The 72,089-nt window shown below is 38.6% G+C and overlaps 1 protein-coding gene across 1 annotated transcript; it reads left to right on the top strand.

Moving 5' to 3' along the window:
- The first annotated feature begins 11,660 nt into the window (after positions 1–11,660).
- LOC149266339 (65-kDa microtubule-associated protein 1-like) lies at positions 11,661–71,336 on the top strand. Its single transcript, XM_089430332.1, has 11 exons — positions 11,661–11,965; positions 12,146–12,349; positions 13,688–13,945; positions 14,330–14,545; positions 68,967–69,122; positions 69,487–69,646; positions 69,738–69,889; positions 70,017–70,104; positions 70,188–70,261; positions 70,433–70,507; positions 70,595–71,336. The coding sequence occupies exons 1-11, from the start codon at positions 11,894–11,896 to the stop codon at positions 70,907–70,909; spliced, it is 1,770 nt and encodes a 589-aa protein (XP_089286458.1). The 5' UTR covers positions 11,661–11,893; the 3' UTR covers positions 70,910–71,336.
- The last annotated feature ends 753 nt before the right edge of the window (positions 71,337–72,089 follow it).

The following is a 72,089-nucleotide window of genomic DNA, read 5'->3' as shown; positions in this document are numbered from 1 at the left end:
GACCCGGAGGGCAACCTCAAGAATTGCGCAGTTCCAAGAGATAGAGCAACACCACTAAGGGGCGAGACTGCGCAATGCAACCCAATCGAGGTCCAGTGAAGAGGATTTGGTTCGTCAAGAGATTTTCAGGAAAATGGCTAAGTGTGAGAAGAGTGTGAACTCGTGAAGACTCGACATTGTGATCACACACTTAGCATACTTCGACAACATGACAACACTAACCATCGGGACAACATCACAAAGCATGTCCCTCGGTGGGACTGTCTAGAGCTGAAAGCGACAAGTGCGACATTTGGGATAAACCTTTGGACAACCGTGATGACACTTGCGTGACAGTGCTTACAACTTTGTGCAACTTTGTGTGAGAGTGTGATGGGTGTTCACATAGCTAAGACAACCCAAACACACAAAGACACACTTTCAAAATGACCAGAACAAGATCACAAGCATGACAAAGCAATCAAATTTCCAAAAGACGACAGTTGGTTAAGCAAGCAAAAGGGCGAAAAGACTCTGACAGAGCTCAAGGAACAAGCTCAAGTGTTTTCAACCATCAAAGGAAAAGCCAATGAAGGCTTTGAAATTTGAGTGCAAGCCAAAATTTTGGAGGGTGTTGCAACCGCTACAACACTTGGCGACACATTGGTTGAATACTAGCTTCTTTGTTTTGGTTATTTTGCAGTGCAGGGCCTTGGTCCTTCGGGGAGTATTGATTCATCATGCACATCATTTCGGCTTCCCCACTTACCCCATGGACATACATGGTTCACCTTGAACCAACTTAGTTAAACTAAACATAAGATTCAGCCAGATTTGAATTGGGAATGGTAGTTTAGCTCACGAGCTTAATATTTTCAGAGTATAAGTTTTCATCTCTGGTGTTGCTCCACTGCCAACAGGCCTAGATAGTACCTTAGCGAAGTCACGCAAGAACACAAGAATTGCTCCATTGCCAACGAGCCTTGACAGTACCTCGGTGGAGTTTCCTGCTTCACCTCTCTGTGCAGGAAGCCTTTCTCTTCTTTCACTTTTCTTATTTTTTAAAGAGAATTGTGCATAGGCACTTATTTATTTTTGGGGCGGAAGAGGGATCCCGACTTATTGAGAGCAGGAGAGGTTGTTCCTTCAGAGAAGCATGTAAAGACCTCTGATTCAGGTTTGCTTGTTTAGATTTCTCCTTCTTTATTTCTACTAGTTGGATAAGCTTGAACACACCAAAGCAGAAGATTGAGTACAAGCATGAGGTTTCCCAGGCTGGACGCAAGTTTGAGGTTTGAACAAAAATCTCCTTATAGAAGGATAGTAATTTCCATCAAGACTTCATCAGCTAGAATTTACAACCAAACACAAAGAAGACAAACACAGAACTAACCAAGTGTTGCAATGTCACAAGACTCTTTTAATTTCAGCCACATACACATTCAGAAGCCAGAACATAGTGCGACATGACACTTATTTACAAAAACAAAATAGCATATCAATAAAGCAAAGCAAACAACAAACCAAACAACTGAGCAAGCAATGAAAAGACTATGTATAGAGCACGGGACGCGGCCCCAGATCATTGAAAATAACATTTTAAGTCTTGTCCATTGATAGGGAGAGTGTCAATCCTCTCGTCAAGTGATTGAAGATGGTACGTGTGTTAGCCAAGCTTCTCATGGATGGTGAATGGATCAATCCATAGGGATTGAAACTTCATGTGTTTGCCTTTGTCCTCGTGGGGTTTTTCCCACTTCAAGACTAAGTCACCCACACTGAAGCTAGTACTCCCTATAAACTTTCTGTCGAACCATCTCTTGATACGGTTATGGTGGAGTGTAAATTTTTCTTTTGCTTTCATCCTTTCTTCCTGTAGTTTGTGCAGTGTGTCCATCCTACGCTGAACTAACAAACACGACTTTCCTTGGGATTCTTGGGACAACTGGAGAGAAGGCAAGTAGATGTTCGGCGGGAGGATGGCTTCTTTTCCATATACCAGGAAGTAGGGGGAGGTATTCAGAGAAGGCTTAGGTGTGACTCGGTCAGCCCATAAAGCATTCACCAGAGTGGAGTGTCAGTTTCACTGTTCAGAGTAAATGGTCTTTTTGATAATGCGGATGAGGTTCTTGTTTGTAGACTCAGCAAGACCATTTCCCTGCGGGTAGTAGTTAGCAGAATGTTTCAACACAATACCATTTTTCAATGCAAATTCATAAAGCTTCAACGAATAAAAGTACGTTGCATTGTCAAAAAAAAGTGATATAGGAACGTCAAACCTGGAAATGATGTTCTGTTGTAGGAAGCTAATGACTTCCTGGTCGTTCACTTGTTTCAATGGAATTGCTTCTGTCCACCATGTGAAGTAATTTGTAGCAGTCAGAATATAGTGGTGTTTCTTTGATGAATGTGGGAAAATCTCCCCAATGATATCCAAGCCCCACTGTTGGAATGGTTCTTCCACTGCAACAAGCTGCAGCAGGGATGCTGACCTTCGGTTTCTGTCGGCGCATCTCTAAGAGACTGGACACTTGCAGGCATAAGCATGTGCATCCTTGAACAATGTAGGCCAGTAAAAACCAACCCACATGACCTTGTGCGCTATTATGTTACCCACGAAATGTCCCCCAACTAGTCCGTCATGGAGATCACATAACACCCTTTCTGAATCCTGTGCCTCCAGGCACCTAAGAAAGACACCATTGTGATGCTTTCTGTAAAGCACCCCATGTACCAACTGGTAAGATAGAGCTTTGAGTCGTAGTGCCCTCTTCTGTCGCATAGAAAAATGAGAGGGCACAGTGCCATGCTCAAGGTACTAGCGCACTTTTGCATTTTAAGAGTCTCCATGTGAAGAGGGTGAGGCTCGCTCAACATTGTACATTTCTATTTCTTGCTCCTAGCCTGCGAGCTCTTCTTCTTCCTCTCACGCATGTACTGCTTTCAAAGCTAGTCTACACACACCATGACCCTTAATGGTGTGAACTAGCTTGATGTCAAGATCATACTCTTGCAGTCTTGTCATCCAATTCACCCTCCTTTCACCCAACTCTTGCTGAACAAGAAATGCTCTAACTGTTGGGTGCGACACAAAGACAATGCAATGGTTCTTTAGGAGGTAGGGTCTGAAATGCTTTACCGCCTTGTACACTGTGTATGCTTGTTTTTCCATGGCGGTATAGTTGAGTTCAGGTCCTTGCAGGCTCATGCTTATGAAGGAGATGGGTCGTTCATTGTTCAACTCGTGCTTCTGAGTGAGCATAACAATGAGTGAAGTTTCAGAAGCAAAAGTGTAGAGCAAGAAATCTTTGTTGAAGTTTGGGTTGTACAGTGTGGGCACTTCTGCTATAGCTTGCTTGATATGGGAAAATGCATCCTTTTCCTTCTTTTCCCAATTGTAGACTGTGTCCTTCTTGATCATCTCTTGGATGGGTTTGACAATCTGTGCATAATCAAAGATGAACTTTCTGAGGAAGTTGATCTTCCCCAGGAAAGACTACATGGCTTTCTTATTCACAGGGTGAGGAATCTGCGTGATGGTCTGAACTCTGTCTGGATCTACCTTGATCCTAGTCTTGGCAATGATGTGTCCAAGCAAGTTTCCCTCGGACACTGCAAAGATGCTCTTCTTGGGATTCAAGGATATCCCATATTTTCGACATCGCTCAAAGATTTTCTTAAGATGGCACAGGTGGTCTGACCGTTGTCTTGAGAAGATTGTCACGTCATTGAGGTAGACCACTACGCTCTATCTGATGAGCCCACAGAAGGTGATGTCCACTACGCGTTGAAAATTTGTGCCTGCGTTCACCAGCCCAAACGACATCCTTCGGAAAGCGAACGTACCCCACTTGGTATGGAAGGTAGTTTTAAGTCTGTCAGGCTCTGCTACCAAAACCTGATTGTATCCTAAAAAACCATAAAGCAAAGAAAACATCTCTACTCTAGATACTGTCTACAGTATATGCTCCATGGACAGCACTGGGTAGTTGTCTTTGACCGAGGCACAGTTGAGGTTATGGAAATCTACGCACAGGCGGATCTCCCCAGACTTCTTTCTAACATGGACTAAATTGGAAACCCACGTGGAATGTTGAACTTTGTAAATGATCTAAGCATCCAACAACTTGGTCAATTCTTTTTGTATGAGGGGCTCAAGCGAAGGATGAACTTTCTTTAGCTTCTGTTGAAAAGGCTTGGCCCCTTCCTTGATTGGTATGACGTGCTAGATTATTTGCGTGTCATATGTCTTGAGGTCATTGTACGTCCACACGAACACATCTCGGTACTACTTGAAGAGGCGGATGAAAGCTTTCTGCTCTTGAGGTGTGTAACACGTACTGAGATTCACAAACTTTGGATCCTTATCCGTTCCCAGATTAATTTGTTCATGCAACAATGTAGAGCTGTGGGTTTTGGCATTGATAGGTCCCTGAAAGCGGTTCTGCAAGTCATACAACTTCTCAAGTGATACCACACCCTTGGGGATGAGGTTGCCTTTGCTTACATCGACTGCGTCCTGCAGAGACTGCTCGTGCTCGTCCTTGTCTATTGTTGCGTCCTTGAAGACATCAACGTTAGCCATGAAATGTAGTATCTATTGATCATCATAAAAAACACGTAAATTAGTGATGTTGTCCAGGACAGATGGCTTATATAAAATTTCAACAGAAAATCTATCCCTTAATGGTGTCATCCTAGCAGCTGCATTTTCCAAGGCATCTGCAGCTGCATTACGCATTCTTGGTACAAAAATAATATTAAAAGCTTGGAATTGAGAGATAAGTCGCCATACCTCTTGTTGATAATTTTTAAGATGGGGTGACACATAGTGTATGGTGTTACATACCTAACGCACCATGATCTTTGAGTCACCTACCACTTTTAGCACAACAACGTTGAGGCTGATGGCTTTCTGTAAGCCCAAGATGAGTGCTTCATACTTGGTGGTGTTGTTCGTGCACTTGAACTCCAAGTGGCTAGAGATTAAGTGTTTCCTCTACAACGGGTCTATTAAGACACAACTGTCTCCAGAGCCCTCCTGCGTCTTGGAACCGTCAAAGTACATGGTCCACATGTCATCTGTACAAGGGCTGCTTTCCGCACTAGTACTACTATCACTACTACTACTACTGTTACAAAGTACTGTACAAGTTTCATTTTCGCCAGTTGGGCATGGAAGGAAGCCCAACTGTGTGTCTAGTGGGGTCGGGGATGGTTGTGCAAGATAGCACCCCAACTATGTCTCCAGAAAACAATTGCCAAACATAAGTTTTGTGAAAGCCAACAATTCATTTTCTCCATTCAAGGGGGTCACATTGTGCTTCATGTATCTCTCTTACAACACCTGGATTTGGTTGTTTCTGCCCTAGTGCGGAAGCCATAAGTGTGATCAGTCAGTGGAAAAGTATCCTTGCAGCTTGCTTGACCAATCTTTGCTGAGCAATACACCATATGATTTCAGGATGTCCACAATTACAATGTTGATGCATTGATGAACTCATTCGTTAGACGATAACCGGATGATCACATCCCGGAGTTCACCAATTGTCGACACACATGTTCTGTCAAGTTGGATGATCTGCGCAGTTGTCTTGCTCCATTGGGCATTGATCTTCTTCGCAATGGAGAGTGGCATGACATTGACTAATGTGCCAGAATCAACCAAACAGTTGTGGACATTGAAATTGAAGATTTCAAATGATAACAGGAAAGGTGGGCAGAGTGATTTTGCCTCCTCCATACAAAGCGCGTTGAGCACGGATGTGAGTGTGTCAGGAGACTTACTTGTTCCCTTGCTGGAAGAGGTAGCATCACCTATAGAGGTTTGCCCAAGTGCGTGCAGAAGAAGGTCTCACTGACTCGTGATCTTGGTTAACTCATACAGAGATATGTTTGCACGAGTCTTCTTCATGTCTTCTATGATGTTGTAATCCAAAGCAGGGAGACTCACTGAGGTGTCTGGGGGTAGACTTGTGTTCGTGGTGTCTAGTGGGCTGCTCTTTTCTTTGCTTCTCACAGACGTACTCTTTGTTGTAGTTGTCTTCCCGAACTTTCTCTGAGTTTTCTGTGTTGAGTTGACCAACAGATCACTATCCTTAGTATGTCTTTTCTTATTTTGTCTCTCGGTATCTCAATCACAATGGAGACCCATTGACTTCTCAAGCTGTATCAATTGTTCTGCTTTGGGGTCGAACCATCACTCAAAGGATCCTTCTCGGTGGTGGTGTTCTGGGATGTGCACGAACACTGATACATGTTTACTGTATGCCTAGTACTTAGGGCTTCATTAGATGCAACATATTCTTCATCTTCAACGTTGGGCTCAACCTGTTCATTGACCACGACGCCTTCGAAAAAATGTGTGGCCATTCTGCTCATCATACAGTTCCAATCCGAGCACGTTCTTTCAGAATGGCGTTCATTGTGGAATGAGCAGTATGAGTTTGTTGCGAGCTTGTCAAGGTTTAACACCAGGTTGGAGCTCTACGTAGATTTGGCTGGTTGGCTGCTGCCTGAAGCCACATTCTTCTTCGGCGGGTACCTGGGAGGCCTGCTACTCACGGTTGTCTCGCTTGTCCGTTGTTTGAGTTCAACAACTTCAGTAGTCAGGGACTTGAGGAGACGAGTAAGGCTCTCAATGTCACTTGCTTCCTTTTCCTTAGCCTTACTCACAGAGGCCTGAGACCTCTTGCCCATGTCCTTGGAGTCCTTAGTGGATTCATCATCTGCAATGACTCCAATAGCGCACAGGTCTTTCTCCACAGCTATAGCCTCTTCATAATTTTCTGTTAGAGTTGGTCTCGCAGCTTGCTTGACGAACTGCGCAATGTTGGTCGATAGTGCAGACGTGTAGTAGTCGATGGTGATGGAGTCATGAGGTTTGGTGTCTGTTGAGAACTTGTTCAAAATGTGGTTAAACCTATGATTGAAATCTTTAACTTTCTCTTTCTACTCCATCTTGAGACTACCCAACTCCTTCAACAACATGGCGGGGGTCTTGTCTTCAACAAACTTTTCAAGGAACATTCCCTTGAACCCCGTAGTTCTGGATGGTATTTGGCAGAAGGCTGTGGTACCATAAAACTATTATGCCATCCAAGGTACATGGAAACAATCTACATGCGACGTCATCATAGCGTACCTCGAGTGTCTGCAGATGTAGGTAGAACGTGTCTAAGTGATCTTCTTCCTTCATTGTTCTGTCAGGGTCATATTTCGTTAAAATATTCTCGACATCTTGTGCAAGACACCCAGAAGTGCCAATGGGCCTTGAGTCATCCATTCTAGATTTTTCTCTGCCATGTTGTCCTCTTCTTCGTCCTCCTCCTCTTCTTCGAAATCTAATGGTTCTTCCTCAAAATCTGTTGGTTTGTCTTTGCTTCCACCTCCTTTGTTGCCTTCCCCTCCACCTCCTGCACCAAAACTTGAGCCCAAGAGTAAGAGGTTGTCTTCTTCTTCCTTTCGAAAGATTGGAGGTTCCTCTTATTTTTCCATAGCTTCTGCCAGCTCTTCAAGAGTGGCGAAGATTGCTTCTTCCACAAATGAGACTACCACTCCTATTAGACTAGTCCTTTGATTCCTCTGTGAATATGGAAGAGTGTACACTCCTGGAATCAGTCCAACAACTTTAGCAAATTGACGGGTGATGGGATGGACAACACGGATATGTTGATACAAAATTTCACGTTCGGGTCTGGGAGGTGAGAAATGACCAACTTCAGAGTTGCACGTAGGGGAGAGGGAGTGAGTGTTACTGCCTTGACCAAATGATGGATGAGTTGGGTTGGTGGGACAATCAACCATAAATTGCTGGTGGACCTCCTTATAGTGCCATATATCTTGATGGTGATGGACCCACCAACATTCATGGGATCTCCCCGATATAAAGTCCCAATTAGACCTCACATTGTTTGGTATAGGAGTCCCATCTGGTACGATGGCCCGATTTCCATTTACTTAGTGATTTTCCTTATCTCTTACTATTCAGCACATGAGAGTGTTATGCCGGTGCCTTCAAAAAGTGAGGTGAGTATGCATGGTGAGTGCGTAACGCAACTCGTGTTTCGGTTCTCTTTCTGCAAAGGGAGAGAGTAAAGTGAATCTCTAAGTGAGAGGTAATAGTACCACCCAGGAAGAGACACACGCAAACTAGAAAGGTTTGTCCAACATCCATTAGAATAGTCCACAGGGGATGCGAAAGTTGTTAAAGCCGAAGTGAAGGGGACAACACTTACACCACCCAACGGAGCAGTCCACATAGATGTGACAATCGTTGTAAGAAGAACACAAAGATGGTCTATTGAATATCCTGTGGAGTAGTCCACAAGGATGTGACATGGTGATAACTAGTACACAAAGGTGGTCTGTCTAGTATCCAACGGAATAGTCCATAGGGATGAGACAACGGTAATAACCTATACAACACATTCCCAACAATGTAAGTACTAAAACAACCGAAATAGTTCAACTATCTTAGTACAGGTGAAACAAACATGCATTACAAATTCCAAAAAGAACAGTCTTACAAACATCTACAAAACATGCATGAAAATGTGCTGGCCTTAACATGCTTCTGTATTAAGAAAAAGTCCCAAGACACATCTGTACACCATACATCACTAGTCCCAGTAGTGGGATGTTGGAGCCACTCCTCGCTCAAAGAACTGACTGTCTACTCTCAAGGCTATGTGGGAGGAGCCAAGGTGAAAATTCTTTGCTCATACAATGGGAAGGGTATATATAGCCAAGGGTGATGCTTGACCCTTGTGACTCTTGGACTACCCTCATGACCGTTGAATTTCCTATGATTTTTCAACTGACGTGACTCTTCGACTTCTTGTGTGCATCCATTGGACTTCCACTTTTACATTATTCAACTACCACTGATATGGCCCATGGTGGTGATGTGGCCTTGACAACTCATTACATAACTTGACACGACACTGTTGACATGTATTGGCTGGCTGTGGTGTCCATTTCATGTTGTTGCGCTACTAAGTGATGGATGTACTCTCGGGTGTACTTTGTCTTCTCCTCCTCATGGCTTATTGCTGTGGGGTCTCTGATGGTATTGGTCTTGTAAGGTGGTTCCATGCATGTGTTCCTTTCGCTGGTTGCTTGGTGTGCTTTGTTCGTCCATCTAGCTGCAAGTAAGTCTTCTAGCATGTGCGCTCCTTCTTCATCCCGTTCGTCATCTTTCCATGATCTATCAGTGTACATGTTCTTGCAATTCACTCATGACTGGATGCCACCAAATCCAAAACCTCCTAGTCTGGCATGATGCATTGTTTTTTGTGCTTCGGGCTCGAGACAGATGACAAGTTGGGAGAGGGCCCAACAACTACACACTGAGGGAGGACTGGTCACTAAGAATGCGCAGAGCGCAGCTCAGGCTTGGACAAGGAACTCCGGGGCACAGTGTTCACTATCCGGGAAAACTACACAGAGGCCACTGGGAGGCAGAATTGCACAGTTAAGGACACCAGTGGTAACTGCAAGGTGGGACCATGAGGGACACCTTTGAGCATTTTCCAGGAGGAAGACAAGGCAGTACCACAAAGGGACCAGAGGAAAGGTCTGCATAGATTTTGAGAGCAGTGAGTCCCGACTGAGGGAGGTCACTGGGAGGACATTTATACGCAATTTCTAGGAGCAGTGCAGGCTCAGGTCTCTGCACAATGTGGGGTTCTGATAGGCAAGAGGGAGGCTTGATCATTGATTTTGCGTAGTGCGTAGTTTAGATAGGTAGTGAGGCAGTTTCTGCGCAGTTTTGGGAAGGGAGACATGCTGCTCACTTTTGGGATTGCGTAGTGCAACTGACCCAGAGGATAGCCTTAAGCACTGCACAGTTCCAGGGGACAGAGTAGCACCACTGAGGGCTGAGACTGCGCAGTGCAACCCAGTCGGGGTCCGGTGAAGTGGAGTTGGTCCATCAAGAGATTTTCAAGAAAATGGCTAAGTGTGAGAAGTAAGTGAACTCGTGAGGACTCGACATTGTGATCACACACTTATCATACTTCGACAACATGACGACACTAACCATCGGGACAACATCGCAAAACATGACCCTCCGTGGGACTGTCTAGAGCTGAAAGCGACAAGTGCGACATCTGGGATTGTAACGACACTTGCGCGACAATACTTACAACTTTGTGTGAGAGTGCGACGAGTGTTCACATAGCTAAGACAACCCAAACAGACAAAGATAAACTTTCGAAATGACCAGAACAAGATCACAAGCATGACAAAGCAATCAACATGCCAAAAGATGACAGTTGGTTAAGCAAGCAAAAGGGTGAAAAGACTCTGACAGAGCTCAAGTGTTTGCAACCATCAAAGGAAAAACCAAGAAAGGTTCCAAAATTTGAGTGGAAGCCAAAACTTTGGAGGGTGTTGCAGCCGCTACAACAAGTCCCAAATGATGGGTGGTGAGACCACTCGAAACGTAAGACATTTTTAAACCTACACACAACATTAATCCATAAACTTATCAACATAATTACAAACTGTGGAAATATACATGCACAGATCCTATTATAATCAAGACTGTGGAAATATACATACACAAATCCTATTATAATCAAGTGTACGAAACATTTGATTCCTCTGGATTTAAAGACTTTAATTCTTTATACAATATCTCATAATTTTATTATTATTTATTTTTCCCTCGAAAAAACTGTAATTTCATTTCTAATTATAAACATAATTATATTTATATATACACCACCAAATATATATTTTAGAAGATTTGCTAGATGCACTCGATAGTCAACTATTCAAAAATTACATGTCCCAACGTTATAAAACAAAAACTATCTGAAATACAACCTATACAATGGTATATATCAAAACTAACCCAATATATAAAAGTCACCAAAACATATAACTAAATGTTATCTCAACATCTTAATTGAATTATTCTAATTTATCTATTCCCAAACAAAATGTTATTTATTGATCTTTGAGATTCAACAAAAATTAATTTAGTTTTATTATAATTTATCCATTCCCAAACAAAAAGTTATTTATTGATCTTTGGATTCAACAATAACAACTCTCTGAGATACAACCTATACAATGGTATATATCAAAACTAACCCAATATATAAAAGTCACCAAACAACCCAATATATAAAAGTCACCAAACATATGACTAAATATTATCTCAACATCTTAATTCAGTTATTATAATTTATCTATTCCCAGACAAAATGTTATTTATTGATCTCTGGGATTCAACAATAATTAATTTAGTTTTATTATAATTTATCTATTCCCAAACAAAAAGTTATTTATTGATCTTTGGATTTAACCATAACTCGCTCACACGCTATTCCATACCTGCCACCTTTAGAAGAATAATTAAATTTTAATTATATAGGTAAACCATAAAACCTTTGAAAAAGAACAAAACGTAATTGGAGGAAATTAAAAAAGAAGAAGATGATGTCATTCACAAACAAAAAGGACCTTTTACGTGTGATGATGAAAGTATGGAAACACCAAAACCCCGCCTGCAAAACAAAACAAAATACAAAAATGCTTACGGGAAAGCGATATAACATCAAAACCCATTTAGAAAAAATCGTGATTACATCATCAATTCAAAAGGGCAGCCTGGAGGGAAAACAATGGGTGTCGAATTATTTGTGTTTGCTTCAAATGAAAGACAATTGGACATTAATAAATGAAAGCCCTGGTTAATTTGTCATAATCAGAATTCACTTCCAATGCAAGCATACTCGAATGCAATTCATATGCAGCACATTACACAATGGTCACCTCACCAACCTTTCAATTCTACCATCATGGATCAGATCCCAGATGGGTTTCCCAGGCTTTCCTGTAAACATTGAGCCATTGGGTATAGTTTTCCCAGTTTTCTCAGGTTAATTTTTGAAATCCCAACATGGCGACGAAGAAGTTGCAGAGCCCCATGTTCTCTGATACGAACTGTGGTTCCTTGTTGCAAGATCTAGAGGTACCTGTAACGTCAATTTGTTTTTGAGATTTCAGCCACGATTGATTTTATTCTTTGAACTGTGTTGTAATTCTGATGTCGACGGGTAATGTCATTTTGTTTCTTGAGATTTCAGCCATGATTGATTTTATTCTTTTGAAATGGATTGTAATTCTGATGTCGATGACATTGTGAATGCAGTTGATATGGGATGAAGTGGGTGCGAGTGATGGTGAAAGGGAGAAGATGTTGCTGCAATTAGAGCAAGAATGCTTAGAGGTCTACAGAAGGAAGGTGGATCAGGCTAATCTCTCAAGGGCTCGCTTGCATCAGTTACTTGCTGATTCTGAAGTCGAGCTAGAACATCTCATCTCTGCTCTTGGTGAAAGATCTTTCGTAGGCCGGGTGAGTTCTGTGTTTTCTGGATGATGGATGTCTTGAATTTTGTTGTTTGTTTTTCATCACGTTGTGTGATAGTGGCATCGGAATGCTATGGCTCTCAATTTGGAATCCTGACCCAATAGCTTACAATTGGTTCCCATCACGAACAATGCTAAACCCTCTTCAGCAGTATTGGACTTCTAATTGAGCTAATCGCAGAGCTCATAGGAGTTCCAGTAATCGATACGTTGGGCATCTGTGTGAACTCGGGCTATCCATCCTCAGCTTCACAACGTGGAGACGCATATAAGACTCTGGTTTAGATGGGTTTGTGTTAGTGTCCATACTCTGCACTCAATACACCGTGTAGATTCAATGTACTGTTACACGTACAAAGATTTGATTGATGACCTCCCACCCGGGCTGTAGAACGCACCTTGCTTTTCTCACTGCAGTAATATATAAATAATGTTTGGACCAGGATTCCTAGATGTTAATATTCCATTCCAATTTTTGCATGACCATTCATTTTTGGCATAGTTGTCTGTGATTTATGTGAAAGGAAAGTTACTCTCTGGGACTTGAACTCTTGACCACTGGTTGGCAATGCCCCCACACTGATCGAAATGGGTTTCCCTAGAAATCCCAAAAGGTGACAGCATCGTAGGTTTATTATGGGTATATTTACTTTTGTCCTATTGACATATGGCCTATACCGCCTCTGTCAATGAATGACTATGCAATTGGAATAAGGATCATTTGGTGGCAATTGCCTCCCGCTAACCATTGGTCCATGACAACATGGCCATCATCATCATCAATATTACTTTCTTGATTGATCTCAGCATTCCTGGTAACAGATCCGATTGAGATCTGTTTAAATTTACCCGGATTCTAGATGGGGAGTGGAAACTTATGATGCATAGGTGTGCCTAGGTGTGGGTATGGGTACCGGTACAACAAGGGCAAAAAGCTTTCAAACAATGGGAATGGGGGTTTGTTGATTTTCCTTTACAGAGGAGGTCATCATGATGCAGGTACAACTAGTGTGGATACAGAGTGGGGGAATAGAGGTACCCATGCAACTATGATCGAAATCTATTTTCTGCTTTGTCTAATGCATCTATATATCCAGCAAGGATCTATTCATTTTGATTTTGAGTTGGTGAGGCTCAGGGTAAAGCGCATGCCCTGCAGAATGTAAGTAAGCACACACACAATCGGAATGTCCATGGTGTTTGAAATCTCGATAACCATATGGCAATTGTCGTCCACTAAGCAGTAGTTTAAACTTTCTGTTGTCATCTAAAATTTCAACGAGACATTCTAATTTGGAATCTTTTTTTTATGTTCTCTTTCCAGCCAGAGAAGCAAACAGGTACGTTGAAGGAACAACTAGCTGCGATTGCGCCAGGTTTGGGTGATCTAAGGAAGAAAAAGGAGGAGAGGGTCAAGAAGTTTATGGACGTTCAAGGGCAGATTCAGAGTATCTGTGCAGAAATTGCAGGAATTTTGAATGTGAATGATTTATGTACAACTCCAAAAGTGGATGAGCATGATCTATCTCTAAAGAAACTTGATGAATTCCATGCTCAACTTCAAGAGCTTCATAGAGAAAAGGTAGATGAACTGGATTGAATTGAATTTTTTTAATTGCCGCCAAGATTATATATATCCATGGAATTATATCACATATAAGTGCTTATAAAATAGACTGTTTATCTTCAGAGGCTTTGTTTAATATACCTTTTCAACTTTCTTGGTATTCAAACCTTTTTGTAATTGTTTAAACCACCGTCGTATTAGCTGCAAAGTTCCTTCAATCGTTATTAGCTATTTCAAGTGGAATGAAAAGCTAGCCGTTTAAAGCGTTCTGTTTTCTGATAGTAGTATTTCTAGAAATGGTAAATCCTACTATACGTTCAATCTTCTATATGTTACATCAAATCTCCTAGGTTGCCAGTTTTATCATATTCTCTAATAAATGTATGATTTTCTTGGCAGAATGATAGACTTCAGAAAGTTTTTGACTATGTTAACACTGTGCATGCTCTTTCGGCTGTCATGGGGCTCGACTTCTCTAAGATTGTTTCTGAAGTTCATCCAAGCTTGGATGATTCTGCAGGCAATCAGTCAAAAAGCATAAGTAATGACACCCTTGTCAAGTTGGCCAAAACGGTTGAATCTCTAAAAGAAGAGAAGCAGCAGCGGTTGCAAAAGGTATTGTTAATCTCAGTTTATTTAAAAAAAATAGCAAGAATGTCCCTATTGTTCTTCTGCTACCGAAAGTCCATTTGAAAGTGACTTATTGCAGTTTCAATCTTGTGAGTTTTTGGGTTTACTTTTTGACATTTGTCTGGAAACAAGGAAATTTAATTTAAAATACAAATTGATTATAAAAATAGCTTCTAGTGGAATTTCGTAACAGTTTTGAATATTTGAATGTTGGCCTGTCCTTATTAACTAGTTGCTGAATCTTTGTTGTGTACTTCTGGAATTGTTACGCTCAACCCATTTTTAGAAGAGTTTTGTCCTGAAAAGTTTTACTCGTTTACGAAAATGAGTTATACAATCTGACCTATAGATTTGAAAAGAAATTAGAAATAAAAATACATATGAACATTAGCTAGCATGCTGTCTGTTATCCAATGAGTTTGAAACCAACAACCTGCTAGCAAAAATTCAAGACCATATAGCAAAGTCAACCTTGGAATATAAACAGGTAGAAATATGTTGAACTTCTTGCTTTGTTGAGAAAGTCTAAAAAGTCACCTTCATAGCATCATATTCTGCTGGAAGGTGAGAAAAACTGGACACGGACCATGGTGAAAGAGCTGAGAGCGTTGTCTTCATGGTTTTTGTCTAACTTTCTTTGGTGCCCTTTCGTTTAAATTAAGAAGCTTTTGTGGCCAGTTAGGCCTTGTCTGCCTGGATCATTTCCACAAAAACTGCTTTGTTGATCTCCTTTCCTTTTCATTCTCTTATGACCAACTGAAACTGTTATAGTGCTCACTGAACTTGTGGAATTGTGAAGTGACTTCGATGGACTTAGTGAAATGTCAAATAAAAGTGTTGGAGGTCAGAGCCAAAAATTTCCATGAACTTGCAATTTGAAAACTAAATTTTGACCTCCTGCACCTCTGAAGTTGTAGAAGTTTCTCAAACCATGATAAGCAGATTCTGCACTCAAAGAAATAACTAAACTCTAGGTAACTTTGAAAATGAAACCCTATTGAAATAGCAATCTTCAAATACGCTAATAGACAAACAAATTCTGCTGGAAACACTAACAGAAAACAAAACTCTCAAAGCTGCATCAGTGTTCTATTAAATCTGGAAAACAGTAAACTCTAATGCTATATCTCATGACATAAACTTGCCAGCAACCTCAGTTGAAGATCTTCTTGTCTTGGCACTTCCACATTGTGTTCAAACTTCATATTGGTTGTACTCTTCAGTCCCATTGACCTACTTTTGTGGGACATTAATAAAATTATCTTGTCTTATCTTGCTCCTTTATAAACTAGAAGTAGAGGTGACAATCAATGCATTCAATCTCTGAGATGCACCTGGGCTAAGATAGGAAACCCTAATCCTAAATCTGCCTAGTATAATGCACCCAAGATGCATGAGAAACTTCCTAGAATGGAGCACCCAACTGGAGAAGAGTGACAGCATGTAAGCATTTGTCATATTCCCTGGGGAAAAACACCTTATCTAAATCTGGAGGACTCCTCTCTCTCATGTGCTCTGTCTAAAGTTAGATCATGCATTCATACTAAACCTGAAAGCTGAACTGAAGACAAACAAAAACAACACTCTGAAAATAGAATAATTCCATCTAAAACTGGAACTGAAGACACAAAAACAACACTCCGAAAATAGACTAATTCCATCTAAAACTGGAACTTATAAATCTAGTGTGGACATAAACTGAAACTGAAGGCATGCATGCATATTCTACCAAACAGCAGCCAATATATTTTCCTAACTGTGCCCCCATTAATTCTGTACATTACTGCTGTAAGGAAAGGCTGGAAGCACCCTATCTGTTGTCTTCTCTGCTGATTGTGTGTGCACTGATGCTGTGGAGAAAGCTATTGAAGCCAAACAGGTAAAAGTCTAATAGAAGTCAGGATACATATGTTTTTGTATCCATAATTCTTACAATTGCTTTTGCTATGGTGGGTCTATTGCCTCCTTTTCTCTTTGAGATGAAAAAAGAGCCTCAAAACATCTGACCTCTGCCGTATCTGCTCTTCTAGTCCACATACCCATGACAAAATACTAGATCCTTCAAGATTTGCAAGATTTCTGGGAATTATTCTACTAGCAGCCCCTTGCTTTTTTGTGTGAGCTGTCTCAAGATCTTGTTAAATCACAGACCATGCTAAGCAGGTTCTGCATCCAGATAAATCAATCCAAACCTATGTAGCTTAAAAACTAAAACTTAAATTAAAACAACAATTTCTAAGAGGTTAATCTACAAACACATACTGCTTGAAATTATGAATGAAAAATGCACATGTGGAACACTCAAAACTGCGTCTGAAGTAAAATTACATTGCTGTAGCTCTAAGTTGCATGAAACGTGGAAATGTTTTTCTGGAACGGAAATTCCTGGAAATGTGACCCCCGCAAAATGGAAACATTGAGGGAAACGTCATAATATATTTATGTATACAACTTTTTTCCATTTAACATATTATCTTGCAAGAAAAAAGTTGATACACATAAATGAAATTTTAGAAAGAAAACCATGTCTATATTAACACAACTTTTTTTCCATTTAACACATTATCTTGCAAGAAAAAAAGGATGATACACATAAATGACATTTTAGAAGCAAAACCATGTCTATATTAACTCCCATAGATGATTACATGATGCAAAATCCAAAAGTAACCTTTATAGATGAAGCTATACATCCAAGATTCCAAAATCAGCCTCTATACATGAGGCCATACATCCTAAGCAGCCTTCATACTTGGCTGTATGTGCTGAAAATGAAATAAAACAGGAGCAAAAGACAAGTACAATTACATATGATATATCCTAATAATCCTCATCCTCATCAACAAAAGTAGAACAAGGTGCTTGTTCAACATAACCAGACCATGGATTGATTAGAGATAAATTTTAGTGGTAGATTAAATTCTTTTTGGCCATAAAAGAACCCCCCTCCTGCCTTTCTTGGGCACTTGAGTGCAAGCAAAAACAACCGAAGAAACGTGGCAGATTTGGGCTGAAACGCCATACATGCATGCATGCACACTCCTCCTTGGGATTATGCCCTCCTTGACTCATGTAAACACCCTACTAGTCCTAATGCTTTGTGCACTACTACAATAGTAGATAACAAACTCCAAAATAGAAAAGCTAATGGAAGTGGATCAATAATCTAAAATAGATAATGGAAGAGGTTGTCATATGCATGCAGATGCCCTCATCCTCGCTCTCCTACATAACTTTTACATTGCTTCCAAGAACACTAGTGTTGTGTCCTCATACTGACTGCAAAAGTATCGAGGTTACCTTTGTTGGAGTCGCTGTGGCATGCAAAGGGAGAACCAACTATTGAGCAACAAACTAAAAATTTAACACTCCTTTGCAATTAAGGTGTTCTCCACGAAGCCTAGTCTCCCCCTTAACATCTTAAATTTCCCCTTGGTGTCCAAGGGTTTTGTTAAAATAACCTCAACTCGTGAATTTGAAGGAACTTTTGGAGAACCACTGTCCCCTTTTGAACTATGTCCCTAAGGAAATGGTATCAAATATTTATGTGCTTGGAGCCATCATGAAAATTGGCTTTTTAGAGAGCCTGATACGACTATGATTGTCACAGTATACCACAATAGGCTTCAAGATTTGATTGGTGAGCTTTGCTATCAATTTGTAAACCTTGATGGCCTCACAACTAGCAAAGTTGGGTGCCATGTACTTTGTCTCTATTGAAAAAGTGCCATCGCTACTTGCTTCTTGTTGAACCAAGATATTATACTTGAATCCAAATTGAAGCAAGGCCTTGAAGTAGTCTTCCTAAGATGTGGAGTCAAATTCCACAAAACCATGCAACATCAACTCAGCATCTCTTACATACCCGAGACCATGATGCACTGTGCCCTTCAAGTATTAGAGCGCATGCCTTGCAACAACCTATTGAATCCGCCTCAACTCAACCATGTGTTGGCTCAAAGTGCACACTGCAAAACAAATATCAAGTTTGGTATTTACCGGGCGGATACATAAGGAAACCAATCAATTACCTATACACAGATGGTTCTGAAATATCTCTTAGGGTAAAATTGCCTTTAGGGTTAGGAAAGAGCACTAGACAAATTTTGTATTCCAACAGTATACTTCAATTTGACAATAAGAGACAATATCGAAATGCAATGAAATTGAATAATCATGTATTCAATAGTTCATGCCCATGAAACCAATTCAATAGTATAATAAATAGTTTAGATCCACAATCCTCCAAATGCAATTGAAATACACAACTAGGGCTATCACATCAACCAAACCCTACTACTTTAATACCCTAACTTTGGCCTTGCCTCTATCTTCAGTCCTTTGTACCTTCTACTGCTGCAAATCTACATTGTTCTAGATTTCTTGAGATTGTCTTGAGGTTGTTGCTGTACCAATTGGGCTTTCGCTGCATCTAAAAACTCTCTACACTGTACCTTGTTTCCCAGAGGAAACTTGTAGCATACCTTCTTTGTTGTCGTGGGATTAGGCCACTATCAAGTAGGGCCTTAGGAAATAGGCTATGTCTTCCTCCAATGCCTTAAAATTTGTCTGTTGCTATAGGTGGACCCTTGAAACTCCCGCTGCCACAGAGGGGTAACCCACTGTCCAAAATTTAGCTTCAAATCCTTGTGTTGTCCCAGGTTAATGCTTGGATAGTGTCGCTGTCTTAGATGGTGGACTTGGAGGAGATTCGTTGCTTCCTCAAGTTGGTCCGCAGCCCTAAAAGGGGCCTCAAGAACCCACACTACCACAATATTGATCTGCGACCACAATTAATCTCTAAGACCCTGCGCTAGCACAAACAAACCCTAGAGGGGTCTTTGTTTGTTAGGCCCCTATACTACTAGTGTAACCCCTTATTGTTATTAGTACAACCCCCTTATTATATTGATGTACCCATGTAGTGCCCATATTGTTACTATTGTGCCCCATAGAAGCCCACTATTGTTATTATTGTGCCCTTACATTATTATTGTTATGTCGGCTCTGATTATATTATGACCCCTTAGACTCCTATATATAGAAAGGAGGTCTTTTCATTTGTATCATCGAAGAATTGTTCATTTGTGTAATGTAAAGAAGGTTGCTCCCTCAAAGAGGCTGAATTTTAAGGCGTTCAACTATCTTTTCTATTTTTTTGTGAGCTGGTTTCATAACATTTGGTATCAGAGCTTTGGATTCTAGGGTTTCGCTGCTCCAAATAGGTCATTGTGGCATTTTTGCTATAACTTTTTTTTCTGCGGCATTTTAGAAGCGAAAAAAAAACCCATTTGAGACGAAATCGCACTGAACCTCGGGTTCGAATTTCAGAGTTTTTTCGTGCTATATTTGTGGAGATATGATCTGAGGAAGTTGGTCTTTTTGCAGGCTCCTGAATTACATTCCAAACAGGTGACTTGGGGAAATCGTCATAACTTTCTCTCTGGGCATCGGATTGAAATTTTGTAAGAAGGTATAGAAAGAGGATGCACTGTAGTTTTTTGTATATATTTTTCAGAGCTAGAGGTCGAAACAGTGACACATGGCATGTCGTACAAGTTCGCTCTACTAAACTAGTCTATAATCAGGTCACTGTGGGAGATTTGGCATAACTCTTCCTTGGAGAATCTAATTTGGATTAGACTGGTGGCATTGGAAAGAGGATGCAGAGGGCTACTGCAGGTCGCAATTTCAGAACTTAGTACAGAGTTCAGTCGTTTCAAAATCGAGCTCCTAAAATCAAGAAAAAGCAAGATGAGGAAGTTTGATGGCAAGGATCCGGTAAATTGGATACTTCAGATGGAGCAATATTTTGATCTACATGGTGTACCACTGTTACAAAAGGTATGTATTGCATCTTCATATTTAGAACCAGATTAATTTTTATGGTATAAAGGGCTTTGTTCTCATAAAAAACTTGTTATGTGGTCAATTTTCACGGAGGAAATGATAGCACATTATGAGGATACAAAGAGCAACACCTTTTTTAGAGCAACACTGCAACAATTGGAAAGAGTAAAATGGCTTTGTTACATAGTGGAAAGTAAAATTATGGCAACAAAGAAGTCTACCCCTCACAACTACAAATATGGAAGTGTTGTTTCTCCTAGCCTTCCACAACTTACAAGGGTTACACCACAACAATTGGAAAAAAAAAGAGAAAAAGAGCTTTGTTACAATTGTGATAGCAAATGCACTAAAGGTCATAAATGTGCTGAGAAGAAATTATTTTACATAGAGTATGAAGAGGATCAAGAAACATCAAATAAGAGGATATACGTCAGGACCCAACCCCAGAGAAAGAAGAAATGAATCAAACCATATCTTATAAAACATTGGCAAGAATTACCACTCCTCAAACTCTCAAGATAGAAGGACATATCAAAAAGAAAAAGGTGCAAGAAGTGAAAGATCACATCGAGAAAGAAGAAATGAATCCAACCATATCTTGTAATTCATTGGTCGAAATTACCACTCCTCAAACTATCAAGATAGAAGGGCATATCAAGAAGAAACATGTTCAAGAAGTGAAAGATCACATCAAGCATCAAGAAATGAATCCGACCATATCTTGTAAAGGATTGGAAGAAATTACCACTCCTCAAACTCTAAAGATAGAAGGACATATCAAGAAGAAAAAGGTTCAAGCAGTGAAAGATCAGATTGAGCATCAACAACAAGTTCTCCAACTTTTACAGGATAATGCCACTTTGGTGCAAAATAGAATGAAACAACAGGTAGATCAACATCATAGTGAAAAATGTTTTGATATAGGTGATTGGGTATTTTTACTGCTACATCTCAAGCAAGCTATTTATGAGAAGGAAATGTTGGCAATACTATATGCACTTAAGAAATGGCGACCTTATCGAATGGGAAGACACTTCAAGGTAAAAATGGATCATGATAGTCTTAAATACTTTTTAGAACAACTATTATCTTTAGAAGAACAAAAAAATGGGTCACAAATATGTTGGGTTATGACTTTGACATCATCTATAGAAAAGGGAAGCAAAATTTTGCTGCAGATGCACTATCAAGAAAGGATGAGGATGTGGAAGCATTGTTTTATGCTATTTCTATTATCCAACCAGATTGGATAAACAAAGCAAGGGATGAATGGAAGAAAGACAAAGAAGTATGGCCACTTATTCAAAAGTTGCAAAAGATCCCAATTCAAACAATATTGCCACAAATTGAAGAGGAAGGAAAATCATATTGGAACCTGGAGCAGTCATAGAAACAAGAACCTGACAACTACGAAATCGATCAATTTCAGAGTATCTCATCAAGTGGAAGAACTTACCCGCTGAAGATTCCACATGGGAGGACAAGAATCTTATACAGAAGCATCAAGAACTACTCAAGCGTTGATGATAACACTTTTTGAAGGAGAGGGGCATGTTAGGCCCCTATACTACTAGTGTAACCCCTTATTGTTATTAGTACAACCCCCTTATTATATTGATGTACCCATGTAGTGCCCATATTATTACTATTGTGCCCCACAGAAGCCCACTATTATTATTATTGTGCCCTTACATTATTATTGTTATGTTGGCTCTGATTATATCATGACCCCTTAGACTCCTATATATAGAAAGGAGGTTTTTTCATTTATATCATCGAAGAATTGTTCATTTGTGTAATGTAAAGGAGGTTGCCCCCTCGAAGAGGTTGAATTCTAAGGTGTTCAACTATCTTTTCTATCTTTTTGTGAGCTAGTTTCATAACATCGTTGCTCCCAAAATTTCTTCAGAAGGGCATGTTGTCTCAGACGCTTCCCTAGAAGGACTTTGCTCACTCAATTGGAGGTTTATTGCACCAAAAATATCCTCAAACTGCCTCACTGCCCTAGATATTAGCCACACAAATCATAGTGTCTTTTCAAGCCAATAACCCACAAAATTCTCCCTTGCTTGCCAAAAGAACTAGATGAAAAGTGCCCCAGAAATTGATGCCAAAAAAATGAGAGAAAGAGAGGGGATTGGCTAGGGTGGAATCTTTCACCACCAAAACCAATCAAAAGAAAAAGGAGTCTTAAAACCCTTAGAGCCTCAACTCACAAAACAAAAACCTCTAATCAACCATATTGAGAAGAATGATTCTTCTCTCTCTTATTTATAGACTCCCTTTAGGGTCTCTTCTCCTAATTTTAATTTGAGGGGCTACAAGTTTCCCTCCACTTAGCCCCAATTCTGGCTTCCTTCACAAGTTTTCTCCCAATTACCCCAATTTACCCAATGTTGCCCCAAAAACATTGAATAATGGGTTTCCCCTTTTATAATTGACTATAGCCTACGGGGTTGGATAGGCTACTTCGTCCTCCCTTGGGCAATTAATTAGAAGAGGACATTACATTTCCCCCTTCTCAACTTTGCTTACGGTCAAGCAATTGCGAGTTCGGGTATTGCAAAATTTGTCCTATTTGCAAGAATGAGGACCTCTCAAATGATTCACATCCCATCCTCTAATTTCTTTCAAACCATCCACCTTCATTCAAAACAGTTCTTGGATCTTCTCCATATTCACAACCATCACAAATATTTGCAACTGCAAGAATTGGCCATAAATTCCTTGAAAGGATCAGGCGACCAACATTGAAGTTTGGGGTGATGTTGATGTAAAAGCCCCCATAATCATATAATAGAGCAGGATGGGGACCATCGTTCTTGTTTATCATTGGTATCTGAGTTCCATCCTTATTGGTTCTGAAAACCTGTTTAGCCTCAAACTCTGTCCGCTCAAGGTTTGTAACAAAATCCCCTTTAAAAACTACTAATTTAGGCTTTTACCACATCTTGGTTGCATTCATAGATAATGCCAAGGGTCAGGAAACTACTAAAATCAATAAATATCTCCTTGTCTTTATGCCTCCTTGATATTCCAAAAGTTCACCCAAAATCCATTGGCAAATTTTGAAGCAATTCTCCATATTGCCATTCTCGTGCAAATTTGCTTAATAGGAGCTGATTTCCATTGACACAACAAGATGATTCAAGCACACCCTTCTTATATATTCCAATAATATCATTCAATTTAGAATTGTTTTTATGTATTTGGTTGCTTAGTTGATCTACTGCAAATATCTTCATTTTCTTCATAACAATATTTATTGTACTTGTTGAAAATGTAGCAAGCAAGGTCTTCTGGCTTGTGCCTTAGCTAGTGAAGACGTCGAGTTGTCCTCTTGAGTTAGATTTCAGTTAGGATGAGTTATTTCCAGTTTATTGGAATAATCATCATGAGTTCATGTGTAGAGTGGAGCTTCGGTTAAGTGGAGTCATCAACAGTTTGATTACAGAACAAGGTGGCAGTTAACAGTTCAGTTAGAGTGAGTTATTCTTCAGTCCTGATTGACGGAAGAGCGAGTTAGATCTCTAGTGTTGATTGGAGAGAGCACGAGTTAACAAGTCCATTGATGATTGGAAGGAGAGCGGGTAACACTTTTAGTTAACTTGCTATCAAAGCTCGAGTTCTATATTTTAACTAGCATAATTTAACATGGATCAAATCTATAAAGAGGAGGATGAAAGCACAATGAATTACAATTGTTTTTGTGCACAAAGGTTTGTGACAAGACAAAGCTCACAGGTTGTGAGAGCCTTGTTTGTGGAGAGCACAAAGAGCTTGTGTCCTAAGTAATAGGAGATCACAAGTGCGCTAGGATTTAGGAGTTGGGATCAAGGGTTGGCAGGGCAAGTCCAAGCTAGATCAGCAGGAGAACAAGTATGTTCTCAGAGGGACAAATTGCTTTGTAATAGATTCAATTGCTCCAAGGACAATCAATAAAATAACTACATCAAGCAAGCAAGTTTTCCCTGTTGGGTTTCCTGAGAAAAGTGTGTCAATTTGTGCATGTGTCTTTATCTCTATGTTTTTATTTCGCTACTTTTATTGTTGAGAAATTTTGTGCCTTGGTGAAAAGAAAAGTAGTTTTAGATTGTTCATTCAAGCAACAAGTAGAATTTCAAGGAAATTCAACATGGTGTTAAAGCAGAGATCAATCAGTAAGGCTAGAGTTTCGAAGAGAAGTTATTTTTGGGCCGAGAATAAATTTTTACTGACATTTTTTTTTCGGAAAAGAAAAAAAGAAACGTAAAAAAAAGAGAAAGGAAAAGGGTCTTTTTTTGGCTGAAAAATTAATAGAAAAAAGAAAAAGAAGTGGGATGTAGTGGCCGATAGCCCAGCTGCTGGCAACAACCACTGGAGTAGCAGCCGCCAGGCAACTGGTAGCCACCAGACCGACACAAAACACATCGACAACACCCAAGTTAGACCTACTAGCGACATCGGCACCACAACGTAGCAATCAAGGACATTGTCGCAGAAACAGACGAATGAGGAATTGCAAGTGGAAGTGTCTAACGAGGCGGAGGAACTGCCTGGATGGCCAAAAGTGGCCGGAATCTGGGCAAAAATATTTCAAAAAATCTTGCACTCGCAGTGTTTGAATCATGTTTTTGATGGTGGAAATGGATTTAGCAACATCAAAAACCTTTGGGGCACCCAAAACCTTGAAGTTTGACCGCTGTAACTTGGATTTACAAAAATTCCTGCCAGATTTTATCAAAATCTCAACGGAATTTCCATGATTTTCAGGGAAAAAAAGCAGTCTGGTTAGTCTACGACATTGTAGGCGGCGGCTTGGTGAGAGATAGTTGAGCCAGGTCAGTTTGTTGGTCGCAGGATCGGGCGTCAGAGCTGTGTGGTGTGCTAGAGCACAGATTGAAGGTCTGGGCCACTAGACCAGTCAATTGGCCAAGTACAAGATCATACAGAGTTGACGCAACGTAGGAGGCATATTGTGGGTTGAATGACGCTCAACAGAAAAAGTCGCAGAGGAGCTGACAGTAGTGGTCAAGCCAATTCAAAGAAAGCGACTGACAAACTGCACTGAGAGGAGTTTGAGGCTACTGTAGTCGACAAGGAGCAACGTGACAGGGGCACGAACATAGAGACATCAAGACGGAGGCGAAGTTGATCTCAAAAGAGCAACTAGTCGAGGAGATTGGGCAGATCAAGCCGATCAACAACTGAAGAGAACAAGACGACACAGGTCGAGCATTGGAGCTTGATCGGGGCCAAGAGAAGCAACTGGCATGCGGCGTGACAGTTGTAGTTGGGTTGACAAGAGTAGGCCAGTGCGGACCAACTGACAGAGGATCGAGACGTAGCAGAGCGATTGCAAGAACTTGCATGACAATTTGGAAGCATAGGGCATCAGACAATGGAGTTGTTGTGCGTAGGAGCAATGTTAGGCATAACCATGTGCGAGCAGAGAAACAAAGCGAAAGTCGGAGTCTATCAGGCTGCAGAAAAAGCTAGATCTAGGGCGGACGTAATAGGCACAACAACCGAGTAGATCAACATTGAACTGGCAAAAGAGACTAACCGTTTAGCAGCAAAGCAGAGTAGTTGGGTCTGTGCAGTGAGACAGTTGAGGCAGGTTGTTAGTGATGCACAGGGGAATAGTAGTGGGTGGTGAAAAGGCATGCCCAACACTAATAGGCCACATGTATAATTAAAAAAAAAATTTGCTGCTACTGTTAAAGTGTCTGAGCAACACAATCAATTTTCGGGCAGGGAGCAAGAAAGCTCCGGGTAGCCTCGGGAAGTGTGCAGCAGGCTTGAGCAACGTGTAGAGTATCGTGGGGTCAAGCAATGACAAGGTGATAGACTCGCAGAGCATGGTTGGAAAGAACAGGTCTTTAGATCAAATTTCGCAGTAGAAAGCAAGGAAGTCTTCTAGTTTAGAGGGAGTAATTGCAACCAATGTTGCAGGAAGCGTCCCCCCCGGTTCTAAGGTCTGAAGCGCGTCCCGTGCGGATGTGTCCAGGAAGCGTCCCCGGAAGCGTGATTCTGCTTGTTTTGGACGCTTCCTGGAAATTTCCAAAGCTTTCCTCCGAAGCGCGTTTCGTACGACGCTTTGGTCGTACGAAGTGTGGCGCTTCGGAGGGCGAAGCGTACGCTTCCCATATGGTTTTGTATGATTTCGTACGATTCCCGTGGGTCCACCTTGGGTTAGGGTGAGGAATGAAGGCAAAAAAAATATAAAAAAATATAAATATAGCATATGCTCACTCATGGTAATGTTAAATATTAAAGTAAAAGGATGAAAATGAAAAATAAAGGATGAAAATGAAAAATAAAGGAGAATGTCACTTTTACTTAAATTTTTAACATTACCATGAAATGACTCAGGATGTTTGAGAGTGGTTCCAGCCTCATTGGACTTCATATGGAGAAAATAGAATTTCATATCCTATTCAAAATTCAGCAGGCTTAACAATTTTCAGGAATTCAAGATCAATGGGATTGTGGCATTTCATTAGATTATATCAAGTATGAAAGTATGCGATTAGCATTTAATCAAGAGCACCAAGCCCTATATGTACCCTAGTGTTGGTGGTGTTAATTTTTGAACTCCTTTGTCACGCCCTTAGCAAAAAATTACCTTTCAATCAAGTCAAAATCATCGATCAAGCATGTTAAGCTTTTTCTACCATATTTTAAGTCTTGAATTAGGTAGTTTGATCAAAATTGGGCAATGTTTACTAATATCCCTAGACAATCGAGGTAGAGGTAAAGGCTAGAGTCTAGACAATCTAGATTCTAGATGGTTGATGCATCTAAATGGTTGATGCTTGAATAATTAATCATTAATGTACAATGGATGCTATATCTATCTTGATCTATGCAAAAATATGCATGTTTTCATGTCTTCTACAACCTAAGTCACCTGACACGAGGATTCGGGACACGTAGGATTCGAGATTCGTGGTGTCGGATTCGGACACGTTGACCCCCCGGAACAGGACACGTTATATATTATTTTATTAAAATATATATATTTTTTCCAAAGGAAAAAACGAAACTTTTTATTAAGTTTATAAAAAGTTTACATTGCATATGCCGTGGCATCACCGCTCCTACTGAGTTCTGTCAAAACTGAATTACAAAAATTTTTCTGCCTTTTGTCTGTAGACAGTTCCATTCAGGTGCTGTCGCTATCTCTGATATGCGCTGTCCAGTGGTTCTTTTGTGCCGATACACATAACAGTAACTATGTATTGTTCATGAAGAAAACCAACATAAACCGGGTCTCCTCAGATTTGAGGAAAACAACCCGTCGCTGTTCATGAAATGTTAAGTAGGCCGCACTATCATAACTGTAGTGATTTTTAGGATTTATATATAGTACAAAATTTTGTTGAAAGTAAGCAAAAACAAAAATTCCTGCCAAAAATATCAGAAAGGATGGTGATAAGGTGGCTGATCCGATCTTCTGATTTGGCCTTGATCGACTTCTTCTATTTGCCAGCTGCCCAAATCCTGTTGAAGACCATCTTTAGAGAGCTGATCTGCCATGGCATTTCTTTCCCTGAAAATGTGACATATGGAAAAACTGTTAAACATTGATTTCAGTCTTTGAACTTCCCCCAGAATTTGTTTTAAGACCTGATTTCTGCATGTACATTGACCATTTACCCATCTGATCACGTTTTGGGAATCCCCAAAGATTTGAATAGTGAGGGTGTGCCTTTGGATGAGCCAGCATAAAAGGAGTTTTAGGGCATTCAATTCTGCATAATTATTGGAGCCTGTTCCTAGCCCCACAGAAGCTTTTAGAGAGTGAGATGGGTTTATATGGATGACAAGTCCTGCTCCTGCTATGTTATTTTGAGATGCACCATCGAAGAAAGCCCAAGGGACTCCTTCTGAGATCTGAACTTCAGGGACAATTCTTTGGGAGGAGGTTTCCTTAGGTTCTGGAAGGCTTGAGAAGATGGCAGCTCCCTGAATGGCAGTGAGAGCTACAGGAGTATCTTTGTCTTGAAAGATGTATTAAAATATATATATATATATATATATATATATATATATATATATATATATATATATATATATATATATATATATATATATATTTAAAAAATATACATATATATTAAAAATTAGATATTATCATATTTCTTACACAAATTTTAATTAATGATACAAATTTATTGATTTCAAACATAGATCTTCATTTATAGCTATTAGCATGCATAGTACATACAAAATTCAAATAAATGTCAGTGGTACTGGTCACATAAATGATAAATCTATTAAAAATTAAAATCATGATTCATAATTCATAACTGAAAGACAACTTACAACTACAAGATAGTAAGATAAACACACTGACAACTGTAGTTTTCTCATTAAGTCATCAAATCAAAATGTGTTACATAGGTAGTGTTGGTGCAATTCCAATGGCAAATAGAAATAGAAAATATAAAACAACTACAGGTATACAAGCCTCAAGGCATCAATCAGCATCAGAATCAGCATCACTGTCCCCATCATCATGGTCCCCACTGCTCTCCTCTACATCCTCCTACTCCGCTGTATCCATAGTCGCCTCTGCATTTGCTGGTATGGAGGTTGACCCCTCTAAGTCATCAAATCTAACATGCTCTAGCACTGGATCATTAAGATCCATGTTGGCCAATGCCAACTCAACAGTGGTGTCCAGACCCATATCATCAGGAATAGTGTTACTTGGGAGCGGGAGCGAAAGTGGGGAGCAGGAGCGACATATTCAGAAGCTCTTGGTTTGGTGCTCTTGATTAAATACGAGTTCCATACCCTAATACATGTCCTAAAATCCTGAAAAACTGATAAGTCTGCTGGATTTTGAATGAAATCTAAAATTCTACTTTCTCCATATGAAATCCAATGAGGTCGGAACCATTCTCAAACATCCTGAGTCATTTCATGGTAATGTTAAAAATTTAAGTAAAAGGATGAAAATGAAGATTAAGGAGAATGTCACTTTAAGAATTTAACATTACCATGAATAGCATATCAATACTAGGGCCTAGACTTGATCATGAAGCTGCCAAAATGCTTTACTCCTTGCTCCAACAGCACAAATCACTTGCCAACATCACAAATCACTTGCAAATGACAATTTTAATGAGCAAACACGCCCTTTTCATTCCCGCGCTGAGCTTAGCGAGTCCTGGAAATCGAACACGTGTCCTAAAATCGCGACACACTTTTGAAAATTGTGGCACGCCCTCGGACACGACGTGTCCTGTGATTTGGACATGAATCCGGACCGAATTGTGTCGGATTTGCCGGATTCGGGATTCGCAGGGGGTTTAGGACGAATCCGGTGACTTAGTCTACAACTAATTTGGTATTTGGGATGTTTGTTTTGAGTATAATTCAAAAAAATATAAAAAAATATATATATCTAGCAGACGCTTCGCTTCCTAGATTTTTGGAAAATGACGCTTCCGCGTCCCTGCTTCCAAAAAACGTCCCCGCTTCGTGCAACATTGGTTGCAACAATAAAGAATGTGGTAGTGTTGAAGACAAATCCAAGTGGACGAGGTTCTTCTAGAAGTACCTTCCTTGCTAAGAGGGAGTGTTGAAAATGTAGCGAGTAAGGTCTTTTGGCTATTGTGCCTTAGCCAATGGAGACCTTGAGTTGTCCTCATGAGTCATATTTTAGTTAGGATGAGTTATTTTCGGTTTACTGGAATAATCATCACTAGTTCATGCGTAGAGTTGGAGCTTCATTTAAGTGGAGTCTTCATTAGTTTGACTACAGAACGAGGTGATAGTTAGCAGTTCAATTAGAGCAAGTTATTTTTTAGTCTTGATTGAAGGAAGAGCGAGTTAGATCTCTAGTGTTGATTGAAGAGAGCACGAGTTAACAAATCTAGTGATGATTGGAATGAGAGCGAGTAACACTCTCAGTTAACCTGCTATTAGAGCTCAAGTTCTATATTTGAACTCGCTATCAGAGCTCGAGTTCTATATTTGTGCACAAAGGTTTGTGACAAGACAAAGCTCACAGGTTGTGGGAGAGCCTTGTTTGTGGAGACCGTAGAGAGATTATGTCCTAAGTGATAGGAGATCAAAAGTGCATTAAGATTTAGGAACTCGGATCAAGGGTTGGCAGGGCATGTCCAAGCTAGATCAACAAGAGAACATGTTCTTAGAGCAACAAATTGCTTTGTAATAGATTCAGTTGCTCCAAGGACAATCGATAAAATAGCCACATCAAGCAAGCAGGTTTTCCCTATTGGGTTAACTAAGAAACATGTGTCCATTTGTGCATGTGTCTTTATCTTTGTGTTTTTATTCTGCTGCTTTTATAATTGAGAAATTCTATGTCTTGGTGAAAAGAAAAGTAGTTTCCGATTGTTCATTCAAGCAACAAGCAAAAGTTTAAGGAAATTCAACAGTATCTTCAACTTGCTTGTGATGAGTAGCCACAAGATCCTCCTCTTTTGTTGCATCCCTAGATTTTAATTCTATATGGATTGCATCGAAAATATCTCCTTGCCTCTTGTTGCACTCAAATTGTCAAAGTTCCAAGGAAGCAGAAGTATTTTTTGACAGGATCAAATCACCTATCATTAGTCCATGTGTCATGGTCAACCCATTCTGCAAGTTATATGATGTAAATGATCCTAGTAAGACCCTGAGTATATGTAACAACGTAGGTAAGCCTATGATTTTGGTGGCGAACTTCATCCTAGGGGGTTTTTTAACTTCACTGATTATCTGTGTTTCTAAACACGGCTAATCATAAGAGTTTTTTCCCTCCAGCTTAAAACCCAAAGCTAGAGTGAAATTTATTGTTGAAATTTTAGGTGAGTCTTAGTGTTTTTAGTTGAGTCTTATGTAAAAGTGATTTGGGAATAGTTTAAGCTAGTTGCCTTAATTATTTTATTACAAGTCACTTGGTCTACGGTATCATATTGTGTCGTAGATGGGTTGTGTCTTGAGGGTCTAGGCCAAATGGGTATTCTTTCTTTGAGTCTTGTAAATGTAAAATCTTATGTATTAGAGGGTCGGAAAAATATTAAATACCCTCATGTGTAAATTAATTAATTTTTTTTGGCAAAATAAAATTAAATCCTAAACCAAAAAATTAATTAATTAGAGTCAAATTTAAATTGTCTTAAGAAAATAAATTCTCCAAATGGAAAAATTCGTGGGTCTTAAAAAAATCAATTTTTAAAGGTCCTCCACCAAGGGAATATTGTATATTTCAAGAAAATTTGGACCCTTGGACCTTGGTGGTTAAGTCAAAGTCAAAATTTTGAGGAAATTAGCTCAAAATAATTAATTTTGAGCTAATTAAAATGAAATTAAATGATAAATTCGAAAATTCCTCAAAAATAAAAAATCAAGGGCCAAGATTAAAAGATTTTGAAGTGTTTATCAACAACCAAGATTATTTTGACAAGGATCAAAGAAACTAGCCGTTATTTTTCCATTTGGAGGATTTATCTATAAATTAGAGTCATTTGAGTCTCTAGCATCTTGATCTCTGGCTAGAATATTGCTGCTGAAGCATTTTTGTAAACTATTGTCCTGCTGGGAACTATTTTTTCTGCTATAATAAAAGACTTTGGGGTGCAACTCGAGGTGTTCTTGTTCGTTGATCTGTGGTATGTATTGACTACGAGCTTCCTATGTTGTGCTTTATGTGATTATTTTGAGATAATACATAGTGTTTGCAAGTACTCAATCCTTGGTCTCCAAGTTCATAGACTGTGGGCAAGGATCATTTTGCTTGGATCCTTAGTTTTTATATGGTGGATTAAATTTTCGCTAAGGCTATAGTGAGCATAAATTTTCTGAAGCATTTCTAGTCATTCTTCAAAGAAAAAAACTCCATAAAAAATAATTTTCTCAAAAATTTAAAATTTTCAAAACCCTTGTATATTTGTAAATCTTGTAAATAATTTTCTAAATCTAACTTGTAAATTATTTTTCTAACTTGGGTTTTGGGGATTTTTAGTATTTTGTATATATTTGGGTTTGGGTGTTTTATTTTTGCAGGTTGGAACAAGGGATCAAGTGAAGGAAGAGCTATATCTAGGCCCTTGAGGGTTTTGAAGCTCAAAAGTTCTATTTTTCAAGCAACTACTTGATCCCAAAGTTTCAACAAATTTTGACCAAGGGATCTTCAAGGCCTTGAGCCTAGGGTTTGACTTCTAAACCCTAGTTTTATCTTTGTTTTATTACAACAATTAAATCAGTAAGAATCAAGCTCTAAAATCACGTGCTACATGGCCAAAATTGCTTAGATTTGCAAAATTGTCATTTTCGTGAATTTTGGCCACTTAAGCACTTTAGATCTAGCTTTTAGGCCCTTGAGGGTTTTGAAGCTCAAAAGTTCTATTTTTCAAGCAACTATTTGATCCCAAAGTTTCAACAAATTTTGACCAAGGGATTTTCAAGGCCTTGGGCCTAGGGTTTGACTTCTAAACCCTAGTTTTATCTTTGTTTTATTACAACAATTAAATCAGTAAAAATTAAGCCCTAAAATCACATGCTACATGGCCAAAATTGTTTAGATCTGCAGAATTGTCATTTTCGTGAATTTTGGCCACTTGAGCACTTTAGATTTAGCTTTTACGCTTGTTGGAATTTATTGCATAACTGAAAAATTCAGATCTGAAAATTTTTGAAGCATACACTTAATAAGAGTAAAAAATAATAAGGGTCAAAAATTTTAAAATTTCAGTTTTTGGCAAAAATTTACTATTTTTGGGCATTTTGGGCATTGACCTTAGTATTGTTAGCTTGCTGATCTTTCATCTGCTTACTGCTGTAGTAAACATATTAGTTCTGAAATTTGCTGAGTCATATTCTTTAAAAGCCCTAAAAATTGAATTTTTCAAGTTTCAGTGCATTTTTGCTATTTTTGGGCATATTGGTCATTTATTTTTGGCATCATTAGTTTGCTGATCTGTGGTTATTTACTGCTGTAATTAATAAATCAGATCTGAAATATCACTGAATACATCATCATAAAGTGGGCTTAATGAGTTAATTTTCATTTGCTAGTCATCAATTTTTTTTATGTTTCATGTGTTGGGCAAATTTCATGATTTGAAGTGGTTTCCTTACTGTTGTCATAACATTAACAAAGTTTGAAATTTCTGAAGTGTTATTGCTGATCTAAATTGTCATAAATCTGAAATTGGCTTATCTCATCTTGGTCTCAAAGGTTGTCTAACTTTGCATTCAAAATCTGAAGTTAATCTTGTTGATGGATAGAGTTAACTTGGGCATCTAATTTTAAATTGGCATAATATCTTGTGTTGATAATCATTGGTGGATAAGTTGATTTACTTAAGCATCTTGTGGATTGACCTATAGTTGAATTTTGCACTTGTATCCATTGGCATCTATCTTGTTTAAGATTGTCATCTCAATATTGTCAAGTACTCTTGTAATAAGCTGATTCTAACTAAGTACTTAAGTAACTTAAACAATCTTAACTCAAGATAATTTCACTCATCATCTTGCATTAAGCATCCTAGATCTAGCTTGCATTTATAATTTACCTCCTAGCATAAGCTAGGTTGATAGAAATATAGCGCAACCTTTCTCATCTAGCTTGAGGGGCCTTAACAACTCTTCGGTGGTTAACACGTTGACCTTGCAGTCATCAGAGCCACAGTCTCTGCAACGGCAGAGACACTGGGCGATAGGAGCCTAACAAAAAGTATCATTAATCAGGCCCTAGCTTACTTCCTGTTGGCCTCCTTCCCACAACCTACCTTGGAGCCCAACGTCAAAATAGTTAAGGGAAGGTTACATTTAGACTAGGCATATAATCTAAAACTAACCAAGATCCTTGCACTTCACATAGATTTTAGGACTTTGCATTTCATATAGATTATTCAAGCATTTAAGCAGCGGGTGTCCATCCGACTACTTGGTTTCAATTTATAATAAGCAAGAATTGTGACTCCATTAAGGCACTGGTCACATTACTTGAAAATCTAATCTAATCAATAAATCTTGCTCTAATCTAACCAAGTGTCTAGGCCACTCATTTGTGTCTCCCAGGCATGTTGGTCCCCAACTTGTCTTCCTTTACTTCATCTCATAGGGACTACCCCCCATAGCCTACTGTTGGGAGACAGCTAGAACGGAGTGGGTGAAGATCAAAGTGACAGCCCCCACTCTTAGCGGTTGTCGCAGGTGCCTGTACAATTTGGGCGACAACACCTCCCATCAACAACAACATTATTATTCATCTTTATTGCTTCTTTCAGATTTTGATTATAATGCTTATCAACTTTGCCCTTCCTCCGAAATTGGAAAGGAATTTGCTTGTTTGGCTCTTGTGACTTTTCAACAATATAGAAATTAAACTCAACAACATTATTATTGCTCATTCTTGAGTTTTCACAGGTTGAATATAGGTGGTTGTCGTCCCGACCACTTGGAGGGCCATGGTCCATTGTAAAATGTTAGTAAGTTTCATCATCCGATTGCTTATGCTAGCCAATTTTGTTGCAATCACTTTGAAGATCCAAGCTATTGGTTTTAAAAGTGCACTGTGAAAGCATTGACAATGGCAGAATTAGTGAAGTAGTAGATGGCTCCCTCAGTTTCCCTTTTGTTTGTATTAGGGATTCAATTAAGGAAACTTGTTTCTCCATAAAATCCTTGACCTCCTTTGCACCTAGGTCTTCCAGTCGCTTGTAAAATTCATTTTCTAGCACCCTCTGATAGCTATCTACTGTAGACTTACTTCTCCTTGCTCTCGGGTAATCCAAGCGTTGCCTTCCCCTTTGGTATTCTCATTGTGTTGTAGCAGTCATATAGGAGTGCACTCGGGCTTGTTCTGTTGACACATTATGCATCCCTTTGCATGCCTTAACACATCACCCTTGAGGCCCTCCCAAGAAAAAAATACTCTAATTTGTCTGTATGTCTTGAAGAGTCCTTTGTGTCTTGCTCGTTGTGGGTCATGTACAACGTTCAAGGTTTTCTTCTTGAGTGTAGAATTAGGAATCAGATATATCCTATCCTTATAGAAAATGACCTCATCCTCTATACTGTACTTGTCATCCTGGATGAGACTGTCCATCAATTTCCAAGCAAACTTATTTTTGGAATATTTTGCGAGGAGGTGGGCCTTCCAATCTTTGGTGACATCCTTGAGTGAGCGTGCAACTGGTCTCCTAGAAAGTGCATCAACGGTCAACCTTAATGCTTTTCTTGTACTTAGTACCCAAATACTGTTGGTTTTCTAATTCGTGATTAAATGTTCTGCTACACAAGTTACATCTCCCTGTTTATATACTACCTCCATTTGCTTAGCTGATATAGTTCGAGGACCACCATTGGACATACCTATCAACACTACCTTGCTGCAATTCAAGGCCCAAAATTCCATTTCCATCACCAGTAGTTCATTGAGAATTTTCCTATCAAGTACAACCATTGTACTCCTAACACAACACTGGTATTTGCGAGTTCTATTACATAAAAATCATTGGTGAATGTGTAATTACCCAGTGTCATGCTCAAACGTGGGACCACTTGCATGCATGCCATGTTGTATCCATCAGTTGCCCTCATGTTGAATCCTTCAAATTTTTCTGTGGGAATATACTTTCTTGCCACCATAATTGCATCGATGAAATTATGCGTAGCTCCACCATTGACCAAAGTTGTGATTTGTTGCCCTTGTATGACACCCCTGATCTTGAAGGTATAATATTTAGGGACTCTAGAGAGAAAGAGGTGATGGTACCACCTTTGGTTCTTATACGTGGCCTCTTGTCTCCTTTAGCCTCCTCAGGGGATTGTTCTTCTCCGGGACTGTTAGGCTCCATGCTTGGTGCTGGCATTGTATCAACTTTATTGTCATTGTCGGACACCACTTCAATATAGTGAATCATCCCCTTTCTCAAACATCTATGACTTGGTTCCCATGGTTCCTTGAAAATGCAATAGAGTTTCTTCCTCCTCAACTTGTTTCGAGTCTCCTCATCCACACTGTCCTTCTTGGTCCCATCTTTTTGAAATGGTTCCTTGTCTTTGCCTTTCGGAGGGATTAGTGGTTTGGATGGAAATTTCATCTTTGGTGTTGCATCTCCCATATCTTTTGTCTTGGTGATGGCATCATGCAATGTGATAGGTTTGAAAGCCTTGACCCAACCATGCAGTGGTTTGACTAAACCTTCTATGAAGAGCATGACCAACCTCTACTTCGATATATTTATTAGCATGATCGCTAACTGCTAGAGTCTGGAATTTTGAAATGTAGGACTCCAACATCCCGGTTTGCTTGAGCTATGCTAGCTCTCTAAACTTTAAAGTGTATATTAAAATCCTTCCAGTCAAAATGATCTATTAATCTTTGAGTGAAGTCCTCGTAAGAGGTGATGCTGGAATGTCCCAAAGTGACCAATCCATGGTATCATCATTCATCTGCTTCCTCTTCCAAATGTAACATGGCGAATTTGATAGCATCTACTTCCAACATTGGATTAAGTTGGAAGTAGGTGTCCAACTTTTGTACCCAAGCCCTTGTTGAGCACTTGGATGATCCATCGAAAGAGGGAATGGACAACTTTCCCACCTTGCGCATAAGATCATGATTCCTGCTTACGTCTTGGGCCTATTTTTGTACTTGATGCTACATAACTCATGGAAAGTCATGGCTACCTATACATCTTCCCCTAGTGCTGCATACTCCTGAAAGTATTTAGTAAAGTTTTCATTTTGTTTTGCTACTCCTTGGGTCACTGCTCCTTGACCAATCAGAAACTAGGGTTGTAGAGGCCTATAATTCCTTATACTAGTTGCCTCGGTGTTTGTTTGTGCAAAGATATTGAAAGAGCCAAGATTATCATTGTTTCTTCGCTCTGCAAAATTCCTGTTACCAACATTAGGTCCATTAGCAACAACGCTATCTGTGATGTTTAGATTTCCCATGAATTGGGCAAAAAACTAAGCCATTTGTCGCAATCCTTGGGTTATTTGCTGTTTCCCTTGTGCTAACAGTTGGGCTATTTGTTGATGCCCTTGGATTATCTGTTGTTGCCCCCTATTTAACTCATTCAAGATGCCAAAGAGGTTCTCTTCTTCTTCCCTATACTCCATGGTTGAGTTGTGTGTAACCCTTTTCCTCTTGATTGTAATGTTTCTCTATCTTTTAAGAACATACAAATCTCATATGGTCACAGGCTGGCAGGATGCACGACTCTAATACCACTAAAATATCCCTTAGGGTAAAATTGCCCTTAGGGTTAAGAAAGAGCACTAGACAAGTTTTGTATTCCAACAATATACTTCAATTTGACAATCAGAGACAATATCAAAATGCAATGAAATTGAATAATCATGTATTCAACATTTCATGCCCATGAAACCAATTCAACAATACAATAAATAGTTTAGATCCACAGTCGTTTAAATGCAATTGAAATACACAACGAGGGCTATCACATCAACCAAAACCTATTGCTTTAATACCCTAACTCTGACCTTACCTTTATCTTTTGTCCTTCATACCTCCTACTGTTGCAAATATACACTATTCCAGACTGCTTGAGATTGTCTTGAGGCTGTTGTTATACCAATCTGGGCTTTCGCTGCCTCCAAAAACCCTCTCCATCGTACCTTGCTTCCAAGTGGCAACTTGTAGCAGACCTTATTTGCTGTCACAGTATTAGACCCTAAAATCTGTCTGATACTATAGACCAATGTTGCACGAAGCGGGAGCGAAGCGGAAGCGCGAAGCGGAAGCGCGGAGCGCGGAAGCGTCATTTTCCAAAAATCTAGGGAGCGAAGCGTCCGCGGAAGCGTCTGCTATATATATATATTTTTATATATTTTTTTGCATTTATACTCAAAACAAACATCCCAAATACCAAATTAATTGTAGAAGACATGAAAACATGCATATTTTTGCATAAATCAAGATAGATATGGCATCCATGATTCCATTGTAGTTACTAGTATGTACAACAATCATCTATATTCTAGCTATTACAAACATACATCAAATTTTTAAGCATATTATAAAACATAAAACTATAAAAAGTATTAACCCGCGTATATGAAGACCTAGACCTTGCTGTAGCAAAACCGTGAATTGTAGGAGGCTTGAGGAGGAACCTTAAGGCTTAAGCCCCACCGGCAGTACATTGAATACCTAGTAGATCAGCATAGGTGGAAGCATAGTTGGACATAAGATCACAGTGATTTGAAGCAAGGTAAGGGCAACAAACTACATTAGCAAGAATTGCAGACTTTACAAGGAAGTCTCTCAGATCTACTCTCACAGTGTATTGATAATTTGATAATGCACCTCTGGAATAATTGGACGTTCGTTATATGGCTATGCTCTTGCTCCTGGTATGATTTACCAATAGTGTCATATGATCATTGGCATATGCTTCAGTATGATTCTTTGCATTATGACATTTGTTCATGACATCAATTCAATATGGACATGTCACTTGCTTCAGTCATATATATGTTATCGTTTCTCATATAGATCAATATTGGTATGGCTTCCCAATATTGGCAATGATGGGTATAAACCTATAAGCAGAGACTTCTTCATTCTTATATGCACTTAGCATTATGTATGGATATCACTGCTCAAATAGCTTGAGTATGGTATTGCTATGTTCTAATTACAGCAGTATATGAATATATAGAAGTGCATCCATCAGTTGAGTAGATGACTGCGCTTCCGGTTGCGCCACGCAATCCGCCCTTTTTCAATGTATATTCATTGAGTTGACATTGTATTCAGAGTAGTAAGACCGTATATTCAGGCTACAATGCTCAAGTTATATGGTATTAGGAATCCTATATGAGAATGATGTCATATTGGTGGGTTGCGTCCAGGTTGCGTCCAGGTTGCGTGCAGGTTGCGTCCAAGTTGCGTCCAGGTTGCGTCCAGGTTGCGCGATTCCGGGGGGCCGCAACCTCAAATGGCAGGAATCGTTTTTTTAACCCGGAATCGCGCCACCTCAAAAACGGAATTGCGCTTCCAGTGTGGATTCCGGGACGCTTCGCTCCGATCCGCGATTCTGGGTTTGGATCCGGCGGGGGGGGGGGGGGGGCGATTCCTGCAACACTGCTATAGACGGTCTCCTGAAACTTCTGCTTCCATGGAGTGTAACCCACTATCCAAAATTTACTTTCAAATCCCTGCGTACTCCTAGGTTAATGCTTGGAGAGTGTCGCTGTCTCAGGTGGTGGACTTGGAGCAGTTTTACTGCTTACTAAGGTTGGTCTGTAGTCTTAAAAGGGGCCTCAGGAACCCACGCTACCAGATGAAAAGTGCCTCAAAAACTTATGTCAAACAAATGAGAGAAAGAGAGGGGATTGGCTAGGGTGGAATCTTTCACCACCGAAACCAATCAAAGGAAAAAGGGGTCTTCAAACCCTCAGAGCCCTAGCTCACAAATCGGAAACATCCAGTCAACCGTGATGAGAAGAATGATTCTCCTCCCTCTTATTTATAGATTCCCTATGGGATATCTTCTCCTAATTTTAATTTGAGGGGCTACAAATTTCCCTCCACTTAGCCCCAATTTTGGCTTCCTTTAGAAGTTTTCCCCCAATTACCTTGACTTACCCAATGTTGCCCCAAAAACATTGAATAATCGGTTTCCCCCTTTATAAATGACTATAGCCTACGACGCTAGATAAGCTACTTTGTCCTCCCTTGGGCAATTAATTAAAAGAGGACATGACAGGTTCTACCAAATTTGAATTTGAATTTGTTAGTAATTTTAGATTTGGTATCATAGAAGTAGCCATGGGCTTATAATCCATTGTTTGAATTCTCTTAGAATCTTGATTACATACTTACCTTGTTTGAGGAAGACCTCACTTTGACTTTGCCAAACATGTAGAACCAAGAAATGGTGCACAAGGTTGATGTCATTCATAGTGAACTTGCATGCCAACTTGGTCTTACACCATGCTATGAGCTTCTCAGAACTACTTGTAAGCATAAGATTATCTACATGCATTGCCAAAACAAACAAATTGGATTTGTCAAATAAAGATTGGGATTTGTAGTAGTTTTAGTGAAGCTCAACCCTAATAGGTCGGTCAATCCTTGAGTACCAAGCATGTGGTGCCCGCTTTAGCCCATAAAGGGCCTTTTTCAATTTGTATACATGGGTCTCTTTCCCACTCACGTCAAAGATTCTCAACCAATTGTTCTACACGTCCTCCTCAATCAGATCATTAAGAAATGCCATCTTAACATTCATTTGATATAAATGTTAGCTAAAAAATGATGCTAAATACATACTTGGAAATTGGAGTAAATGTCTCCTCACAGTCACCTCCCTCTCTTTGGGAGAATCCTTTCACATGAATTGAGCCTTGTACTTCTTTATGTTGCCATCTGTTGCATGCTTTTCCTTGTACAACTACCTGGAATCAATCATTGCATTCCGATTGGTCTTGGAATTATCTCCAAAACATAATTCTTTATGATGGAGTTATAATCCTCTGTCATGGAACTTTGTCATAATTGCTTTGTTGCTGCCTCCTCATAACTAGAAGGCTCTGCATCAATGATGGAAGACATCAGTGCAACATAATTTAGAAAATTTATAGGAGGATGACGTACTTGAAAAGACATCATTGGAACTCCAACTAGCCCTTGTGCATCTTACAATGTTTGTGTAATTCACCTAGGTTTCTTGGATGAACAGGGGGTTTTGAAGCATCTATTCCACCTTTGGAACCTTGCTGATCTGATTTTGAAATTTCTGATTTTTTCATATCAACATTTGGGACACCAAGTGTTCTTTTCACCTCAAACCTCTACTAGAGACTCTGTTGATTTGGGTAGCATCAGATGTGCTCTAGGCCTCAAAATTTGCAAGAAGGCTTAGACACATGCATTCTCCAATACCCATAAATCGTTTTGGGAAATTCCACCCAGAAACAGTTTTATTAAAATAATTAATTATTTTTAATGGGACCCTAAGTCTAAACTTAGGAAATTAAAATAATTAATGGGTATTAATCTAAACTGTGGATGGAACTTCTAGAAGAAGGCAGAGATCAAGTCAAATGATCCTAACCATTGATTAGAATCTAATTTGGGCCGTTGAATGATCAACGAGAGGATTATAAGAAGAGACTTGATGGGCACTTGGAGAACACACCAGAGGCAGATACTCAGTTCCCTGAGTAAGATCGATTTTCTCATTGGTCGAAGTTCGGCAAGAGAAAATCGAATCAGAGGGAGAGTTGCAGGTGAGAAAGAGAGTGAGGGCATCAACACATTTAGAGAGTGCAAGGCAGCAAGACGCAGAGCAGGAACAGGGTGACGCAAAAAGAGGTAGCGCAAAGGCAGTTTGACGCAGAGCCTGCGTGGGCAACTTGACGCTGAGCCTGGGAGAGCAGTTTGATGCAAAGAGGATCAAAAGGATTCTGGGGAAGAAGTGCCTCACTTGGGGTAGAACTTGGTCAAGATGTGTCCATAAAATTTCTCATTCCTATTTTGTTGGCTGTAATTTGTACAAGCGAATTTACTAAAGAATAATAAAAACCCTCATCTGCTGCATCGGTTTTCCCACATTGGGTTTTTCCGGGGAAGACTGTCCAAAAATAACTGTCATTGTGGTTGTATTAGTAGACTTATTCATCTTAAAACCAGTGTTTTAAAAACCGGCCGATCTGAATCGGTAACCGGTCAAACCGGCCAGTTAGCAAGCCCACAGGGTCAAACCGGCTTAAAACTCCTGTTTACCTCCTCATTTTGCCTTTTTTTTGCCCTAACCGGTCCTAATCGGCTGGTTTAGGACGAAACCAGCTGGTTTTGTCCTAAATCAGCTGATTTATTGCTAGGGCAACTATAACCCCCACAAAATGCATTTTTATGAGTTTTGAAGTTGTTTTGAGGGAAATTTGGGGTTGTTTTCCTCCAAAAATAGTCCCTCCAAGAAAAACATGCCTACCTTCTCATTTTTCTGACACATCTCAACCCTAACAATGTTGGCAATTAATGGTAATGTTAAATTCTTAAAGTAAAAGGATGAAAATGAAAATGAAGGAAATGTCACTTTTACTTAAATTTTTAACATTACCATGAAATGACTCAGGATGTTTGAGAGTGGTTTCGACCTCATTGGATTTCATATGGAGAAACTAGAATTTTAGATTTCACTCAAAATTCAGCAGACTTAATGGTTTTCAAGATTTCATGGTTTGGGGGTTTGCAATGTTTCCATTTGATTCTATCATGTGTGAGGGTATGAGATTGGGATTTGATCAAGAGCATGAAGCCCTTTAAGAACCTCGATCGTGGTGGCATTGATTGTTGAACTTTGTTGATGTTGGTGGTACTGATTGTTGAACTCCTCTACCATGGCCTTAACAAGAATGCACCCTTCACTCAAAGGAAAACAACTGGTTAGGCATGCTAATCTTTTTCTACCACATTATAAGGTTGAGGAGATGAACCCTTCACTCAAACCAAAATCATTGGTTAGGCATGTTAAACCTTTTCAATTTCTATCATGTTATAAGGTTGAGCAATCCAAGTCTGAAGACTTTGAGCTAGATGATGTTCATCTCTTGTTGATGATGTTTATGTATTTCTAGTAGCGTTGAATCAATGATGAGTTTCATGAGTGACCATGTTGATCAGTGATTTGTAGTTTTGATGTCTATTTTTGCTACTACTACTAAAGTTGTAGAGGAGTTTTAGGAGTCCTCAAACTCAGAGGCATATTATTTATGTAGCTCATGTTGATGATCTCTTGTCTAGTTGTGGTGATGAGTTTGATCATGATGAGGAGTGATCATGTTGTTGATCACTGATATGTAGACTTGTAGTAGTTCAGTGACCCCATAGCTTAGAGCATTGTTTTCGGACTCTAGAGGCCATTTAGAGCTTCATTGATTATGTATTTTGTTGCGGATATGTATTGCACTCGATGCCATTTTGATATATTCACCTTTACATGGCATATAGATGAGCAAACCTTGCATATTTTGTTTCTATTGGCTTGGAATCATGGTTTTAAATCTTAAAAATAGTTTTTGTTCATTAAAAATTAATTATTTAATGTATTTTTTTTAAACCGGTTCGTTTAGACCTGACCCGGTTCGAAACTTGGTTCATTAGGTGGACCTGTCTGGTCATCAGTTCCGGTTTTTAAAACATTGATTTGCGCTAGTATATTTCCTTACATTTACTTTTTGCAATGTTTTAATTGTGAAGGTTGCAGTAGAATATATTTCAATATTTTGCCGTAAGAAAATTGTGGATAACTTATTTTTGAGATAACAAGTAAAAGAAATAATATTAATCACTGCAGTAGGATTTCTGTTTGGAAATTTTCACAGACTCCTAAGACCTCGAGGACCATGCATCTTCTTATCAAACTTCATGTCTTAGTTCACTACTATCTTTCGCTGTGATGTAATGTCGACTTTGTAGACCTTGGAGGAGTCACTATATCCAAAAAAAAATGCAACCTTCAAGCTGGAGGGTTCTAATTTAGTTCTTTTCTCTTCAGGAATATGAATATATACAAGACAACTAAGAACATGAAAGTATGATACTTATGGTTTCTCACTAGTGAAAGCTTCCTTTGGTGTTTTGTCCTTCGATACATTGTTGAGACAACAATTTAGGATGTAGACAACTATACTATATTCCTTTGCCCAAATTTGACATAGGTAGATCTAGGTCGTTAACCATAGCCTTCATTGTCTTTACAATGGACCTATTCTTCCTTTTAGCTACCCCATTCTATTGTTGAATGTAAGGCATTGTTAACTACCTCTTGATGCCCACATCTTTTCAAAAGGAATCAAACTCCTTGGAGATACGCTCTCATCCATCATTAGATCTCAACACGTTCCTCTTCTGATTTGTTTGGTGCCCTACACGAGCTTTGAACTGTTGGACCTTGCTAAAGACCTGATCCTCAATCTTCATAAGATGAATCCAGGTTTTCCTAGAAGAATCTTCAATGAAAGAAACATAATAGATATTACCTATCAAATTGTTGACGACATATGTGCACACACACCTGAATGTACTAGATCAAGAATCCCTCTCAATTTGTGTTCACTACTTGGCAAAGTAGGTTGCTTGCCTAATGCACATCCCTTGCACATTCTTTTCCTTTCTACCTTGAAATTGGATAGTCACACCATTATGTCATTTAGTAAAGGTGAAGCTCAATAGTGTAAGTAACCAAGTCATTTGTCTCGAAGCTCATACAAATTGGCACTTCTATGCACCAAAGCTCCTTGCTTCATCAGATATGGTAGCAAGTTGTAAAGGCCACCCTTTCGCGCTCCCTTGGCCAAAACTTGACCATGAGCAGGTCAATGTGTTATGATCATCACTTGATAATCATCAAACTTGGCCATACACTTTATACTTATTAGTCAAGAAATCGAAAGAAGATTCTTGGTTAAACTAGGGACATACAATACCTCATGTAGCTCTCTTGTTGGCACGAGAAATGAGACAAAACCCATTCCAATAATTGAGTACTTGGCATCATCTCCAATCTCTACATGCATGTCAAAATTTTGTTCTTCTAGTCTAAACATTGCTGATTGGTTGGTTTTCATGTGTCTTGAACCTTCAATGTCCACATGCCTCTTGACACAGGAAACGATGTTAGTGGAAAGGCACAACAGGATGGAGAAGGCTGTTTTCAATTTGGATACAATCTGATTTGCTGCTATAGAAGCTTCTACACTCCTTGCAAATTGCTTTTTTGGCTCACCCTTACCCTTCTTAGGACATTGAGAAACATAGTGGCCAAACTTGTGGCACATGAAGCACTTCACGTTGCTTAGATATTTCTTCCCATGGTTAGAAGATCTTGTCTCTTCCTTCTTATTTTGACCCTTTTAGGATCCTCCCTTCTTTCCTCCTTTACTCACCATCTTGTTTCTTTTCTGATGAAGTTTTCCTACACTGTCACAGAAGTGGGTAACTTCTCACAAGTACAAATACATTGAACAAAGTGATGCCACAATAGATCAAAGCCATTTAGAGTGTGTAATGTTCCCTCCCAACCCCTTGTACCTTATCAGGCCGTGGGAGGTGTTAGTTTATAATTTAACTTGACCTCCAAGGTTTGTTATGGAGATAGGGTTACATAAATCCTCCTTTTCAAACTTCATCAAAACTCAACTAATACAACCATTGCATTCAACTCGTCCAAATCTTTTTGGTGATATAATGTTATCTCAATTTGACTTTCGGATTCAAAGTAATGCCCATTTGAAGTTTGACCAATTGAATTGTGCCACCTCAACAAGAAATCGCCATATGGAAACCATGCACGATCCATGTGGCCTTGCCACGTCACCTTGAAACAGTTCCATATCACTTTTGATCCCAACATGGCACCCACATGACCATTATTAGGCATTCGTGGCATTTGCCACCTCATCCCAAGCTATTGTGTCCCATTAGGCCAACTCTGTCGTGTTATGTGACCAATTCTAGTTATATTTGTCCTAAGGGAAATTCAGGATGCACACAAATATACTTTATTAACACACCCACAAATCCCTCAGACCCCTGGATCATATGCAAATTCCTTGGGAAATTCGGTCCCGGTCCCATTTGGGACTTTTCTTACGTGCACCTGCTTCCACCACTGGATGTCTTGGATATTGGATGCTTTGTTCACTTGTCAGCAATCTAGCATCACACAAGTGTTTCTGCTTGAGTAGGCCCAACCAGGATATCGACCCTAAGTATGGTTTCCACAAAAATCCAGGACTATCAAAATCCGATGCACTTCTATCTGTGCTCATGCACTGACCAGTCAGGATGCCTAGATCATTAGATACATTTGTTAGTTGTTCGATATCTGCCCCCTGTACATATCTGGATTTCAAACAAACTTTGGGGAATGAAAGGGGATTCGACTTGGATACCAAAATTTGCCAAGGAGCCACATGTTGAGAATTCAATAGGGCAATGATTACGATTAATTCTCTTTACTTGATAATTGCTTGTGGTTCCTTTTTACTTATTATCTTTGTTCCTTATTATTATATGTGTGAACCATCAAACAACTACCAAAAACAAAAGAACAATGACACAATATATAGGCTGCAAGCCACGACAAAACCTCTCCTCTTGGGAGGAAAACCCTTAAATCTCTTCTCTTCCTTATAGATTTTGCATGACGAATTCCACGACCTTAAGACTGAGACCAATACCCTCCAAGACCAAGACCAACTTCTTTGAATGATGTCCCAACTTCAATCTAGTCAAACCCAGTCAAATCTCTTCCAGTAGCACCTTCTTGACTTTCTACTGCAAGATTTTCGACCTACCGCAGATCTGAAATTTCGGCCCCCAACAACTGTCGCTGCCACACGTGGGAACTTCGATCTTCTTTTAGAGCCCTCCTTTGACCTCCGCTTGCCTTTCCCTGATTTCTAGAGCTTGAGAGAGACCCTTGGTGACCTTCATTTGACCTCTTTGCCTCCTTTTCTCCAAGATCGAACTTGTAGAAGGATGCCATGTGAAAATTCGGTGATCCCGAATCCTACTGCAGTAACTGATAATATTTCTTCTATTTGTTAAATTACTTAAACAAATTATTTGCAGTTTTCTACAACAAATATCAAAATACATACACTGCAGCCTTCACAAATAAAATTCTGCGGAAAGTAAATACAAGGAAAATACAAGCACATATATAACCACAGTGACAGTTATTTTTGGACAATTGTCCTCGGAAAAACCCAATGTGGGAAAACCGGTGCAACAGATGAGGGTTTCTTTTATTAATCTTCAACAATAATTTTTGTACAAGACAAAATAGAGGAAGAGTCACTGAGAGAAATTTACTGGTGAATTTCTCACACTCCACAGCGTTTCTCTGATCTCGAAGAGGACCTCCTGCCCCTTTCGCTAGCCTTTCTGTGTCACCCTCTGCGCAGTGACTGCATAGGCTTTGTGTCAACGCTTCTGCGTTGTTGATCTGCATCTCTCCTCTGTGTTGCCCCCTCCAGATTTGTCTTGCACTCTTAGACTATGCTAATGCCCTTTCTCACACACATGCAACTCACTTTTTGATTCGATTTTCTCTTGCCGAACTTCAGCCACAGAAAATCGATCTGCTTGAGCAATTGAGTATTTGCTCTGGTGTATTCCCCATCTATCCATCGACTTCTTATAATCTTTTGTTGGAGCACCAATGGCCAAGATTAAAACATAATCGATGACTAAGATTAACTAGAAATCAATCCATGTCTTCTTCAAGAAGATTCATACCTAATTTAATTAACACCTTTTAATTAACTAGATTTCCTAAGTTTAGACTTAGGGAACCATTTAAAAAAAGTTAATTATTTTAATTAAATCATCTCTAGGTGTAATTTTCCCAAACGATTTATGGGTTATGGAGAATACATGTATTCTAGCCTCTCCACAAAATTTCGTCGCTAGAACACACTCGATGCTACAAAAATCAACACTCCCTCTTAGCGAAGAATGTGTTTTAGTAGTGCAACCCACTGAAGCATCACTCTATTTCTGCAACATCTCTTGTCACGTTGCTGATGTCTCGCTGCTGCTGCCCAACAACAACTGCATAACTCTGATATGTGTTGCTTCTGTGCTGCTGCTAACCCTGCTGAATTGTTGTCAACTACTGCATTTGCACTGCAACTCCCTCTCAACTGCTGCTACTAAGAATCTATTGAAATGGATTCTCCACCATACCCATTTGTTCTCTGAACTGGATGAACTTAGCTCTCCTTAGAGCTTTTGTGAGTATGTCTGCTACTTGATTGCTTGTGGGGACATTCTGCAGTTGAACTGGCCCATGTTGAACACAATCCTTGATGAAATGACATCTGATGTCAATGTACTTCGAACTATCATGAAATACTGGATTCTCAGAGACTTTTATGCAACTTTGATTATCACAGTAAACATTGGTCGCTCCCATTTTCTTCCTGAACAAACTCACCAACAATTTCCTAAGCCATATGGCTTCGCACGTAGCTGTGCTAGTCGCCATATATTCTGCTTTTGCTGAGCTCAGTGCTATTGACTTTTGCTTCCTGCTGCACCAAGAGATCATTCCTGATCCAACACTGAAGTAGTACCCAGAGGTACTTTTCCTATCCACTGAGCTACCTGCCCAATCTACATCTGTGAATCCGCTCAACCTGACGTCATCTCCTCGAGTATATTTTAACTTGAGTCCGACTGTTCCTCGCACATATTTGAGAATGTGCCTAGTTGTTGTCCAATGTACCCTTTTCGGTTCCACCATGAACTGACTAAGGGTATTGACAGCGAAGCAAATGTTTGACCTGGTGTTGACCAGATACATGAGTGACCCAATTAGCTGTCTGTATAAGGTGGGGCCGACTTCCCTGTCCCTTGAGGCATCTATCTTTTTCCAGTTGGTAATCATGGGTGTTGCCATTGATCTGCAATCCTGCATTCTGAACCTCTTCAAAATTTCTGTAGCATATCTCCCTTGCCCAAGGAAGATTTCCCCATTCTTCTTCCATACTTCCTATTGACCCTGCCGCTTACACCTACCTACAAGTTAGTGAGAAAAGCCTTCAACCCCACAAGGTGTGGTTGGTGGCAGGGAACTCAGAGAAGGGGCTGTCACACTAATCCCGACTCTCTCCGTTGAGCTATCTCTTAGGTTAGCTAAGGGTGGTGGTCCCTAAAGAAAAGTTAAGTTAAAAAGGATGTGAGTTTCTAGGAGAATTGTTAGAGTTAAATAGATAATTTTTTTAAGATTTATAAGCAAAATTGATATGAGCAATAACCATAAATACATAAGATAAGTATGAAATACATAAACAATCAGTGCCTTCAAAGTATTTCTCTTTAAGAAATGAAATTGTATTTGTTTGGAATGAAGTGAAATGCTTTCAAATGGAAAGCCAAAATAATCTTGAAAAGTGAAACAATAAATTATTAGCACAAGATATTATAAATGCTTTCAAGATGAATAAGTCTATAGATCAAAGCATGAAAACTATCTTGCTCAAAAGAATACAAAAATAACTCAAATGTTAGACCAAGATGACAACATGCAATTAAGTTTGCAACCCAAAATAATAGTACTTGAAAGTGAAATCAACCATTTATGAAAATAATTAAATCACAAGATGAGTCAATTTCGAAGTCCAAGAAAAATTAAACTTGTTGCAAAATTAAAAGGAATTACAATGCTTGCATCCAAAGTGCCTAGATTTGCATGTGAGACTTTAAACCATCAAGATAGCAATAAATTTAAGAACTTTGCAAACAAAGCAAATATCATGGAATGAGTTCTTGGTTTATTTTATTAATTAGTGCTAAGACAAAGTTACAATTGAATTCTAGTCTTTAGACCTCATCCTGGCCCAAATGTTTGGATTTCACAATGAGGAGTCAATAGAGGTAGAGGATCTTTAAAAGTTTATTCAACCAACTTAAGTTGGAGGTAAGTTTTAATGAGGCTTGGGGCTTTCTTATACTAAAATGCCTAGATGAAGTGCAAATTGTGTTAATTCCCCAAATTAAACTAATGCTTTATGCAAATGCTTCAAAGAGAAATAATTTGCAAAACTTAAGAGCGTATGCATGTGGGAATTTAAATACAAGATTATTAAAATTTGCATGTGGAGTGAAATGTGTTGATTTTAAGCATGCACAATATGAAATTAAAAGCTAGAAAGCTAAGAAAAACTAAAAGCAAGATTAGGCCACCCACAAGAATCCTTCCTCTAAATGAGGAAGGGGATGCCATGGGAAAAATCCCAAGCTCCCTCCAACATTTTTTTTTAATCTTTTATTAGTGCTTAAAGCGGATAAAAATGCCTCTAAGAGGGCAACCCACAATACGAGAGAGATCTTTACAAAGATGAGACTCTAACAAAGCTAGACTCTCTCCCCAAAAATATAGCAACAACAAACTTGAAGATGGAAAAAACTCTCCAAAAGAGATTCACAAGGATCAAAAGGCCCATGGCCTCGATGAGTTTGCAACTCTCTCCCAAGTGCTTATGGCCTCTCTAGAAATCAGTCTTTGGATAGCGTGAGGGGCTCCTGCATACACACGAGTGAGTAGTTTTCCAAAGCTTCTCCTCAAGCTTCTTGTTGCCCAATGCTCAAGCCTATGGGCGCAAAACACAAAAAAAATACCAATTGTCAGTGTGAAATTAGGAAAAAGAAACCAAAACTAAACTTAGAATTTAATTTACAAAGTACTAGATCAAGTAATGGGAGTGAACCCCATACTTGTCTAGCTTTAGAAATGACTTTTGAATAAGAGATATAACTTTGAAGGAACTAGAATCAAAGAAGTATTTTTGAATTTAAATGGATGACCAAGTAGCTATAGACTAAGAAAACTCCCTTTTGCTCTTCGTTGGATGGAAAACTTGGAGTGAAAAAATGGCCGAGTCTTGGATCACTGTGACTCTAGGAGTGAGTTGATCTAATTGAGATTTTTTTCACTTCCAGATGGATTCCTGCACACAATGCAAAAGATTTTTCCTACACACTTGAATACGTATTAGTTTGCACAAGATTAGAGCAATATAATGAATAAGATAAATCAAGCATTCCTCCTAAAATGAATTGGCAAGCTTATTCCTAGAAGACTACTCTAAATCAATGATATGTGCAAGATAGCTTGCACACATCAATCCAAGCAAAATGGTAAGCATAAACTAATATTATTCAACATGCGAAAGAAATTAAACACAATAGCAGTAGTATGAAATGACATCACCTCATAATGCCAAGAGAATACTAACCAGATAGCCCCAAAATCTTGATTTGTATTAAGAAAGTATGCAAGTACAAAATGACAGAGTTTCCTCAAACCCAATAGTTTATTACATGATACAATATGAGAGCCCATGGCTCTATTATATAGAGATTGAGAGCAAATCTCAATGAAGAATGACAATGACAAATGGCATTGGAGCCAATATCAATGTAGAAGTGATTAAACAAGTGGCATGAGGTGATAATCCCAAAGAGAAATTCGAATTTGTTGAATGAAGCTCCAATGCCAAGTGTAAAAATCGAATTTGGCAAGTGGACATCATTTTCTTCTTCCCTTATGTGCCAAATTCGAATTTTATGATGGAATGGCACGTGTATATGAGTAGTAACCCATGTGGGGACAATTTCCCACAAAAATCTCCACCAAATATTCTCTCAAATCCTTTCAAATGTGCATTAACTTCACAAGTTCGAATTTCCAAGTAAGCAGTTTTCTCATTGAATGCCAGAAATTTGATTTTATTTGTGCACATATCATTTCCTTGATTTTAAGAGTCCACATCACCTTGAGACTTCATTTTAACTCCCCCATAATCTTCCACCTCATTTCTACAACATTTAGCATGTGTGGATATTTATTTTTCTCCATTTATTTAATTTCTCGCTTAATTAATTGCTAGATTTCCCACTAAACTTAGGAAAAGTAGGTTTTGAAGGTTCAAAACACATTTTTAACCCCTCAAAGTGTGTCATAATAGAAAGTTGACGGTGAGAGGTGCAAATTTCATTACTCATACCCGATACAACTTCTCTAGACATCACTTATTACATTACAAATACAATTTTATTAACAATTTCTACAGTGAGGAAAATCTAAAAAATTAAAAAATGACTACTTAGACCTAAACAACTTCCATTATTTTTTTTGTGTGATATAGTATAGTAATATACATCAACTCTAGACACTAAGATGTGTTAGGGGCTCAACTTTCAAACCGTCACTTCGGCTTTGGGGTAAAAAGTGAGTGAAAAACCCAGAAAATTATCCGCCTCTGAAAAAGAAGGGATAATTAACCAGATAAAAAAACACTCCAAGGTGTACTCGTTTGCTGATTGAGTCCCAACATCTTAAGCTTGTTACAAACTCAAAAACTCATCATTACTAGGATCACTTATTACAATTTCCTGCAGGGTGTGGAATCTGGGTACATGAAAAATGATGAGAAGATAGAAGTAGAGTTAAAAAACTCTATTGACTGATGATATCTGATGGTACAAGTGTGCTTTGGATCATCTTTGGGCATGGACTTTTCATATAATCATCAGGTGCCACTCCAGTGGTCAACATTTCGCTCCATATGGGGATGCATGCTAGATATGAAGTGATAGTGTGCAAGAACCTGGAATCTGCATCCACTGACAAAAGACATATATCAACAGTATCCATTCAAAATATCATTAGATGAAATCAAGTACAGAAATGAAGAAATTGAAATTTATTCTAAGAGCATAAATGATAATTTATTCATGAAATAAAACTAACTAAACAAAAATGACAAGGGATAAGGTTAGAAATATGATACAAAAAGATGTGCCATAGCATCAGATGTCCTTAATGAAGTTCATGTTGAGAACCTGCTTACTTTCAGGCAGATCCATGGGTTGCTTTTTTGATGTGCCCTATCCAATTCTGAATATTTGAGGAATTTGAGCAATCCTAACACTGTGTTGTACATGGCCATCAGATTTACCAAATCCTTTCCGCTTTTTTCTTTTCTTCTTAACAAATTGTGATGTTGATGTTGAGGTGATCAAAGTAGACCTTTCTATTCGATTTTGAAGATGCTTTGATGGAAAATTCGAAGTATCCAAGATTTCTTTGACTTGCCTTTGTCCATTTTGCTTATGCTCTGACATGGGTGATAGATCAATCTCATAAGTATAAACTTGATTCTCCTCAATTTCCTTGCTATCCATTTTTTAATGGAGTAAATGACTTCCTGATGAAGATTGCTTCAATGGATCGGGAGATTTATGATTTGTTTCTTTGTTCTTTTCCCATTCGTCATTTAACCTAAGTTGGAATTTTTGTACTTGTAATCTTTCCATTTCATCCAACCTATTATGAAAAGTGATCTGGTTAGCCTTCATAACACTTATTTCCTTGGCATGATCCGTTTCCATGGTGTTGATTAATTGCACTTGTTTTTCTTCCATGGCGAGCAACTTGTTTTGAATAGAGGTCATATGATTAGAATGATTGACTTCCATGGACTTTATTGCTTGTGCATGATTTACCTCCATGGTCTTAATGAGTTGAACTTGGTTGAGCTGCATATCCTTAATCATTCGAGTCAAACCCTTGATGAGATCCTTATCATTCCCATTAGATTTCGCTTTGATCTTTCTTTCGTTTCCATATTTTTCTTCAAAGGCGTCAATGATTGATTCTAGAGAATCGAAAGTGTTAGTAGGTAAGTCTATGAACCAATCCATAGCATCGCCATCTAAGGAAAAGATGAAAAGTCTCATTTTAACGTCCTCATGGTTAATATTGTGGCACCATTTGCTCACATAGAGGTGGAAATTCCTAAGGTGAATTTCAGTATTGATGGCATTGTTACCTAGAAAACTAGGCAACTCTTCAATAGCCTCAATGGCTTCATCCGGAATGAAATTCGGATAGCCTGAAATGTTAGTAAAATCACAAGGGGCGAACAACTCATTCATGATATGCTTACTTGACCTTGAAAGAGAAAATGGATGCTAGAGAGAGGCTTCTGTCCAATATTAGCAAGAAATCTACAATAAGCAAGCTTTAAGCAGAAATCCTTGCAGAAAATGAAATAAGTGGAGTCGCGACTTGAACAAGAATCTAACTCTAAAATCCAACATGCAAAAACCAAAAGTTAGTCGATTTTCCAGGTACACGAAGACTTGTCCCCGGCAACGACGCCAAAATTGTTGACACTGTCGCCTACACCTACCTACAAGTTAATGAGAAAAACCTTCAACCCCACAAGGTGTGGTTGGTGGCAGGGAACTCAAAGAAGGGTTTGTCACACTAATCCCGACTCTCTCCGTTTGAGGTATCTCCTAGGTTAGCTAAGGGGGGTGGTACGTAATGAAAAGTTAAGTTAAAAAGGATGTGAGTTTCTAGGAGAATTGTTAGAGTTAAATAGATTATTTCTTTAAGATTTATAAGCAAAACTGATATGAGCAATAACCATAAATACATAAGATAAGCATGAAATACATAAACAACTAGTGCCTTCAAAGTATTGCTCTTTAAGAAATGAAATTGTATTTGCTTAGAATGAAGTGAAATGCTTTCAAATGGAAAGCCAAAATAATCCTGAAAAGTGAAACAATAAATTGTTAGCACAAGATATTATAAATGCTTTCAAGATGAATAAGTCTACAAATCAAAGCATGGAAACTATCTTGCTCAAAAGGATACAAAAATAACTCAAATGTTAGACCAAGATGACAACATGCAATTAAGTTTGCAACCCAAAATAATAGTACTTGAAAGTGAAATCAACCATTTATGACAATAATTAAACCACAAGATGAGTTAATTTTGAAGTATAAGAAAAATTAAACTTGTTGCAAAATTAAAAGGAATTACAGTGCTTGCATCCAAAGTGCCTCTTGAAATAAGATTTGCATGTGAGACTTTAAACCATCAAGATAGCAAGAAATTTAAGAACTTTGCAAACAAAACAAATATGATGGAATGAGTTCTTGGTTTATTTTATTAATTAGTGCTAAGGCAAAGTTACAATTGAACTCTAGTCCTCAGACCTCATCCTCGCCCAAATGTTTGGATCTCACAATGAGGAGTCAATAGAGGTAGAGGGTCCCTAAAAGTCTATTCAACCAACTTAAGTTGGAGGTAAATTTTAATGAGGCTTGGGGCCTTCCTATACTAAAATGCCTAGATGAAGTGCAAATTGTGTTAATTCCCCAAATTAAACTAATGCTTCATGCAAATGTTTCAAAGAGAAATAGTTTGCAAAAATTGAGAGCGTATGCATGTGGAAATTTAAATACAAGGTTAGTAAAATTTGCATGTGGAGTGAAATGTGTTGATTTTAAGCATTTACAATATGAAATTAAAAGTTAGAAAGCTAAGAAAAACTAAAAGCAAGATTAGGCCACCCACAAGAATCCCTTCTCTAAATGAGGAAGGGGGATGCCATGGGAAAAATCCCAAGCTCCCTCCAACAATTTTTTTAATCTTTTTTTAGTGCTTAAAGCGGGTAAAAATGCCTCTAAGAGGGCAGCCCACAATACGAGAGAGATCTTTACAAAGATGAGACTCTAACAAAGCTAGACTCTCTCCCCAAAAATATAGCAATAACAAACTTAAAGATGGAAAAACTCTCCGAAAGAGATTCACAAGGCTCAAAAGGCCCATGGCCTCGATGAGTTTGCAAGTCTCTTCCAAGTGCTTATGGTCTCCCTAGAAATCAGTTTTTGGATAAGGTGAGGGGGTCCTGCATACACAGGAGTGAGTAGTTTTCCAAAGCTTCTCTTCAAGCTCCTTGCTACCCAATGCTCAAGCCTTTGGGCCGCAAAACACAAAAAAATACCACTTGTTAGTGTGAAATTAGGAAAAATAAACCAAAACTAAGCTTAGAATTTAATTTACAAAGTACTAGCTCAAGTAATGGGAGTGAACCCCATACTTGCTTAGCTTTAGAAATGACTCTTGAATAGGAGATATAACTTTGAAAGAACTAGAACCAAAGAAGTATTTTTTGAATTTAAATGGATGACCAAGTAGCTATAGGCTAAGAAAACTCCCTTTTGCTCTTCGTTGGATGGAAAGCTTGGAGCAAAAAAATGGCTGAGTCTTGGATCGCTGTGACTCTAGGAGTGAGTTGATTTAATTGAAATTTCTCTCACTTCCAGATAGATTCTTGCACACAATAAAAAAGATCTTTGCTACACAGTTGAACACGTATTAGTTTGCACAAGATTAGAGCAATATAATGAATAAAATAAACCAAGAATTCCTCCTAAAATGAATTGGCAAGCTTATCTCTAGAAGACTACTCTAAATCAATGATATGTGCAAGATAACTTGCACACATCAATCCAAGCAAGATGACAATCATAAACTAATATTAATTCAACATGCGAAAGAAATTAAACACAATAGCAGCAGTATGAAATGAAATCACCTCATAACTCCAAGAGAACACCAGCAAGATAGCCCCAAAGTCTTGATTTGTATTAAGAAAGTATGCAAGTACAAAATGACAGAGTTTCCTCAAACCTAATAGCTTATTACATCGTACAATATGAGAGCCCATAGCTCTATTATGTAGAGAGTTGGGAGCAAATCCCAATGATGAATGGCAATGACAAATGGCATTGGAGTCAATCCCAATGTAGAAGTCATTAAACAAGTGGCATGAGATGACAATCCCAAAGGGAAATTCGAATTTTTTGAATGGAGCTCAAATGCTAAGTGTAAAAATCAAATTCTGGCAACTAGACATCATTTTCTTCATCCCTTATGTGCCAAATTCGAATTTTATGATAGAATGACAAGTGTATATGGGTGGTAACCCATGTGGGGACAATTTCCTACAAAAATCTCCACCAAATATTCTCCCAAATCCTCCCAAATGTGCATTAACTTCACAAATTCGAATTTCCAAGTAAGTAGTTTTCTCATTGAATGTCAAGAATTTGATTTTATTTGAGCACATGTCATTTTCTTGATTTTAGGAGTCAACATCACCTTGAGACTTCACTTTAACTCCCCCATAATTTTCCACTTCATTTCCACAACATTTAGCATGTGTGGATATTTATTTTTCTCCATTTATTTAATTTCTGGCTTAATTAATTGTCAGATTTCTCACTAAACCTAGGAAAAGTGGGTTTTGAAGGTTCAAAACACATTTTTAACCCCTCAAAGTGTGTCATAGTTGAAAGTTGACGGTGAGAGGTGCAAATTTCATAACTCCTACTCCATACAACTTCTCTAGACATCACTTATTACATTACAAATACAATTTTATTAGCAATTTTTGCAGTGGGGAAAATCTAAAAAATTAAAAAATAACTACCTAGACCTAACCAAATTCCACGATTTTTTTTGTGTGATCTAGTATGGTAATATATATCGACTCTAGACACTAAGATGTGTTAGGGGCTCAACTTTCAAACCGTCACCCCAACTTTGGGGTAAAAAGTGAGTGAAAAAACCCATAAAATTATCTGCCTCTGAAAAAGAAGAGATAATTAACTAGATAAAAAAACACTCCAAGGTGTACTCGTTTGTTGATCGAGTCCCAACATCCTAGGTTTGTTAAAGACTAAAAAACTCATCATTACTAGTATCACTTATTACAATTCTCTGTAGGGTGTGGAATCTGGGTACAAGAAAGATGATGAGAAGATAGAAGTAGAGTTAAAAAACTCTGTTGACTGATGATATCTGATGGTACAAGTGTCTTGTGGATCATCCTTGGGCATGGAGTTTTCATATAATCATTAGGTGCCACTCCAGTGGTCAACATTTGGCTCCATATGGGGATGCATGCTAGATATGAAGTGATAGTGTGCAAGAACCTGGAATCTGCATCCACTGACAAAAGACATATATCAGCAGTATCCATTCAAAATATCATGAAATGAAATCAAGTACAACAATGAAGAAATTGAAATTTATTCTAAGAGCATAAATGATAATTTATTCGTGAAGTAAAACTAATTAAAAAAAATTGACAAGGGATAAGGTTAGAAATATGATACAAAAAGATGCGCCATAGCATCAGATGTCCTTAATGAAGTTCATGCTGAGAACCTGCTTACTTTCAGGCAGATCCATGGGCTGCTTTTTTGATGTGCCCTGTCCAATTCTGAATATTTGAGGACTTTGATCAATTCCAACACTGTGTTGTACATGGCCATCAGATTTACCAAATCCTTTCTGTTTTTTTTTCTTTTCTTCTTAACAAATTGTGATGTTGATGTTGAGGTGATCAAAGTAGACCATTCTGTCCGATTTTGAAGATGCTTTGATGGAAACTTCGAAGTATCCAAGACTTATTTAACTTGCCTTTGTCCATTTTGCTTATGCTCTGACATGGGTGATGGATCAATCTCATAAGTATAAACCTGATTCTCCTCAGTTTCCTTGCTATCCAAGTCTCCATCCATTAGCCATTTTTTGATGGAGTAAAGGACCTCCTCATAATGAGATGAAGATTGCTTCAGTGGATGGGGAGGCTTATGATTTGTTTCTTTGTTCTTTTCCCATTCGTCATTTAACCTAAGTTGGAATTTTTGTACTTGTAATCTTTCCATTTCATCCAACCTATTATGAAAAGTGATCTGGTTAGCTTTCATAACACTTATTTCTTTGGCATGATCTGTTTCCATGGTGTTGATTAATTGCACTTGTTTTTCTTCCATGGCGAGCAACCTATTTTGAATAGAGGTCATCTGATTAGAATGATTGACTTCCATGGACTTTATTGCTTGTGCATGATTTACTGCCATGGTCTTAATGAGTTGAACTTGGTTGAGCTGCATATCCTTAATCATTCGAGTCAACCCCTTGATGAGATCCTTATCATTCTCATTAGATTTCGCTTTGATCTTTCTTTCATTTCCATATTTTTCTTCAAAGGCGTCAATGATTGATTCTAGAGAATCGAAATTGTTAGCAGGTAAGTCTATGAACCAATCCACAACATCGCCATCTAATGAAAAGATGAAAAGTCTCATTTTAACGTCCTCATGGTTAATATTGTGGCACCATTTGTTCACACAAAGGTGGAAATTCCTAAGGTGAATTTCAGTATTGATGGCATTGTTACCTAGAAAACTAGGCAACTCTTCAATAGCCTCAATGGCTTCATTCGGAATGAAATTCGGATAGCCTGAAATGTTAGTAAAATCACAAGGGGTGAACAAATCATTCATGATGTTATGCTCACTTGACCTTGAAAGAGAAAATGGATACTAGAGAGAGGTTGTCCAAGATTAGCAAGAAATCTACAATAAGCAAGCTTAAAGCAGAAATCCTTGCAGAAAATGAAATAAGTGGAGTCGCGACTTGAACAAGAATCTAACTCTAAAATCCAACATGCAAAAACCGAAAGTTAGTCGATTTCCCAGGTACACGAAGACTTGTCCCCGGCAATGACGCCAAAATTGTTGACCTTGCCGCCTACACCTACCTACAAGTTAGTGAGAAAAGCCTTCAACCCCACAAGGTGTGGTTGGTGGCAGGGAACTCAGAGAAGGGGCTATCACACTAATCCCGACTCTCTCTATTTGAGCTATCTCCTAGGTTAGCTAAGGGGGCTGGTCCCTAATGAAAAGTTATGTTAAAAAGGATGCAAATTTCTAGGAGAATTGTTAGAGTTAAATAGATTATTTCTTTAAGATTTATAAGCAAAATTGATATGAGCAATAACCATAAATACATAAGATAAGAATGAAATACATAAACAACTAGTGCCTTCAAAGTATTGCTCTTTAAGAAATGAAATTGTATTTGCTTAGAATGAAGCTAAATGCTTTCAAATGGAAAGCCAAAATAATCCTGAAAAGTGAAACAATAAATTGTTAGCACAAGATATTATAAATGCTTTCAAGATGAATAAGTCTACAAATCAAAGCATGGAAACTATCTTGCTCAAAAGAATACAAAAATAAGTGAAATGTTAGACCAAGATGACAACATGCAATTAAGTTTGCAACCCAAAATAATAGTACGTTAGGGCCAAAACCTCTTCTCTTAAGAGGAAAATGTGTAACTAGATTCGATCTTCATAAGTATGAAATGTATTCTTGTAAATTATAAAATGAAAATAAATTGTTATTATTGGAGCATGGGTTTCATGCTCAAGTTCTTTTATTTTATAGGTCAAGCACCCATTGAGTGCTTCTAGGGTTTTTCCTAGGTCTAAGAGTCATTGTCATATATTGAAGACCCCAATGGGCACATTGTATCTTGTAAAGAAAAAATATTTTTGTCTTTAAAGTGTCGAAATGCCCTCCAAGATCAAGTCGGCCTAAGTGAAGAGCCACGTCTACCCTTGAAGAGGCCTATATAAAGAGAGGAACTCATCCTCCAAAGGATCACTCACTCAACTCATTCTATGCGAAGAAGAGGACAAAGAAGAGGTCGAAGGAATTCGAAGTATTTGGGCTAGTTCTCTCTCCCACGTACAAGACGAAGCTAGGTTTTCTGCGCAAGGGTTATATCTGGTTCGATCTTGGAAGGAAGAGAGGAAATAAATCAAGCGATGGTCATTTAGCATATTCTCTAGCCCTAAGTCTCAAGGAAAGGCAAGCAAAGGGAATAAGAGGTTGTATGAAGAAGATCAAAGTCTTCAAGTGTGGCAGCAGCAGTTGCCAGGGATACAAAATTTCGGATCTGCAATAGGAGGTCGAAGTTCTTGCAGCAGGAGGCCGAGTTGGTGGTTGATCTTGATCTTGGAGGGTATTTGTCTGAGTCACAAGGTCTTGGTATTCGTCAATTGAAGGATCTATAAGAAAATGAGATTTAAGGGTTTTCCCCTCAAGAGGAGGGGTTTTGGCCTTGGCTTGCAGCCTATATACTGTGTCACTGTTCTTATTGTTTTGGTAGCTGTTTGATGTATCTCACATTATAATAATAAGGAACAAAGCTAATAAGGAAAAAGGAAACACAAACAATTATCAAGTTAAAGAGAATTAACATATTCATTGCCCTACTGAATTCTCAACAGAAAACCGCAAGAATTCTTCTCTTCTTATAGAATTTTCAAATGACGAATTCCAAGACCTAAGACCCTTGATAAATACCCCTCCAAGACCAAGTCAACCTCTCCTTTGATCAACTTTTCCTTCACAAAGTCAACCCAAGTCAAACTAGCTTCAATTCCTCAGATTTCGGCCTCACTTCAGATTCCCGACTTCTGCTTTAGATTTGCACTTTTCGACCCTTCTTACAATCTCTGATTTTCGCACGTGTGGGTAGACTAGTAGCTAAAATGATCTTCTCTCTCCTTTGCTTGATGTGCTTCCTTTTCCTTGATAACTCGACTTCCAAAGTAGGTCTTCTAGGTAACAAAATTTGGCTTCTTGATAACTCTGCAATTTGGTCTTACTGGAGTCACTGTGATGCCCTAATTTCGCACGTGTGATGGCCCAAAAAAGTCTTCAAAACACTTTGCTTTCTTCTTCCTTTAGTCTTCCTTCTCTTCAGTAGGTATTCCTTGCCTTTCTTGTGCTTCAACAAGTTACTTGGATTCTCTACAAAATGAGGTTGATGATTCCTTATATATAGTCTTCTTATGATGCTTGAACAACCCTAACGAGGCCGACTTCACTGCTTGAAGGCCGACTTGGTCTTGGAGGGAGTCTTTTGACTCCTTTTGACTTACAAAAATTCTCTTAACATGATATAATATGCCCAGTGGGGTCCTTTACATATTACAATGACTCAATTGACTTCTTGACTTTATGACAAAACCCGAGAAGCACTCAATGGGTGCTTGACCTAAAAATAAAATTGATCTTGAGCATGAAACCCATGTTAAAATAATAATAATACTTTTCTTTCTTTTTACAATATACAAGAATCAAGAGTACATTTCTTATTTATGAAGACCGAACCTAGTTACATACTTCAATAGAAACCCCATCCACTTGTAATGCCTGGTCTGTTGTAGCTTACTCTGGGCCTACAGGTACTGTAGTGGTTGGTGATTTGTGTGGATTACTGCCTCTTTTTCTATCAAATAGTGCTTCCACTTCTTCACAGCGTGCACTAGGGCATAAAGCTCCTTATCGTAGGCAAGGTAGTTAAGAACTGCCCCATGAAATACTTCAGAATGATAGCATACAAAGAGGATTTGTGCACTATAGTAGCCCATGGGACACATACCATACTTCTTTGTACTCGCAACAATTTTTTATTCAAAGAACGAGAGTAGAGCGACCTCACCTTCAAGTTAGGTTTTTCTCTCGAAAGGGTTTCCTGGTCATATCTTGTGTCAAATGTGTGTGAGCTTTTATTTTGTTGTTCTCTATTTTCTGCATAATTTTAGTTCACACACATATGCTATTAACAATGATCTACAGATCTATAAATATGAAGAGAAATAAAACTGTAAAAATGTAGATTTTGGATTTTTTAGTATAATTCTATTAGACCTGTTGTGACAAATTGTCCAGTGGAATATCCATGACAATTTATGGATCATATTCGTATCAGAGCAATATGATCCATAAATTGCGATGGATATTCCATTGTGACAGTTCGTCACAATAGATCTGATAAAATTATAATAAAAGATCCAAAATCTACACTATTGCAGTTTTATTTCTCTTTAGATTTATAGATCTGTAGATTATTGCTAATAGCATATGCTTGCAAATTAAAATTATGTAGAAAATAGAGAATAGTGAAATAAAAGCTCACACACACATTTGACAAGAGATATGACCCGAGAAACCCTTTCGGGAGAAAAACTTAGCTCGAAGGTGAGGCTGCTTTGCTCTCTTTCTCTAAATAGAAAATGGTTGCGAGTACAAAGAAGTATGGCCTGTGGCTTGTGGGCTACTACAGTGCACACATCTTCTCTGTGTGCTCTATCTCCTATCCCTCTAGGCTAATTTTTGCTCAGTTATGGAACAAATGCAATCGAAAGAATGGAACCCCTTTTCCTCCTAGTGGGCCGATTATAACACAACTGATAGCCTACGAGTGGTTAGGTTTGACTACCTCAACTCTTAACCAGAGTTACAATATAGACTCTTCTAGAGTTTTTTTCATCAGAATCATTTGGCTAGCCCCTTTTGCATAAATAATGGGGGTTGATGTGGCATCCTCTTGAATTATGGTGGTGAAAATGGGAAGGTCAACTTTGCAGTGGCATAACTTCACATTCAGACTCAGATTGACACGATTCTTTGCGCCGTGGGAAAAGGTCTCTATTTGTAGAATATGAAAAAAATATGCCGCATAAAGCAGCAATGTTTAACCTCCAAAATATGTCGTTTGATGCCTCAAAACGCTCCTAGAAGGTTTCAGACCCCAATTTGCCAAATTGGGCCCCCGCCGGTAAAAATGGTCCTGTGAGCTGATTCCTCTACTTTTTCTACTCTGAAAGCACTGAGATGGGTGACAAACAATATAATGATCCAATCTATGGTCTTGTGAGCTGATTCCTCTACTTTTCCCACTCTGAAAGCATTGAGATGGATGACAAACAATATAATGATCCAATTTGGATCAAAGATAGAGAGATAATCTCACTTCTGATTGTAGACTTATTGAAATCAAGAGAGGATAGGACATTGGAATGGATACTATTCTAGAGTTGATAATTGCCTTTTTTGGAATTGAAACCAAAATGTCTTAAAGTATTTTCAGAGCGTTTGAGATCATTAAGAAGCTAGAAGGATCAAATTATACTCAAGGCAATAAGTTGATTGCAAAAGAGGATTTTGAAGCCATGTTGGCTAAGAGTAAGGTTACTTTGGGAGCTGAATTTGATATCCTCTCCATTTTTTTGTTGTATAAATAAAGAAGACGGATTTCATGTTGGCAATGTGGAAAGCAACTCGCTATGCAATAATCAAGTCAACATCTTATGAAGTATTGAGGATGAGTTAATTGCCTTTAAGATGAAAGAGGAAATTACTATGTCCCCACTTTGGGATAATATCAAATCTTTGGTAGACCAAGTGATTGTTGTTGCCACTAAAACTTCATGAAAGAAAAACAGTAAGGGTAGTTAGGTTGAGAGGATGTCTTGCTTTGAAGCAAAAACAACTTAAGAAGATTTGAAGAGAACGAAAAAGGGGTTCAGTACAAAACCTATGTTGGCCCTCAAACTTTTATAAGTAAGAGCTACCAAGATTTTCCTTCTCCATAGTCTCTTTGTTGGTTATGCCCTTTTCCATTTTGTTTTGGCATGTCGTATAGCTGTCAAAGTATGGCATTGATTAGTTGTTTTGCTTTTAGGATTTCCCTATATTCCAGGTTTGAAGGAGCCTTATCCCAACTCATGAGAGCGAATGCCTTCAATTTTTGTTTATGTATTATCATATGAATTTTGTGGAGGCTTGTATGGCCAAACATTTCTAATGTATTAAACTTTTCACATTTGGGGTTTGTTTGTTGAAAATTCCCACATAGAATTATCTCAAAAGCCCCATGGTTTTTATGGTTTTATTGATAATCTTGAGTGGAATCTTGAATATGTGGCCTTGCTCAAACTTATTTGATTCATAATGAAATAATTCTATAAAATTCTTTGTTAGACACCGTTTCATTTTCTTTTCATTTGCCTCTAGTAAATATGGCTTGTTTCATTTGCTTATATTACATGTGAGGGCACAAAAATATGTGTTTTGAGAAAATCCACTTTGTGATAAAATCTCTTCTTTTTGACATTCCGTAAATGATTGAAACTACTAGGGCCTTTCTTAAGCAACAATGTGCTTCAAGAGTATATGATTATTGAGAGAGTTTTGTTTTACCTTCTTGAAGACAAGGATCATGTGGGCTTTATTGAATGGCACACTCCCACTCCACTTTGTAAGCATGGGAAAAAAGTTATCATTTGATAAAAAGGAGTAATGCCTCTAGAAAAACAAAGGAGGGCACTTCTTGATTCCTCCAAAGGTTTCCCTCGATTTTGATCCTTTCCTTCGTGAGGAAAAATTCATCAACAAGTTGCCACATTTGTAAATGAGAAGGAGAAGAAAAAGAAGCCTATAGACTCAGGTGAGTTTGGACGGAAGGTGGGGGGTGACAAAATATCTATGGTGGAGAAACTAGAGAATTAGATAGGGGAATGTAGCAAAACTCAATCTCCATTCATGGTAGAGGCAAAGATTGGCATTAAGCCATATGCAAGTGAGATAGATGTCTTCAAGTTAAATCAATGGTTGCAATAGTTAGAAGTTTATTTTAGTGTGCATGAGGTTAGTGAAACACAAAGAATCTCTTTTGCTTGTTCAAAGTTAGAAGGTCATGCTTTAATATGGTCGGAAAGTGATGTCATTGCTAGAAGACTTGGTAATGAACAATCGGTGTCAAAATGGGATGTGTCCAAGGACATTATCAAGTCATACTTCTATCTTGTTGGCTATGAGGAGGAACAAAAGATAAGCTGGCTTTACCTCAGACAGAGACAAAGATAAACATTGTTGGAATTCACTATTGAATTTTTAAAGAGAGCAATCTAGTAAGTGATATCTCTTAAAAGTCTTGGAGTGCTTATTACATACTTGGGAGCTTTTCACAGTCACCTTTAAAGACAATTGATGCTTTTGAAACCTAAGACTATTGATGAGACTTGTGTGTAAACACTATTTTAGTGGGCCAAAAGAGCTGCAAGAACATCCAAGAAAAGGAAAGAAATAGAGGAGAGGTGAAGAAGATAACTGCAGTTGCAACAAAAAACCAAAACCCTAGCAATCATTGTAAGCATTGGAATGTAGATGGCCACATAGAGGAGAGTTGCTGGAAACTACTTCTTGCATTCCAACCGAAAATGTCTAAACAATAGCCGCAAAAAAAGAAAACTTTGTTGGTTGTAGATGGGGATCAAAGGGTGGACAACAACTCAGACATTGAAGGTAAGATGACTTGTGCTTCAATTCAAAGGGAGATAGATTTTAGTAGTATTAATCCAAAGGAGAAAAGAGGAATGGTTGTACTCTTTCACCTTAAGGTCCCGCTGAAGCAAACTAAGATGCATTGCTTGTTTGACCTTGGATCACAATGAAGTTTGATTTGAACTCAGTTAGTTGAGAAGCTTGGATTGGATGTGCATGACCATCCGGATTAATGCAATAGTGTTTACACACAAGGAGCTTTTTGCCTTAGTTCAAGTAATGAAGAAATGGAACCACTATCCCTTGGAGAAGGGAAACATAATCCACACTGACCACCAACCATTGCAATACTTGCAGAGTCAAAGCAAGTATCACAAGCTCAAGTATGTTCTTTTGAAGGTGCAGGAGTTGCTTGAGAAGAGTTGACAAAAGTGGAAGCTCAAACATGACCAACATAGGACATGGTGTGGCTTTATCTTAGCAAAAATTGCTTGCAAGGAGAAACTAAAATGTTGAAGCCTTTAAGACATGGACCTTTCGAGATCATTGAGCAAGTTAGAGTTGATGGTATCAAGCTAAAACTACCTCCTTATATGAGATGAGTTCAATGACCAATGTGGAGAACTTGCCATTGATTGAATTGTTCTTGTTGCACAAGGAAGAGCAAGATTAGGTTTTGCTCATAGTGGAAGATTTTGCATCAAATGCACTTGAAGAATTGGAGGAGGGTATAATTTTGTAGAAGAAGGTCTAGGTGACTCAAATAGGAGAGGACGAGTTTTGGTTATTTGGCCTCAAGGGATAGACTCCAAGGAAAGCCAAGTAGTATGGGAGCAGTGAGTTGCAAATATGTTTCCCCATCTTTCCTTAAAAGCTTTTGGACACCAAAAGCCTTCGATTGGGAAGTTGTGATCTGATTGGATCCTTGAAATTTTGAAAACGCTAAATGGTAAATTCTTTGGTTAATATTGCTCTTAAGAACCCTTGTTAAATTTTGTGTTTGAATTATACCTAATGACATGGTGAGGTGATGTGGACATATGGTCGATGGGAAGTGATAGTGGTTGAATTGGTAGATAGTGAATAGATGAGTTATTCGGTGGGGTAGTCCCCTCACCCAACTCAGTGATTTTTGAGGCTAAACCTTAGTATTGGGAGATCTTCAAGGATAACCCCAACCTACATTTGGGGTAGTACTTTAGAATTCTTGTTAGTATTTGAGGCTAAGCCTTAGTATTCGAGGATTCATGGGGACCACCCAACCCACACTTAAGGTAACTCTTCAGAATTCTCAAGGGGAATGGAGGTTAAGCCTTAGCATCGCGGGATTTGCTTGGATCACCTTGCAATTCCCAATGGGGAGACTCCACCACATGCTCAACAACACTATCAGTCCTTTACACTGGGGATTCTATAGGGAAGATCCCAACCCATTAGTTGGGACAACTGTGCTAGGAGCTTGGTTGTAGAGGAAAAGGGGACCCACAAAAATGAAGGGAGCATCTTCCTCGAATGACTACGCAAGATGTGGTAAGGACGAAGAGGGCCCAAAAGATATCAAAGGGGCCTTGAAAGATCCAAGAAACAATGAGAGGTTGCCACTTGGAAGATGGGAGAGGCCAAAAATGCCTTGTCTCTTGCATAACTTCTTGGTCATCTATGAAGGCTGGGAAGGTGTATCCTTGGACATTTATGCCGCTCAAGAGTGGATAAGAAAGGAGTGCCTGTAATTGCTTGGGGAATGGTTCTAAAACATCTTGGAGGTCGTCGGCCTTCCATATACCATGTAGGCACACACATAAAGGAGGAAGAGATGAAGGATGAAGGGGTTTATGAATGAAAAGTGAGAGAAAGTTGGATTAGAGGTTCTATAGAGGAACTAGTGGCATAAAATTCCACAGGTCAATGTCGTTATTCATGGTTTGTAGAAGACAGAGATCAACCAGACAGATTCCGAAGTACTGGTTAGTGGAAGATTATACCATTTGTATTTTCGTTTAGCTCTTGTAGCCAAAGAACCTTGCAACTGTAAAAACACTATTGAATCTTGCTAAAAGCTGAAATTTTCCCAGGTTGGGTTTCTCTAGGGTATCTCTTGTGTATCTATCTATGTGCCATGGCATTGGTTAATCCTGTTCATCGTTTTGTTAAAGAAACCAGTCACTGCTTATGCATAGTGGATTACTATTGCTTTTTGTTTACAGTTAATATTATTCTATATCAATCAGTGTTGGTGAATCATTTGGCCACAGGCCTTCAATTAGGGACCAAGCCCCATAGTTATTGAGCTTGAAAAAGTTTCTAGGGAGTTGGGTCCAAGTTTCGCTGAGGTCATTTTGGTCATTGTGTCTGCCATTTTATAGCACGGAAATAGTATCATAGATGTTGAATCCTTAAACACGTTATGAATGTTTTCTGCTTTTTAGAGGCTACGTTAACATAACAGTCTTTGCTGTCTAAGTAGAAAACCATGGTCGTGTCAGCATGAATGGAAAATTAGTCTAACCATAGCACATTGCAGTGGACTCAATGGTAATATCTTGGTGCATTATAGATTTACATATTTGTCATTGAATTCATTCAGTTTTGCATAATGTGACTGATTTCATGGATTTGCAGAGTGTAAATTGCTAATTAGTTTAAGGTTCTATAAGAAGGGGTTGTATTTGAGGGAAGGCAAAGTTTTACTTTCACAGTATGTTTTATTGCATCGACTTAATGAGTTGTGGATGATTTTGAATGTGTTGCCAGAATTGGGAAGGAGACCTTCTATCAGATGGTTTAGAATTTAAAAGATAACAAAGTCCCTTTGAAGACAACATATTCTTAATACTTCTTTTGAACCATTCCCTTCTAGAAGGTTTCCACAAATGTCTTTTATTTCTTTACCAATTAACTCTCATGAATTGAAACTTGGAAGCACTGGTAAACTGGTGTGAGAATTGCCTTTGTCTTGGGCATCACATTGGATTTTCTTAAGTTTGAGGTGACAATGGCACATGGATAAACTAAAAGAAAATGTACACAATACTGGCTACTTCAGTTATTGTCTGAGTTGTAATGAATAGTAAAATGAACTTTGTATTTCTGTCTTCAGATTTAGAGTAAGGTCTTCAGTGACTGAAGTGCAATCTAGATTACAGTACTAACAGGTCTGTCATGGATATTCATATCTAAAGTCACTTTGGTAGCTACAAAAGATCTAGAATTCAATACAACTTTGATCTTTTCTATCATGTACAGATCCAAGAACTGGGCACAACATTGATTGAATTGTGGAATCTAATGGATATCACTATGGAGGAACAGAAACATTTTGATCATGTAACTTGCTACATTTCAGCTTCTGTGGATGAGGTGTCAATGCCAAGAGCGCTTGCTTCTAATATCATTGACCAGGTAAGAATTATTATATATAGGAAATTATTATAGTAATCAAATACACAGGTATACATGATCATTTGATATTGTTATCTTTTGGGTTTATTCAGAATAAATCTCTTAATATCTTAGAAGTTATTAAGTTAATTCTTGGGAGCTGTGCTCCCCATTTATATTTGGTGTATTCAATGTTTATTAGCTGTTTTGGATAATTTGGCTAATAACAACCAACTGCTTGCATCTTCTCTTGTAAGACTTACGGACTAAAGCCAACTGCTGCAATCACATTATTTTTTCAATTTTGAACCAATATAACATTGAGGTGAAATTAAATTTTGATTATGGCAACTCCATGATGACATGCATTTTCCTTCTGGCCCAGGCTGAGGTTGAAGTGAAGAGATTGGATCGGCTAAAGGCTGGAAAAATGAAGGAGCTTCTGCATAAAAAACAAACAGAGCTTGAAGAGATATACCGGAAGGCTCATATGGAAATAGACACCAACTCTGCACAGGAGAAGATAATGGCTATGATTGATTCTGGTTCGCTTGATGCTTTTTATTCTATCTTTGGTGCTTGATTTTCTCTTGCAATTTGTTTTGTCATACTGATTTCTCTGGATCTGTTTTGAAGGAACCATTAATCATTCGGATCTTCTAGCAAGCATGGATGATCAGATTTCCAAAGCAAAAGAAGAAGCACTCAGTAGAAAAGAAATAATGGAGAAGGTGGACAAATGGATGGCAGCTTGTGAAGAAGAAAGTTGGCTTGAAGATTACAACAGGGTAGTTTTGAGTGCCGCACACTTCATGAGATCATCTTTAGCTGGTTTTATGTTTTCTAATTTCTGTGGCAGTTAACAACTTCTTGGAATTATATTGCTGTTGTGAATTGTGTGTTGCTTGCATGCAGGATGAAAACAGGTACAGTGTGAGTAGAGGTGCCCATATAAACCTTAAGCGTGCAGAACGAGCCCGTGTGATTGTCAATAAAATTCCTGGTAAGTATTGAAAGCAAATGGGTACTTGAGACTGTTTATCTGTGATCTATGTATTCTTAACTGACTTGATCTCTTGGACGTAGCACTTGTGGATTCATTGATGGCAAAAACTAGGGCTTGGGAGGAAGAAAGGGGAACAACTTTCTTCTATGATGAAGTGAGACAATCGTTCAGTTCTTTTTTAATTTTATCTCTTCCCAGGGAATTTTCTTGTGATTCCAAAATCTTTGAGTTACGTCAAACTGTTTAAGAATGCTTATGGACACTTTTTCATAGCATTGTTTCCAGCTACATTCACTTCCTTTTATGTCCTTGTTGAAATACACAGGTTCCACTTTTAGCAATGCTAGATGAATACAACATGATGAGACAGGAGAGAGAAGAGGAGAAACTGAGGCTCAGGGTATGAATTTAGACTTTGTTATGCACTCTGATATACTTCACCTTTATGTTGATGTTTCAGAATGGTAATAACTCCTTGCTTCTTCAGGATAAAAAGCGCCTTCAGGGTCAGTTGGCAAGTGAACCAGAACCATTTTTTGTTGCAAAGCCAACTCCCCACAGGCAACTTTCAACAAGGAGAAGTACAGGGCTACGTCCAAATGGAAATTCTGTGGATGGCATTCCTTTGAACCACCGATTATCTCTCGGTGTTCAGCAAACTGCTCGGAAAGGCTTGTCTGTCCATAGAGAAGGAAAAAGGGAGCATAATAGATCAATGATCCCTCAAAATTATTTTTCTCTTTCTAAGGAAGATTCAACTTCACAAGCTTCTGCAAATGGCTCAACACTGTCCTCCTCATAGGGGAAGAATTGCATTTATTATTTAGTGCAGTTTGAGGATTATTACACCGCATACATTGAGGTAATATGTGCAACGAATACAACATAAGGTGTGGCCATTCGCTACTGAACAGAGTCAAAATTCAAACAATCAACCAATTAGGTTTCCAGGTTCTGTGTGAGGATTTTGGTGAATTGCATATATCCATGGCTTTCTTTGGATGCAGTTTGGATCAGGTTTTTGCCTATATCCACTTCATCTTGCTCCATTATAACAAATTTGTAAAGAATATTTCATTGCAGGTGTTTTCAATAATTAGGTCAGTGGGCTTGGTTCTCCTGGCTTATATGAGGTCATATTCTTAGTTCAATCATGAAAAACAAGTAATTTGCTTGTTGTACATTAAATAAATATTAAATCAATCAGTTCATCTTGATCCTGAATATCAGTTGGTGTTGGTATTGGTACCAATCCATTTGAACTCCTCCAAGGAACCTACTTGTATATGTAGATCCAGATCAATCCAAGCATTCATTCATGACAGTCCAGTTTCTAGCAGATCTTTCTATCAGTGTTACTTACCATTTTCCTTGAGGAGTTAAAGAATGCTTCTTTGCTGAATTACACGTTCCTTGGGGAGTTGAAGCATGCTTCTATCCTGAATTATGTAGTTACATGTTTTAATGCTTATATTGCAGTCAGCTTGTAGAATTAGATCACAGGTGTGTTTGATTAAAAAAAAAACTACTGGATGCTGTGCAGATTTTGCCTTTATTCTATGAATTGCATAAAATGGGAGGTTGTATACTTATAGGTGGATGGTATTTTATGGTTAGGAATTGGATTTATGGCTCGACTCTTTTAACTAGTCCCTCACGACCTGTTGGGCTTAAAATTACTGACTCAATTCCACATTTGACTTGTCTTAGCAAGAGAGTCAAGTGTTGACTTGGAACTCAAGAAGTTATGGAAGTTGACTTGGAAAATAAAAAATATTAAAAAGTCCACTAAATTTCAGAAAACTTCACCTGGCAAGACTTGTAAGTTGACTCAGTGGACACAGGACTTGAATTGGCAGACTTAGAAGTTGACTCAACTGACTTACAAGTCAAATTTGTTGACTGAATGAGTCAGAAAGTTGGGCCAAATCATGGACTGCCTTGACCCAATTTGGGACTTGAGCTGTGTCATCCTCATGAGG

This window comes from Pinus tabuliformis, chromosome 6 (genome assembly GCF_031772625.1).
Source record: "Pinus tabuliformis cultivar Carrire ecotype Pingquan chromosome 6, CPIR1, whole genome shotgun sequence".
Classification (NCBI taxonomy): Eukaryota; Viridiplantae; Streptophyta; class Pinopsida; order Pinales; family Pinaceae; genus Pinus; species Pinus tabuliformis.
This window is presented reverse-complemented; position numbering and strand designations above follow the sequence as displayed.

Excerpts from the sequence above, each read along its gene's own strand:
- LOC149266339 (XM_089430332.1), top strand. The coding sequence starts at position 11,894 with ATGGCGACGAAGAAGTTGCAGAGCCCCATGTTCTCTGATACGAACTGT. Across the intron at positions 69,890-70,016 it reads GGCTTGAAGATTACAACAGG|GATGAAAACAGGTACAGTGT; the intron begins GTAGTTTTGAGT and ends GCTTGCATGCAG. Across the intron at positions 70,105-70,187 it reads GATTGTCAATAAAATTCCTG|CACTTGTGGATTCATTGATG; the intron begins GTAAGTATTGAA and ends TCTTGGACGTAG.